This window comes from Pyrgilauda ruficollis, unplaced genomic scaffold (assembly GCF_017590135.1).
Source record: "Pyrgilauda ruficollis isolate IOZ18807 unplaced genomic scaffold, ASM1759013v1 scaffold10, whole genome shotgun sequence".
NCBI lineage: Eukaryota > Metazoa > Chordata > Aves > Passeriformes > Passeridae > Pyrgilauda > Pyrgilauda ruficollis.
In genome coordinates, this window is record NW_024508101.1 from 14,404,261 (window position 1) to 14,472,506 (window position 68,246).

Below are 68,246 nucleotides of genomic sequence, written 5' to 3' on the forward strand. Positions count from 1 at the left end.
CACTGACTGTTCCTGAGCAAGAGGGAGGCTCCTTCCCCTCCCTGCCCAGCAGTATTTAAAAATTAATGGCTCTCATTAATATAACAGAATGTCCCCAGCACCCCTGGCATAGGCCCTTGGCTTGCACCCCATGGCTCCTCTTGGCTTGCCTGCTGGGTGCCCCCAAAATTTTTGGAGCCCATAAAAAGGGGCTTAGACACAGATGTCCAGCATAAAGACTTATTTGCACACCTTGTGTTTCCAAGCCAGCAGGCACCTGTTGGCATAGCTGGTGATGGGGTGCCCTGTCCTTGGGCTGCTGGGGATGAAGTGACTCAGCCTTGGCCTTGCAGAAAGCCCCTGGCAGGGCAGGTGACCCTGTACAAGTGGTGGCATGTCCTGGTGTCACCTGTGGTGATAGAGGCTGAAACCATGGCATGTCCTGCTGTGTACCCTCACATCCTGCGTGCTTTGCATCCCCTCTGTGCCATCATCCCATAGCAGTTCCTGCCCCACAGTGGCGTGTCCTCCCCTCTGCCGCTGCTTCTTTGGGTCCCCACGTCCCTGACTGTGTCACCAAGCTCCCTCGTGCAGGCTGCCCAGTGCTGGGACTGGGATGTGGCAGCAGGAGCTGTGCCAGGCACTGTTACTGCCTTGTTTGCTTCAGTGCCAATTCATTAATATCAAAAAGCTAATTAGGATTCCACAGCCCTTCCCACCCAGCCCTCTCCTTTGGAGGCTGGAGGATACTTGTCTGCAGGATTTTGCTGCAGCCCTGTGTTCAAAGGAGTCAGTTCTAGTCTGTCCCATCCTGGTGGTTTGTGTCCCTCTCTCTGTTCCTGGCTAATCCATGTGCCTAAAGCCCCTCGAAGCCTGGCAAATGGGAAGTGATATTTGCCAATAATCCCTCTGCTCTCCTGGGCAGGCTTCTCATATTACAGGTTTATTAAAAAAAACAAAACCCAGGCAGCAATAACTGTGGCCCCAGGGAGAGCCCAAGCACAGATTGTTCCTGGTCAAACCCCACCTGACAGGAGAGCCCAGGCAGAGGCAGTGCAGGCCCAGCCCCATCTCCTGCAGCATCTCTAGGCAGAGCCCAGCCCCTCTTGCAGGCACAGAAGGAGTGAGCCACAATCCTCTTTCTCCCTAGGGAACAAGCAGGATTCCCATGAGTCACAGACTAAATCCAATTTCTCCCCTCAAAGGCTGTGGGGTAAGCCCTGCTATTGCTCACCAGGGCTCCCCAATCCAGTGCCAGCACCCCCTGGCTTTGGCACCTTCCCCACGGCTGGGCAGGAGCAGCTCCTGCACTGGCAACTTGCAGGGACAGGACAGAGCCAGCACCACCTGCCTGGCACCTGCTAGGACAAACACAGACTCTACTGCTGATTTTTTGCTTTGCTTTGCAAAGCTTTTGAGGAAACTTGCCCAGAATTAGGGATGCTATTTGCTGTTTCTTCCAGAATAAGGTAGTGATGTTGTTCCATCCTTTCCCAAAGTCTTGTCTCCTTGAGAATGGGTTTTTCCCGTGGGAAATTCAAACCACTAAATATGTGTAGCTGGGGGTGGGTTTTTTTTGTTTTTTCCTGCAAAAAATATCAATTTCCCTGCAAGGAGTCTCACTTCAGCTCGAAACATTTCATTGCATGGACTGGGGGTTTCCTTCTGGTTTTAAGTCAACATTTCCCCTCAAAATGTCACTCAGGGAAAGCTGCTTTTTTTTACAGCAAAAGTCTGTGATGACATTTTAAGTGGAGAAGAAAATTGCTGCTTCGTTTCAAAATGTCAACTTTGAGTGGGGTGGGCTTAGAGTTTTGTTGGTTTTTTTTGGTTGTTTTTTTGGTTTTTTTTTTTTTTTTTCATTCCAGTGTTTCCCAGGGGAAAAGCAAAATGGTTTCATTAGACTGAGTAACTGTTGCCCCCCCCCCCCCTAAATGTTTTCTTTTTTTTTTTTTTTTTTTTAACCTGTTTGCATTTTTGTAGTAGGGAAACTTTTGCCAAGAGAAGTTGAGCTCCAGTGGGATGCTTCCTTGGGAAGGGACAACCCTGCTGCATCCAAACCTGAGCCCTCTATGGCAAATTCTCTGCCACCAAACTCCAGTGAGGACCTGTGGGAGAGACTCCACTGCTGCTGGCTGGCCTTGCTTGCTGTGGGAAGGATTAACAGCACATCCAGGTTTTGAAGCTCTCCTCTTCTGCTTTCCCTCTGCCTTGTGCTCCTGCTTTTATTTCATACAGCTCTCCTCGAAAATTGCTTGTTCTAGATTAGGCTAGAGACTGGAGTTATCTTCCTTTTATTTATTAGGGTAATTATACCTAATGATTCACATGCTCGGGGAGAGTAATTGCTCCCAAATACAGCGCTGGCAGTGTTCTTACCCAGCCGGGGTGCAGTGATTCACAAACACATCTTTTGCTACAATTCATCAGCTGATGATCCCGTAATTGCTGACTTGGTTTGGAGCGGTTAGGGCGCGATCGCGGACCCGGCGCTGCCCTCCCGGTGCTGGGTTCCCTCCGCTGCTGCAGTCCCTGGGAGTGTCTCCTCCCTGCCACCCTAATGCCCGGCACCACTCGCTTCCTCTGTGGGTTTTGCTGGGGATTTTGGTTGGGCCAAGCCCCTCAAACTGCGGGATTTGTGCTTTTTAAAGAGTCACGGTGCCTAATCTGGCAAATTCCGTGGCACAGCCTGGCCGAGGGAAAGCCAGGGCTGTCCCCCTCCACAGTGGGAATGACCTCTCCATCCTCCCAAAAAGTGGCAGAGATGTGGTTTGACTCTCATCTCTTCACAGCTCTTGGAGCAGACGGGTGAGAGCCTTGGAAATACTGATGCGGAAACCCAAACCCCGCAGGTTTCGCACTGAAAGGAGTTTCTGTGTGGATGGATTCCCCCTTCCTTGGGGTCTGGCAGCCCTCTGCCTGCACTGCCCCGGGGAGGGGAGAGCCTTGCCTCGGGACTCCTGCCCATCCACCATTCAGCGTGGGCAGGGACATCCCACGAGGGAAGATGCGCAGAGTCCACCCCTCTGCACAGCTCCAGCCCCTGCAGAAACCTGGGCACTGGGGGTGGAGAAGGCTTCTGGGAGTGTTTTGTAGAGTGTGGGTGTTCCCAGTGCTACCCTGTGGCACGGAAAGGCAGCCTGAGGCTCGAAATTTCTCCTGCTGCCTTAAGGGGAGCCCAGGGTGATGGCTCTGGGGTGGCTCAGCCCCTCTGGAGCTGCTTAAGACAACACTGTAGTGCTCAGCTGGGCTGCTGGTTGGCTGTGCTGTCTTGGGCCAGCAAAAAGAGTTTTTCGGTGCTGTGTGGCAACCAGAGAGTGTATTGGTACTTTGTTGTGGGGGTTTTGTTGTTTGGATTTTTTTGCGGTGGGGTGTGTGTGTGTGTGTTGGTGTGAAGTTTTTATTTGTGTGGTTTGTTTTTTGTTTTGTTTTTGTTTTGTTTTTGTTTTTTTTTGGGTTTTTTTCGATTTTTTGGTTGGTTTTTTTTTTTTTTTTTTTTTCTTTTTTTAGCTAGAAGACCTTTCCCTTCTCGGTCTGGGCTGCACTGCATGAGCCTACACCCACCACCCATTCTCGCCTGCCCCAGGCACTGCTCCAGCTCTCCCATCCCGTGGATGCCAGAATCACTGCCAGGGTGTGAGCAGAAAGGCAGGAGGAGAGGAGGTGGCACAAACAGCCCTTTCTGCTGGCCACCACTTGGCTTCATCCCCAGCACTGCTTGGGTGGGCTCCCAGGGGAGCCTGCCCTGGTTGCCCCCCTCCCCTGAACATGGTGTTGTGCCAGTGCTGCTCTGTGAGCGTTCACTAGAGGAACAGCTCCCTGCTTTCCCACCACCCACATCCACCTCCTTACAGGAGGATCCACGCTTGTTCACCTTAGTGCCTGGCCCCCTGTCAAGAGCTCCTGCAGGCAGCCAGGAGCTGCTCCTAATGGGCTGCCAGGGGATTTGGGATCTGACAGCTGGGTGCTGACAGCTCTCTGCAACTGCTGGCTCCAGCTGCTGGGCCCTCCTCTCCCTGGTCAGATGGAGAAGGATGCTCTGACCTCCACAGGGAGGAGGCTGGCTCCCTTTTCTCCCTTCACCAGGTGTTTGTGATGGTGCTGGAGGGCTGTGGTACTCACTGCCTTGGTGGGGCTGGTAAAGCCTTGGGGACAATGGTGGTACAAGCAGAGGGATCCCATGCTGGAGGACTCCTGCAGGGTGATGCTGCCACATGGGCACTGTGAGGGGAGGAGGTGTGGGTGCTGCACAGAGCAAATCTTGTCGCAGCTCCTAGCAGGGAGTTGGGATGGGAGGCCCTTGTTAGCTGGGAGCAAGTGCTGACACCTCCTGGGGCTTCCTCTGCAGCGGCTCTGGGGCCTCCCAAGCTTTCTCCTGGCTGACACATCGCCTCTCTTCTCTGTTTGATGCAGGGCTCCTGTGTGTCCCCACAGACCCCATACAGGGGCTGGGGGGAATCCTGGGGCTCCCTGGGGTCCGGCTCCATCCCAGCGGGGGCCGTGGCAGCCCAGGCAGAGGGACTGTCCCGTCATCCTCCAGCACGGAGCATCTCCCAGCCTGCCGTCTTGTATGGCTTTTTATTCCTATGTGATTATACATCCCACTTCATATAGGGATTGAAGCCGTGCAGTACGCCGGGCTCCTGCGGCAGAGAGCAGCCCCTGTGCCACGGGAGCCGGCCTCGGAGGAGCCACCAGAGCTGTCCCTGGGCTGCTGGAGGGACTGCTGGCCTCAGCCTGGTCTCCGTCCTGCATCCCAGGCTCCCCAGCCCTCTTGGGATGGCAGGTGAGGGGTGCCAAGCTTTGGGGTGAGGCCAGCACAAGCCCACTCCTTGCATTGCACCCCATTGCAAGGGTGTGGGCCTGGTTCTGCACCAGGTCTGCTGTGGAGAGCCCCAGTGACTGCACTGGTGGGCTCATCCCTGGGGAATCTGCTGCTTTGGGACTATCCTGGGATATGCAGCATCTGTGTGCAGGCACTGCCAGCAGCACAGGGGAGGAAGAAGAGGATAAAGATGCTGAGGAATGGCCACGACAGCAAGGGCTGCCCCAGGCACGATGCTCTTCAAGGTTTCTCAAGAGGCCTCAGCCACTCTTTCAAGGTTTGTGTTATATCTGTCACATTAGCGAAAATGGTGAAAATTGTGGCTTGTGGAGGAGATGAAAGGCAGCCCCTTCCAATGCCTCCATAAAGGAAGGGCCCCATTAACACCTAGTGAATTATTGGCCATTAATCAGGCTCTGTGCAAAATAAAACCATCCACATTTATCATTATTGGATCCTTAATGAAGTGATAATGGGAATGCTGGGGAGCTGTGATATTAATGTCTTCTAAGAGGCAAGAGCAGAGCCAAGGGCGGCAGCCAAGATTTTTAATTTACTGCCAGAAGCTCGTGCTGTTAATAACGCTGTTACTTCTCCCGGCCGTTAGCACTGTTTGGCTGTGAGCTGCCGACTTAGGAGAGCAAATCAACCCGGAGCATACCCAGACTTTTTTCACCTGCTCCCCACACAGCATCCAAGCACATTTTTCCCAGCCAGTGTCCCCTGCCCACGTGTAGGGATATGGCCAGGGAGCTGCTGGCCATCTTCACCCACCTGACTCCCTCCTGAAGGCTGGCTGGTGCAGAAAGCTTTGCTTTTCTGATAAAAAGGGAAGGGACTGTGACCATCAAGCCCCCCAGTGTCTCTTACTGTCCTCACTCCCTCTGTGACTTTTCTCCTTAGGCACGAGCCCCCAGAGCCAGGGTGGCGTGGAGCTGGTGCCAGCACAGCCCACACACTGGGGTTGCTCCGTGTGACTGCAGCCACACTCTGGTGTCTTCATTTGCACAGCTTTACTCCCATGAGGCCAATATCCCATCCAGGACAGCATGGACAAGCTGCAAAGCCCTGCTCAGCTGTGGTGACTCACTTGAGTTCCCAATGGAAAGTCATTGCTCCTGCTAAGCCCTGCCAGCCCAGAGGCAAATCATTACCAGGCAGGTAAGTGATGTTCTCATGTCTTGAGATTTGTGTTATCTCACAAATCCTGCTAAACCTGGCCAGTGTGGCCCCATGTTGGCTCATGCATGGGGCCTTTTGACCTTTTGTGAAGGGACTGCAGGTCAGAGGGAGCTGGCCTTGGGCTGGAGCGATAGCAGACAATTCCCTGCTGAGCACTGTCCAGAGGAATAAGATGCTGCTTTGTCTGTGAGGGCTGAGCACGCTCCAATGCTCCTTTTGTCCCTAGGTAGAAGTTGCACAAGGTCCACCAAAGCAACCCCTTGGAAATGGAGCTTTGAGTTATCCAGGTAGAAGCATCGGAGAAGTATTTCTGTAGCCTGGGTGTTCTTGCTGAACCTCCCCCTGGCCTGTTATCTCCTCATTAGGAAAGAAAGGACAAGAACAAAAATCCATATATGGCAGCCAAGCAAAGGTAGATGGGAAATGCACTTCAAACAGCTCCATCCTTTCAACAAACCTTTTATTAGACTTCTCTCCTCCCCAACACACACTCTTTAATCATTATGAAAAGCCACCATTCAGGAAGAAAGGTCACTGCTCGGGCTACCTGGAGTAGGCATTTCCCAGGAGAAGCCAGCCAGCACTAGCCCAAGATCCTCTGGAATTGACTGGGAGGCACAAGCAGCAGCTCGAAGTCCAGGGTGGTGCTCAGCAGTGTGGCAGAGCTGTGGGCAGGGGTTAATGGTGGCCCTGTGGCAGTGTGCCCAGGCTGGCACACTGAACTCCTGCTGAAGTGACCCTTCTGCTAGGCACCCCAGCCCAAAAGCAGAGTCACTCTGCATTCCACTGGAGCAGAATGGCCCAGGGAGGGCTCAGCACGCTGTGGAGCCAGCTTCACCCACTTGTCCTGGCTGCAGGCCATACTTGTGGCTGTATCACTGCCCATGTTAGTGCCCCATGGAGTTGCCCTGCTGGGCACGAAGCAGGCGACCTGCCAGCGGCCTCTGGAGAAAAACACCCGGCACAAAGCAGCTTCTCCTGCACAACCACCCCCTGACATTACGGGGGCACAGCGAGCTCCGTAACGCTTGGCAGATTTTCCCCAGCAGATCTCGGAGCTGTTTGCCACTGTGAGCAAGTTCAGGCATGTTACAAAAGACCTTCAGACTCTGAGGACAAATGAGATGCGTGGATGAGTTTGACTCAGGCAAGACTGGGGTTTTGAAATTCCCAGGGTTGTGCCTTATTCTGAGCCTGGGCTGTAGCCCAGACAGTCCAGCTGCCAGCCTGGCATCGACACCAGGCCCCATGATGGTCCTGCTGATATGCCTACTTGTTAGATACTGGCTTCAAAACCAAAATAGGAGGTTTTGCATCCTCCTCAAAACCCCACCCTCTGATCCACCTTGAAGTGGGGTGCAGAACAACTGACTGTTCAGTGAGCCACCACAGGGTGTTGGCACTACGGTGTATTTATGTCACGAGATGAGATCAGCCGCACGGAGTAGGTCGGTCTGTCTGGAAAGAGTCTGAGTCAAGCGTGTCCTATTACATTAGAGCTGGTTTTTCAAAGGAGCTCAGCTCCCACTTAGGCTCTGTAACAAACAGACGGATATTCAAAAGGAGTTGGACGTGCTGGGTCATACTGGCTGCTGAGCTAAAGCCCTTTGAATATCCAGCCAAACCGTCGGTGTGCCTGTTGCTGCAGGCAAAGCCCTCCTGAAATCTAGCCCCACTGTGAGCTCCATGTCCTGGGAAACCAAGCTCATCCTGGCTCTCCCACATACCACACTGCAGTAGGTGACAAAAACGTGATAACCACTGTGTCCTTGTGCATGTAGGGGAGCAGCTCCCTGTCAGAGCACAGCTCTGGCAGATTTGCCCTTTGATCAGCTCAGCAGCATGGGTCAGGAGAGCTGAGCATGAAGGTTTCCTTGTCTTTTGTTCTGTGGAATTAGCAGAGTTAATCAGAATGACAGCGACTTCTGCCTCAGTGCAGAGGAAAGGTCAGTGGCTCAGGCTGGATGCACGACAGTTTTCTAGACAGTTGGAAAACAGCACCATGAAAGCTCATAGCATACATGCTGCTGGCACAGAGGTTCTCTCAACAGGGACCAGCAGGGAAGATGTCACTGTGGAGGGAAGGAGGCTGGAGGAGGACTCCACACAGCTGGCTTGTCACTGCACTTCATTCATCCCCATCCTTACACTGTACAGTGAAGGTATGTCATCCTCTTTGTCACTGTGCACTGCTTGTGTCACCCAGCCAGTATCAAGAACTTCTCTCTGCCAACGTGCTTCCTAGCCACACTCCTGGGTGTGCATCCTGCTGGGCCTGGTCTCTGTCATCTCAGTGCCCTGGTGTGGGAAGAGCTGTAGAGCACTGTGCCGGCATGTGGAGCAGGTGCTGGGTGTGCCCTTCCCACCACATCCCCCCAGCAGCTCCATGCTTCAGGTGAGCAGGCCTTGCTCTTACTGCTTTTACATCCTTCAGTCACTGTAATTTGCTCCAGTGGACCCCTAAAACCCCACTGCTGAGCTGCTCTTGAGCTGGGGGCACTGGAGGTGCAACAGCATAGCAAGGGGTCTCTGTGGTAGCCCTGCCATGGCCTCAGCTTCCCATCTCTTAAATTAACTATATCTGAAGCAAGCCTTAAATCCAGTCTTCTTGTCTGTAATGTGACCTCTTACCTTCCTCTGATCCCACCAATTACAAGTGCTTGTTTTTTGCTGTGGATGTCCACTCGTGTCTAATTAGTGGATTCTTTCTGTCAAAGACACTAGCAGCCTCAACAGTGAGCCCTAATTTAAGTAGTTAGCATTTGTCCACAACATTGGTGCTTTAATTTACTCCTGCTCCTAATTAAGTGCATCTGGGTGTCTGCAGAGGGAGCTATCATGATTTTTCCACAGCTCTAATTAAAATGGCCTGGATGTCCATGACGTTGGTGCCTGTCAAGCCTGTCACCAGGAGGTGATGCCCACCTTGGAACTGGCTGAAGAACGTGTAGGAGTCATTGTTCCTGAGGAAGGCCTCCACATCCAGGCCCTCCTGCAGCGCCTCAGCCACCAGCCCTGGGCTGCAGAATGCTCCTGCTGCCTCCGTTGGCCCATCCTGTCCATCTGTTCCCCCACTGAGGAAGAGGATCTCACACCTCCCCTGGGGGCTGCTGGCTCCTGTGGCCTGAGCCTTGTGCAGCCCCAGCCCCACACGCAGGGCCAGCTCCTGGTTTCTGCCTCCCTTGCCAGTTCCCTGGAGCTGCACCGTGGTTTCTCCACCAGCCAGGATGCAGACCGGTCTGTCGGGCCCTAACCCTCGCAGGGCCTGTAGAAACTCGTCCAGGTCCAAACCTGGGATCTGTAGCTCTGCTGCCAGCTGCAGGACATTGCCCCTCAGCTGGTCACCCAGGGGCCCTTCTCCGAGGCTGGCGAAGCCCAGGCAGACCAGCTGGATCAGCTGGCAGTACAGTGTGGCAACACGGCCGACCTCCCCACGGACTGCTGCACTCAGGAGCAGAGCTGCATAGCCCAGCCCCTCAGCCTGGCATCTGGCCTCTTCCAAAGCCACTGTGTTGGACCCAAGGATGATGTTGGAAACGTGGGAGTAGTTTTCTGGAGCAGTGGGCTTGGTGGGAGAGCTGGAGAGGACCATTTCCACTGACTTGGGCAGGTCGTGCAGCAGGTTGTATTTGGTGAGTATCTGAAGACAGTCTTGGACACTGTGGGAGCTGGCAGCAGTGGGCCCACTCGCTATGATGTCCAGGGGGTCACCTATCACGTCAGACAGGATGAGACTCACCACCTATGGAAAGAAATGCCCACAGATTATTGCAGGTGACCACAAAAGAACCCTGGCATAAGCACTGCTCTGAGTGCCATCCCCACACCAAAGCAGATGGAAACAGGATAGGTCTTCACCCATTTTTATTTTATGGCCCAGTGAGTGTCACCTTGCCCTTCTCAAACCCACAGATTTACAGTCCCCTTTGAAGCTGGACTATCATGCTGGAAGATGTAACCTTTGACACTGCACTTGTCAGGCCCAACCTAGTGTGAGTTCAGCAATGGGATGTGCTGAGAATAGTCCCCAGGGGAGCCAAGGGTCAGAGCCAGCCTTGAAAGCACTGTGCTGAAGCACCAACACTTGGAAGTGCCTGCTGGGTGTGGGCTGGGATCTGCAGAGTGGCATGATGGGATGGCTGATGTTTCCCAAGTCTGAATTCCCACTCTCCCAGCTCTGTCTCCCTGAGAGTTTCGGTCCAAAGCGAAATCACAGCCAGAGAGCCCCAAAACAGTGTGCAAAGTTGTTCACTCAGTATGGACAAAAACCCTGCAAGTTGTTTAAATCTCTGTTTTGAGGGTAGATGGGTGATCTCTGGGCAAACAGGGGCTTTCCCTTGGTTACCCGTGCAGGATGTGCCAGCTGGGCCAGTCCTCCACCCTTCAGCACGGATAGAGTCTTCCGGACAATGTTCAGCTCCTGTATGGCAGCTCCTCGGGAAGCCAGCATCTTTGTGAGTTTCTCCTTCTCCTCAAGGAGGATGGGAGGGATGGGAGCAGGCAGTAGGGCTGATCCACCCCCTAGGATGCAGAAGAGATGGCAAGGACATCATGATAGCAGGAGAAGGAGGACGAAGGAGAGCAAGGCTTTAGCCTTTTCCCTCACCAGCGTCTGGAGGGAAGGCAGAGGTGATTGGGGACCTAAGCTAACATCTCTGGAGAATTTACTGCTGTCCTGTACTCTCTGCAGTCAGCTACACTTCACCCAGGCAGTGTGAGCCTGGCTGGATGGGGGCACCAGCAGCCTGCAGTGTGGTGGGCATGACAGAAGAGGGCCAGCAGCTACCCTCACCTCTGCAGGGCTACAGCTGGGTCCTCACACTGACATTCAGGGGTTACCTGGGTGGGTGAGCAGGGAGCATGGCCTCCACAGCTCACACAGCAGCCAGTGCTGTGCACATGGGGACACTGCCTGCTTTGGTGGCTCCATTTATTCAGGACACTGTGTAAAAACACTGTCTAGGGATGCAGCAAGATTGGAAGCTGCTGAACTGCACTCATCTAGATCTGGGAGGAAAGAAAAAGGGGGACAGTAATGCAAAGGACAAAGCACATGCTGAGTCCAGGGTGATAGCTTCGCTGATGGGAATTCTGTCTGATACAAGCAGGCATTGGAAATGTGGAAAAGAAGGCAAGGTCCTAATGGAAAACTGGAATGGATGGGAAATACAGAGGAGAAAAGAACAAGGTCTGTGCACAGAGTGAACGTGCACAGAAGTACAGCTGAATGCTACTGTCAAAATGCAAAGCCTGCTCAGAGGTTTGAGACAAATCAGCATCAATAAAACATGATGAGCAAGAAAAACAAATGCAAATGCCTGTGTTTCAGTCAATAGCCAGGGATCTAGCTGAGAGGCAGGAGCAGTTGGGGACCGGCTGCTGTGTGGGAGTGCACATGCATAGGTAGTCACAGCCACGGGGAGATCCTGTACAGGCTCCCTGAAAGGCTGAGGAGTCTCTTGGATATCCCTGTAGCCAAAAGACAGGAGGAAGCCCAGGGGAATCCCCAGAAAGCACAGCTAGCTTCCAGTCACTTGGGTGTTTGCCTAATGGCACTGCTCTCTCTGTACTGGATCAGGCTTCAGCATCCACAGAGGAATAAACACTGAGCAGAGGAGAACAAGGCCTTTCTGCAGAGCTGCTCCAAGCCCCTGAATGCTTTTGCCCTGTGACATCCACTGAGCTCAGGATGAGGTGATGTCACTGCATCCCTCTGATGCATCATCTTACACAGCCCTGGATCTGGGGACAGCCTGGGGGCCACCAGCCAAGCCCTAGGGGTGTGCAGGGCTGCCCCTGCATGGCATGCAGCTTACTGTGTGATACCTGGAAGCCTCATTTCCACTAGCTGGGAAGGTGCCAAGCCCTGGGAAAGGTCAGTCCCAGATCTCAGCTTGCAGACTCGCACTCCTGCACAAATGCAGAGCATGCAAATCTACCAAGTGCTTGCTTCCCCAAGTCTGTGTCCCCAAATGTAAGGAGGGGGCAGGAAGAACGTGTCTCCTTGCCAAGAGGTGAGAACAGCTGCCAGGCTGTGCCCAGAGGTGCCACTTCACTGTGGTGGCACAACTGCAGGACCCAGCCTGTGCAGCTCAGCCTCTTTCCAGTGCTGGGAGGCAGTGTGTCCACTGCAGCAGCAGGAAGCCCTGTGCTCTCTCTTGCTGCTTGCCTGGAGAAAGGATGGCAGAAGGGAGAGGAAAAATCAAAGGTGCAAGTGTCCTTGCTGAAGGGGCTGGCACAGCACAGCACTCCGTTGCTGCAGGGTCAGGGGTAGGCAGGCAGCTAGGGCCCTCAGCAGATCCCATTCCCTGGGATCCCCACACTACCTGAGATGAGCACAAGGAGCAGGTCATCTGCAGTCAGACCCTCAGCCAGCTCCTGGATGGCAACAGCTCCCTTCAGAGTCTCTGCATCTGGGAGGTTGTTCTTGGCACCTTCGATGACCTGGATTCTGCTGTGTGGCTTCAGCAGCATCTCCCTGGTGAGGTAAGAGAGGCAATTCCACCATGGATCTGTGCACCCACACAGGCAGCAGGCTGTCACCTGCAGGTGCCTGGTGTACCAGTGGCATACAGTGAGTGATCACGACAGGCAGATGGCCTTTGCTGAGCGCCTCTTCCCCACAGCCAGAGAGGCAGCACATCCAGCACAAGAGGGGGGCTGCGCCACTGGTGTCACTTGGATGTGATGGTTGTTGAAGATGAGAGTGGTGGGGTGGATGGGGTGGGCAACAGAGCAAGGGCAGCTCAAAAGGACTTAAGGTGTTCATAGCAACATCCCACAGAGGGAAAATCTGGCAGCCTACACCCCTCCTTCCTGCTCCCCAAAATTGTTCAGAAACAGTCCTTACTGCATTCCTGCTCGCTGCAGGCTCTCCTGGATCCCCAGTGGCACATTGATAATCCCCCGAGTGAGGTGGTCTCCCAGGATCTCTTCTGCTGCTGCAGCCATCCCCAGCACAGCTTTTCCAAAACCCACCAGGTACAGGTCCCTCTTCACTGGAAAGGCCTGGCCCTTCACCAGCAGCTGAGGGCACCCATCTCCCTGGAGCTTCAGAGCCCTCCTCAGCATGGGAGCTGGGCGCACGGTGCCCAGAGCGCCACGGAACAGGGACAGTGCGTGCTCCCGGAGGGACATGGTGCACAGGCTGCCACGGCTGAGCCACTCTGCCTCCTGGGGTGGGCTTCTGCACTCCCTGCCAGCACTGGCAACGCCTCAAGGGCTGAAACAGCCAGCAGCCTCCAACCTGCAAGGAAAAGTGAACATTTTTGCTAGTAGAAGAGACAGGGCTGTCACAGAAAGAACAGAGAGGTCAAAACATGAACCGTGGAACTCTAGCTCCTGTTTCCCCTAGATTAAGGTGCCATACGAGCAGCATTTTCTAACTTTTCCCCAGGCAGGAGGAAGGGAAGGACAGTGTCACATTCAAACTATCTGTCAGCTTGTGATTCCCCTGCAATCTCATCACCTCCTGCAGGGAAGGTGAGCTCTCCCAGCCAGCTTCTCCATCACTGTAGATTTGCCACTGGCAAGCCATCATTTCTATTTGCTTAGTGTTTGACACCTTTCCAAACTGTGGAAGCTGCTCTCTGTCCTGGAGAGAGCAGGGCATTTGGGTGGAACAGCTTTTCACTACATTAACTCCCTTCCCCATGCTAGCCAAATGCTGATCTCATCCTCTGGCTGTGCATTGCCCCATGTGTCCCTGCAGCATCAGACACGGATGGAAGAGAAACAACAGCCTTGCTGGCTGCCTCATCCCTTGCTCCTGGTGGCCACAGAGAGACCAGTAATGAGGTTTCCTCACCAAACAGCAAATTAACACAAGGCTTAATTTACCTTTCTCTTTTATTCCTCATTATCCATTAAAATCACATTTAGAGCCCAAATAAGAGTTCATATCCAGGCAAAGTGTCTGTGAAAGCCGTGTCTGTGAAAGCCCATTTGAGCTGCTCTCCACTGAGCATTAGCATTATCTGCAACAGATCTGTGCATGGACCGAAAGATCTCAGCTGCTCAAGGGCAGATACTTGTCTTGACAGAGGAAAGGTGGCCCCTGCCAGCATACACACATCTATTCCCTCCCAGCATTTCTCCTTCCTTCTGTTAACTGGCAGCAAGTTCACTGCTGGTTTCTGAGGATCAAAGATCCTTGTGATCTGCATCTCTCCTGCTCATGGCATTTAAGGCAGGGTGCCAGGAGGCTGAAGCAGCCAGGGCAACACACTTGATCACAGAGCCATTGAAATTCCCTGAGAGTTAATCCTCTCTCAAGTAAGTGGATGTGTTTTGTGCAAGGGCTTTTTTAGGAGAGCTCAGGAGTCCAGAGGTCTCTCTTTGTCCTGACACTCCCTAGCATTGCAAGGTGTTAATCATTAAGCTGGACAAGCTTTTCAACAGCTTCTGTGGGTCTAAATCTGCCTTATTTTGCTGCAGGGACCCAAAAGATCTACACAAAAATCCTCTACACACCTTCTCAGGCATTGAACTTGAGCACACTCTGAAATCTCAGGACAAGGGACTTGTAGGTAAGGCTATACAGAGAATCAAAAGTTTGTCAGAGAAAGAACCCCAAGAATCACTGAAGTGGGAAAAGACCCTTAAGAACAAGGCTAGCAGTAAACGATTCATTGCTTAGGAGAACAGATTTTAAAGCCAAAAGCCAAGGCAGATTAACTACCTATGTGCACTCCCTTTAGGTGCTGGTCAGAAGCACTGGCTTTTCAACCACGAGGAGACAGAACAAAAGACAGGGTGCCCTGACCACTTTGTTACTAGACTCTTAAACTTCATGGCAGCTGATGCTGCCAGCAGTTGAAACCACTGACCCCACTTCAGTGAGGGCCAGAGTAACTGTGCTGACCGCAGTGAAGTCAGCCCTGCACCTCTCAGGAACTGAGATAAGCATCTCTGCTCCCAGCAGGTCTCTGACTCACCTGGCCCTGGGCACAGTGCAATCAGAGGAAGGTGCTACAAAGCAGAGGTGCATCACACCCCAGGTCACCTCGTCTGAGCTGCAATACAGAGTCTGCAGGAATGGCTGGAGAAGAGAAGCTTAAAGGGAGCCAGGGGAGTTTAAGAAAATAAAGCCCAAAGTTTTGAACAGCCTTTGTCTCTGCCTTGATGTTTCTGTGCACGGCTGACCCTGAAGCCCCGGGAAATTGAGCACAAGCAGACCTGCAAGAGTGGCTCCTGTCACACGTGCCCTCCTGGCAGCCCCGACCAGCTCCAGCTCCAGACACGACACAGCAGGCCTGAGTTCTTTAAAGGCAATCCTCTCCTACTGGAGGTGGAAAAACGAAATGCCAGCTTAATTCATCTGGCACTTGTGTACATACTGCTAATGCTTACTCTGGAAAGCATTTCAGTACAATAGCAGGCATGTAATCTGTTTTCTGCACTCTGAACTCAGATTATATTTTAACCATGGAGGCCTGATCCAGAGTCTGTGGAAGTCAGCAAGCGCCTTTCTATTGCATCTCAGGATTTTGGGGTTCACTGCCTGGCACTGATCTCAGAGCACAGGTGTAAAGGCAGAGTAAACACAGTGTAAAACCCCCTTGCAGTCAGAGGTTCTCCAACTTTATACCAGTGCAACAGAGAGCTGAATTTGGCACAGATCCATTTGCTCTGGATGTCTCAGTGTGTGACTCTGCTCCTTGTCAGCTCTGATTAGACACACAGGCTCACTGGAGACTCCCCTTGGAATGGGGGTGCTGCTAATGATACCACAAATCCCTTTTTATGTAATTTATTTATACAGTCTCAGGCACTGGGTACCAAATGTCATCAGGGAACAGCTATAAATCAGTGCTATGAAATCCACTGTAGATATTAACAAAAAATAAAACTCCTACTCATTTTACTAAGGCTTTAAAAACAAGATCAAGAGAACTGAATATCACCCCAAAACACAGGCAGTTGTGGAAAGAAAAATAACCCAAATGGCAGCTCTCAGGTTCCCTCCCCAGATGGTGGGTTTAGAAGTGGTGTAATTGCCTGTTAACTGCTACATATTGCACAAGGGGAAATTACACCCTCACATCCCTGCGTTTTCCTCTTCCCACTGCTGGCTGTGAGGAATCTGGGCTGGGAGAAGGGGCTGATGATGTGACTCATATTACTTCATGCACTAATCTTAGTTTCTCAGGAAAATCACTGAAGGATGAATGAGCCCTCTTCTATATGGATATAAGGTGACAAGCTATAGGCATGAGTGAGGTTCAGGTTTCACACCTTCCCTTTGTCCCTGGCTGGGATAATTTGGAGTTGGGATACAGACAGACTTTTGAAAAGTTTCCTGTAAGTTCATATTAAGCTTGGGATGAAAATGATGCTAAGAATTGCCTGTTCCAAAGAGAGCTGGAGGATTGTAAGGGGTTTAGATTAATCCCCTTTAAATGAAAACTTCCTCAGCTTTCATTCAAGAATAATCTACACACTTATAATAATCTACACACACCATTATAAGCCCTTTCTTCAGAGGGCTCCTCCTAAGCCTGTAGAAATTTCCACTGTTAGCTCTCACACCAAAATGCAGCAAAACCCCAGCTTCTCATTTTCACCTTCTCTGGGAAAGAGGGAGGGGAAGGAGCTGGACTGTGATAAAATACAGGCAAAACGCTCGTTTGCATTACCTTTCATTAACTTTTTAATTAAAGCAATTCTACAGGCAAGGAGCCAAAGTCAGAGGGAGACAGAAAGAATCCAGCAGTAGGGGCAGAAATGTGGTAAAGCTGCCAAGTAAATTGGACAGTGGCAAGAGACCAAAAACATGGACATTGCAGGGCAGAGTCTGAGCCATAAACTTGGAGGCACACTGGGGAAGAAAACAGTGAGCAAATGAGCTGGCCATGCCCATGCAGTGAGAAAAATGAGCCAGCACCTCACTCCATGGCAGGTACTTGAAAGCTAGAAAAATACTCCTTTCCAGGGGCCAGTCTGCCATCACTGGGCAGAGCTGAGCTGTTCCAGGTGCTGCGGTTGGAGCTTTGTTCAAGGATTTGCATCTTGGGCTTGTGGTTTTTTTGAAGTTGGGGCAATTGAGCTTATTGCAGGCCAACCCAACCACCCAACCACACACACATCCTGAGCATTCAGGTGCTGTGAGATCAGAGGATGCTGTGCCAGAATGCATGATTTAACTGAGAACTTCAGGGATCTAAGTTACTTTAGCTTCAATGCTGTCAGGATGCCTCTGGATTTCCTCCAGGACTGGTGGCTGGCCCACCTTGTACAGGGTCAACTTCAAAATCCACAAGGGGCTAGGAAAATATTTGAGATAGCACTGGATCAAACCCCAGTTGTTGGAGGATAATTTTGAGCTCAAGCTCTAAGAGACAGATTACAGTAGTAAACTCCCAGACACTGCAAGTTTTAGCAGTGTCTCTTGCTCCTCGTTTTTCTTGCTGCGTGACTTTTTTCTGGCCTCTCAGCATGTAAATTACTGACAGACTCACCAAGGCTCCCTGCTTCCATTTCTCCTGCATCACCAGGGGAATTTACCTATGAAGTACAACAAAGTGGAGATTTTACTGCCTTAAACTCCCCCGTTCCCACTTACTGACACATCTCCTCTATCATTTGATATATCAGCTTTAATTCGCCTGGTGAGCCCTGCTCAAACCCAAGCTTGCTGCTCCACATGGTCCCAAAAGCATTACAAGAAAATTTTCCAGGAGATGCACTAAACCCAGGAGGGAAACAATGCACTGAAGGGTTGTTCCAAGTGACTATTCTGGGAGGATTAGATGGGGGATTTTTCAAGACTAATCTCTTTAAATGAAAATTTCAGAATTTGATTAATTTTTAAATCTGCACATGGATTTGCATAAAATTACTGCACTGCCTCATTCACATTTAGCAAAAGAGAAAATGTCTGCAGCAGGGCAGCTATGGAGGGTCCAGTGCACGAGTGGGTGTGCAGGGACAGGGTGAGGGGCCCTTTGTCCCCCTCACTGCAGTGCTCCTGCATCCATAAGTGGGAAAAAGTATGGGGTGGTCAGCAGCAGTATGATGAGACCAGAGGGTTTGCCAGGCAGGCAAGGGAGAAAGTAGGATGGAGCCTGGATACCTTTGTTTTAAGAATATGCTGAGCTCTGGGAAACCCAGGAGTCCTAGTTTCCAGTACATGGCTTTCTATATGTTGCTTGGAAAGGAAATATGTTGCTCTCGTGACTGATTTACTCACCAGGAAAGTGTCAACAGGGTCTCTTTGCCTTTGATGGGGAATGTGGCTTAAGGCCAAACACAGGGAAGATAAGTGTTCTATTCAGCATTTTATATATATAGATCAGTATCATTAGCAAAAAAAAATTAACTGGATTTGACATATGCATCTTACTAGTTTTTCTAGGTCACACTCCCTTCACTCCCTATATACCTTTTGGAAATGATTTTCCCATGCTCTGGGGATTGCAAGGAAGAAAAAATTTTCACTAAAAATTCTTCTGTAGCTCAACACAGAACACTACTACCCTGAAGCCAAGCCCATGCCAAGTCTACTTCCTTTCATGCTGTAATTTCTCAAGCTCCCTATTCTGAGTCAACTTGCCATCAAAGATGAGAGTCATTTAAAATCCAGGGAAGGATCACAGTATTCTAGAGAAGATGAAAAGCTGCGAGCCTTGAGGACTGGAATAGTAGAAAGGGGTTGAAATACAGTGCTGCGAAATGCAAGGTCATGGTCTCTGGGATTAATAGCAGAAAATTATGAGCTCCTCAGCTGGAAATAACATAAGAGGAGAAAGAGCCAGGAATCTTAATCAGTCACAGGATGACAATTACAGCTGCCCTCTGGGCTGAGACAAGAGGCTGTGGGGAACGTGGAAAGCAGCAGATGTGAACTGCCTGGACTGTGCTGAGGTTTTTGACATCATTCCTGTGAGCACGCTGGAGGGTGGGTGGGCAGTCACAGCCAGCCCCTCTGGAAAGCAGCCTGACCACGGGCTCAGAGGGCAGAAAGCAGTGGCTCGGGGTCCAGCTGACATCTGCTAATCCACAGGGACTCTGCTAGTGTTTGTGCTGCCCCACGGCTTCATTAGTGACCCGAGAGTAGCACAGAGAGCTCAGTTTGGGGGAACTGCTGATGGAGGCACCTTCCAGAGGAACCGTGATAAACTCAAGGTGGGGGCCCACAGAAACCTCAGGACACTCAGTAGGGAGAAGTGTGAATTTCTGCTGCTGAGCAAGCACAAGTCCCTGTATTGTGCAGGTTCCAGTGGTATCTAATACAGAAATGCATAGGTAGAATAACTGCATTTGATCGATATTACTCAAGCAGCAATTAAACGTTTTTTCCATTAACTAATTTTGCAGGGGCATTATCCATAATTCCTACTTAATATGACATTTTTCTGGGAGATCCAATTATCCTGCCAGCTAAATTCCAGCTTGGTATAAACTGACAAACTAAGTTCCAACGATTAGGAAGAAAGGCAGAAGAATAAAAAGGAAGTGACAAAATATCAAATCAACAACCCACGGTGTTATACAACTCTAAAACTTAGCTAAGTATTGTAGGTGTTTTGAAGTAAATTGTCTTATGATGTTATTGGTGAGTCACCTCCGGGCCCGCAGGAGATAATCCAGGCTCTGATCCTGCAATTTAGAGTGTGCAGGAGGCACGACATTCCCAGCTTTTCTAAAACCTCTTATCACACAAAAATAAATCAGTTGTGGGTTTTGAAGTGGCCTAACAAAGGGGCGGCTGACCCCGAGACCCTCGGGAGGAATGAGGGCGTGTTTTGGTATCCTGGATTCCCATGTGAAAGTCTTGACTTTGTTTCAAAGTAATAAAGGTAAATCATTGTGAGGAGCCAAACCCACAGCAGTGTGAAAGGATGAGATCACCAAACATGTTAACAGGGAGCTCCAGCAAGCAAACAGCAAGGGCAAGGAGAAAAGAAATAATTAACTAAATCAGACAAAAATAAATGCACGCAAAATAATTCAGCCTGTTTGAAGGACGTGCAGAGCTTTAACAGTCCTTGGACTTGCTGAGGTTTGACCACAGGAGGGCAACAGGATCCAAAAGCAAAATCAAACTCTATTCTGGACACCTTGAAAGGAAATGCAATTAACGTTCAGGAAGGCATCTACAGTTTGTTTTTTTCTTTTGATTGTGTTTCTGGGGGACTGAAATGACAAGATCTCCTGGTTTCTAAATTTAAAATAGCAGAAAACTTTGTGGGGTGAGATTCTCACAGCTACTCATACTCCAGCTTTTTAAGGTAAGAAATACACAAAAACATGCACACTGAGCCTGTCATCAGGATGTGTGACAGACAAAAGCAGTTCCAAGGTGTGTGCAGTGCAGCAGCATCCTCAAAAGCCACGCTGTGTTTCTCAAAGGTTTAGGTGTGTGCTGCCCACCTTTACCTGGGAGCCTGCGTGGGGTAGGAGCGTGGTGCTACAGCTGTGGCGCTGCTGTAGCATTGCCAACAAGTTTTTAGAGGAATAAAGATTACTGGGAAATAAAAAGGTGCAATAGATGGACTGAAAGTAAGAGGGAAGGGTGAGAAAGTGATCACAGCGCATTTCAAAGGAGGGGAGCTGACTGGTGCTCCCTGCTCGGCTGGGCTGCCCTGAGGCTGTTCCTGCCGGGCTCTGCCAGGTGCCTGCACAGCACAAAATCAGCTGTGGTGGAAATGAACCTTGAGGCATCGAGGCTGTGGTAAATAGGTATGATTCGTGCTGACAAAATTGAAACAGCAATCAATATTGATACAGTAATTAATATTTGGAAATCATAAAACAGTTAAAGGTGTAATGCCAAGAAAGAAAGGGAGAGGAGGGGTTCTCCCCCCTTCTCCTGCAGATGTTCAGAACAGGAAGAAGCAAGAGATAACTATTACTAAATTTAGTTGGAAGAGAGGAGAATTTGGTTGGACATCCAGGAAAATGTTAATTATATGAGATTTATTGCTTCAATGTTAGAACACAATATTGGCTCATACTATACCAGCTTGGTGCACATGTGTAATCCAAAAGGTGAATAAAAGGACAGCGAGGAAGAGGAGAGGCCTTCCTCAAAGAAGACCCCCAAAGAGTGGCGTGACCCCCTAAAAGAATGGTGGAGCATGCGTGGTAAAGGTGATGATGAGGGTGGAGATACAAGCGTGAGGTATTGAAAATGGGAGGAGATGGTGATGACATACAGCATAAAAAAGGGAATTTTGGTTTGTCAAGCTTGTATGTGAGGTGATGGGGCCCAAAAGCCCTGCACTCCATACCCCCCATAGTTATTTTTGCTTATGCGCTATTATCAGAACCAAATTATTCCTCATTTTAACCAAATTATATTGTCAATATTTCGAGTGTATTCAATTTTATACATATTAAGCTACTTAATTAAAATTGCTGTTACATTTAATTTTGCTTGGGGTTTTTTTCGATTGGATAATGGGGCAAATATAACAAGTCCAACCGATGACCCAACACCACCGTGTCACTCAGACTCACTGAGTGCCACAGCCAACCTTTCCTTGAACACCCCCAGGGACAGTGACCCCACATCTCCCCGAGCAGCCAGTTCCAACGCCTTAGCACCCTTCCTATGAAGAAATTCTCCCTGATGTCCAACCTAAACCTCCCCGGCACATATTGAGGCTGTGTCGTCAGTGGTGAGCTGGCCAAGCCCCGCCCGGCTACAACCTCCTTTGGGGAGCTCCAGAGGGCGGTCCGCTCACCCCTGAGCCTCCTTTTCTGCAGGGCGAACACCCGCAGCCGCTCCTGACAGGACTTGTGCTCCACGCCCTTCCCCAGCTCTGCCGCCCTTCTCTGGACCTGCTCCAATACTTCCATATCCTTCCTGAACTGAGGGGCCCAGCACTGGACGCAGCACTCAAAGTGTGCCCTCACAGTGCCCAGGACAGGGAGACAGTCAGCGCCCTGCTCCTGCTGGCCACAGGCCAGGCGCCGCTGGCCCTCCAGGCCACCCGGGCACGCCTGGGCTCATGTTCAGCCAGCTGCCAACCAGCGCATTTCTCTCCGATTTCCACGGGAAACTCCGAAAAACGCCTTCAATCGACACAAAGTGGGGACTGTCCCGCAGGGGGGGAGGCTGTCCCGCGCTTCCCGCGGCCCCTCACGGCCTGCACCACCGCAGCCCGCCCGCCCTGCCCGCACCGGAACTGACGCGCTCCCGCCGGCGCGAAGCCATTGCCCGTTCTACGGGATGACGTCATGCCCTCAACCCGGCCCCCTACGCCTCCATAGGCACGGACGGGCGGGTGCGTAAAGAACTGATAATGAACCCCGGCCCCGCCACAGCCGCCCGGCCCTGCCCTGCGCGGCCCCTTTCCACCTCGGGTCCCGGGAGCGGCGGGGACGGTGACAGATGCTGACAATCACGGCGGATCTAGAGCGCGCAGGCCTTTCTGCTCTTCCTGACACACTCAATATGGCCGCCGGACACCCCGCCCTCCCCATCCCAGCAGCCCCTGCGCAGGCGCGGGGCCCCCCCCCCGCTCCCAGGGTGTCCCGCGCGGCGCCGCCGGAGCCGCAAGATGGCGGACACAATGAGGGGGAGCCGCCTCTCCGCGGCCTGACCGCGCCGAGCCCGCCGCCCTCCGCCGGCCCCCGCGGCCCCTCACCGCCCCTGAGCGCCCCGCCCCGCCCGGCCCGGCCGTTCCCGCCACCGCCCGGAGCCCCGCCCGGCTGCCCTCAGCGCCGCCGCCCTCGCTCGGTGCGGCCCGGCGGGCGGGATGAAGCTGACGGACAACGTGCTGCGGAGCTTCCGCGTGGCTAAGGTCTTCCGCGAGAACTCGGACAAGATCAACTGCTTCGACTTCAGCCCCAACGGCGAGACCGTCATTTCCAGCAGCGACGATGACTCCATCGTTCTCTACGACTGCCAGGAGGGCAAGTGAGTGGCGGGGCTGGGGGCTGCGGCCTTCGGGGGCTGGGCACGGGGCCGTGAGGGGCGACTGCCCACGGTGGCCTTTAGGGACAAGCTGTGCCCGCAGATCTGGCCGGTGAGCTTCAGCTTGAGCTTCTCTCCAGTTGTTTTTCAGCGTAGGCTTCTGAGTAGAATCCCAGCGGCAGTGATGGCAGCAGCGTGGGTTTGCCTGCTCTGCGGGTGTACTTGTTATCTTGGTAGGCTGGAGACAGTGGTGATCATTTCCTGAGTGTAAGCGAAAGTTCACTTCTGTGAGAGTTAAACAGTTGCTAAGCCTAAAGGGTTCAACGTCTGGCCAAATTTCCAGGTCTCGGGGTTGCTGCAGGTATGGAACTGACTTCTCGGGCTTCTCTGGGCTCAAGTCTCGCTAATTAGTAGAGAAGTGGTTGTTGCGATCAATGTGCAGATGTGTCCTTTTAATGCCTCATTTGAGTCCAACTTCTTTGCCAAATGCTTTAAGCCAAAAGGTGCAGATGGTGTGGCGTGTATCACTACAACTCTAATAACCTGATGATGTTTTCCATAAAACCCGGTTCCTAAGTGGTGTCTTGGATCGCTGCAGGCAAACGTGATCCTCTGTGTTTTGAATCATTTTCTCTAGTTGTGTCCCTGTCTGTAAAGCACAGTGTGATTTCCCTGTGTCTTCAAACACTGTCTGTTTATATGTAATCGATCAGGGTATTGATTGATTTCTGTTACCTAGGGGTAATGAGTTGAGGGTGTGTTTCTGTTTCTCATTTAACTGTCCAGTTTTATCTTTCTTCTACCATTGATCATATGATGCTCATCTTGATTTTTGGATAAACTCTCAGAAATTTGCAGAGCTCCTGAGATCTGGTGCTCCTGTTCAGAAGATGGAAACCTACACCAAGGGAGTTTGTAGTCTATGAGAGTTGGAACAGTTTGAGCCAAATGGTGTCATTATGCCATTAAAATCTTTCTCTGTACTTTCTCTTTCTCACACTCTATACAAGTATTCATTTGTCTGCTTTAAACTCCTTCAGGTTTTAAGTTTTACGTGTGCTTACTGGTGTAGAGATGTAGTTCTGAGGTTGTTGGTTTTTTGTAAAGTCAGGACTTTACAAAGCATCATGTCCACACCGAATGTGAAAGTAAAACAAGTGTGTGTATTATAGGACAGGGAATAGAAAGGTCAGGTAATGTGGGAATGAAAAAGAAATGGCTTGGGAGTGTCAAGACAGAGATATGTCAGTGTTGTATATATTTTCTAGTAAACTAGGTATTCCTAACCCTCCTGCTTTTCCAAGCAGACCAAGACATCATATTTGCTGGGAGGAAAGATTGCCTCCCACATATTCTCTTTATTTGGTGGCACACCTATTCTGTTATTTTAGACTTCTGTGTAGTTTGATTGCTTTACACATTGTAAGTTGTTGGTGTTCCCCGTCTGCTAGAATGAACTCTGACATGAAAATATTTAATTCTGATTTATGTAAGAACAGGTAACTCTATACATATGGATTGTGCCATGGATCGTATCCCAGATCTTAATTACATACAGTAGTAGCAGGGCTGAGTGATGTTAATGCAGATGGTATTGATTGCCTTTCCCCTTTCAAACTTGGAAAGAATAGTTTGATGGGTTGGGAGGCATTTGGCCCTTCCATTCCTGTCTCCATCTAATCCTGATGTGCTTTATAGTCAGAGGGTTTGCTTTAATTAAGTTAAATGTAGATCAGTGGTCCTCTACTGCAGTGCTGCATGGCAATGAGAGTAGTTTCAAGGTAACTTCTGTGTCAGGATGCAGTTCTCTGGTGGTTATAAAATTTAAAAATTATTTGAAAGCTTCTCATGCACTATCAACTGGCTTAAAAGTGTAGCTGTCATTTTTAAGGGTAGCTAAGGATGCAGGACTCACTTGTTCTCTAACCTGGAAAGTTTTATTTTGAATTACTTTGTCACTTGAAATTCGTGTGAAGATGATATTTCAGATCTCTGAGTGATCATTGTTATGGCAGTTTCAGGCTTGTAGTTGGTTTATTTTTCCTTATGAATCACAATTTCAAGAGCCTGTAACTCTCATCTGCATGGATATAATGGCCAGGAGGAAATGAAATGTCCTGCTTACTGGGGTTCAGTGCAGGATATCCTACTTCATTAAATGGCCTGAAAATTAATGCCTTTCCCTGTGTAAAAGTGGGAAAATCTGGTGTGTGTCCTCTGTTAATGAGCAGTTCTGCTGGTAGAATTAAAATGCTGGTAGAATTAAGCTGCTTGGTTCTACTTTAGGAGTATCCTCACCTAGTTTGGTTTGTTTTGCCACACTGAAATGTGTTGTTCAGCTTTGAGAGTGTGCCCAACCCCATCTTGGTGAACTTCAGCTTCTGGCAGTGTCAGGACAGTTGGAACAATGCTCTGTAGCCAAGGGCTGACAGGACAAGATTATCTCCTTATCATGTATTGTTCTGGGCATGGGCAACTGACATGGGCATCCAATAATTTTGGTCCTGAGATTCCATTTCTATTTCAAAGTGTGCAAACAACTAAATTGTTACTAAGTTTTTAACCCATCCTGCCTCACCAAATCCCTGCACGTGGGCTGGCTCAGCAGCATGACTAAGAGGCTCACTGGAGTCTGTGTGGACTTGAGGAAGGGTTGTGAGAACTTGCAGGGCAGTTGTGTGCTGGGATGTACAGCCATCCCTGAGGCTGGGAACAGCCTGGCTGCACACTGGTGACCCTGCTGTGGTAGAATGATGCTCCAGTAAAGGTTTAGCTTGTGTTTTCGTGTGTATCAGTTGTGAGTTACTGAAACAAATGAAGTGACAGATCTGGACTGCTGCTGGTCTGTGGTGTTTGCTGGGCACACCCGCCTTCCTGGTTGTGGTGATGTTTTACCCACAGCAGCAGTGATTCAAACCGAGGCATGAATGATATTGCAAACCTTGCCTGTGTTTTGTTTCATCTTTGTAGCAGATTTGCCTGAGATCTTGTATTTTTCTTTGTCAGTATTGTTTTTTTTTTTGTAGGTGGGCTTCACAGATTGACCTTGACCTTGGAATTGTTTTATTGATTGTGATTTGTTGTTTAAAAGTACTTCTTTTTCTTGTTGGTGTTTAAAATAGTTGACTGGCAACATGTCTTGTGTGCAGTGACACACTTCTGTTTGTATCAGTTTACATGAAAACTTCACCTTTTATAGAACACAGAATTCTTTTTTCTTCTCTTTACTAAATGTGCTTTTGTCTGTCTGTTGATCTTTATTGTCTCTCTCTATGTTAATTTATTCTAAATAGATCTTCTGAGATTTAAACTTGTAATAGAAAAGGAAAAGCCAAACTAGTCATGGGAGAATCTAATATCTATAATATATTTTGAGATTGGGAATTTTTTTCTTGATTTGTTGTTGGGTTTTATTCCCACCAGACTGGTCAACAGCATGGGTGAGGTAACTTCAGAAAGCAGTGTGAGGAAGTATATCATGCATAATGTTAGAGTGTGTCAAAATTTGAATTTGGTGTGTTTTTTCAATGTGTGGCATGTTTGGATCTGAAGAACAGTTTAAAACACTGCTGGAGTTACTGGGGAAGAATCAGTTGAGATTTAGTCTGTGGTACAGGTGGTGTGTGGCTTCTCACTGCACTTGCTGTATTGGCTTTCACTTCATGGGAACTTGTCCCCAGCAAGTTTGTTTGAAGTCAAAGCCCTATGGCTTCTGCTGTTTGAGAATCGATATTCAAGAATGAATGTCTGGTTTTGTTCTGATGTGAAAAGTCTCCAACTTGTGCTCTTGTTTGGGTGTGTCAGGTTGAGGCTAATGAAGAAAGGAAAAAGTCCAGTGTAATAGGAGTACCTTGACTGAGGTGTAGCCTGACAAACTTTTGTCTTGGCAGCAGTATTGATTTTGAGTGCTCCTGCTGTTTGTTTCCGTTCCCATGCTGTTTGTCTTTGGTTGTGTGGGTAAAATATTTTGTGGGCCTGTGTAATAACCAGAGTTATGAGTCTCTGGAATAAAAATAACTCCAGAAGAGAAGGCATTTCTGGCGTTGATCAGTACCCTCGCTGCTCCACTGCCCAGCTCTGAAACTTTCGTGCTCCCTCAGCTGGAGATGAAAGGGGAAGGAGGGTGGTGGAGACCTTGCGCTGCTCAAGCAGGCACCACTGCTGTGAGGTACCCTTATTAGCCAGCTGCTTCCAAGCTTACTCTGCAGTTTGAATTTCTGGTACTGCAGTGCATTACCTGCTTACCAGACCCCCAGAAATCCAGTTCTATCAGTTGTGTTTCCTTGCACTAGTATTTTTCATTCTGTTGCAAAATGTTAAATTTAAGTTTCTTTCCCTAAGATTGGATACAAGTATAATTCTGCAGTAGTTTGGAAAAGTCCCTATGTTACTATGTCTGTTATAGATGACTGGGTGTTTGGGTTAATACCCCATGAACGAGACACCCTGTTCTAGGTTTTGAAGTAACAGAGAACAAAGACAAATTATACTCAATCTAAAATAAGCAGCAGATGAATGGGGAGATTTGAATGGGCAAGGGCACAGTAAGGCAGTGCTCCTTGCTGTGCTCATTATGGTAGCTCCTCCTTTTCTTTTTGCAGTAGATGTCATAGGAAAGGGAATTTTTGGAGGAGACACATGCATTTAGCAGGTATTACCTCCTCAAGCCTGGGGATAGTTTTGGAGAAACAACAAGATCCTTGTTTGAAGATAAAATACAAAAGCTTTTCTTTGTATAAAAACATCTGACTTCTTGAAACAATCGTGTAATGCCTCATTGGGAACAGGCCTTGTTGATGTGAGTTTTGAGATGTTTTTGTTGCAGAGGGTGCAATTATTTCTGCTTTTTTCCTGATAGACCAAAGAGGACCCTGTACAGTAAGAAGTATGGAGTGGACCTCATCAGATACACACATGCTGCCAACACTGTTGTGTACAGCTCCAACAAAATAGATGGTAAGTGATCCACTGGAGTGGAGCATATTAATCTCCATACACTGCATGTCTGGATAATTAGAGCTAAAGATTTGGGGAAAAAGTTATAGCAGCTCTTCAGTGATGAGAATTCTGTCGGAGGCAGGGGAAGGAATTAATGTCCAGCACTCATGCACAGCTTGGTGCTAGTCCATTGAGCTTCCTTACATGTTTGTTCACTGCTGCAGTAACTGAGGGGTTAAACATTGTTGGGGGGATAGAACTGGGGTTCTTCATTGTGCTCTTCAGTTGGTGTTGGTGTCAGTGCTGTCATGGGCCTCTGCACCTTCATTTCTTATGTGAGTGAGGTGGAAGGAGCAGCTGGGCCGAATGCCACAGCTCTGTCTGGTGCACACAGCTCAGCTGCAGAGGAGGGGAGGGCAGCAGCTTCAGGCAACTCAACCCAACTCCAGCCAAGCCTGGAGGAATTCACCGAGCTCAGTCTTGGTTTTGTTTGTTCCAGTCAAAATCTGAGAATTTTGCAGTGACCATGTCTCTTAGCGCAGCACTTAACAAATGGCTTTTAACACTGGACTTGTAGACTCATCATTTCTGTAGTAGAGGTTTTGGTTTGGTTTTTCCTTTGCACAGATGAAACTTAACAGTAGAGATGCTGGTGCTTTGTGATGTGTGCTGGGCTACTAAAGGAATTGCAAAAGCTGTGAATTTAGAGAAGATGGAAGTTAAGAGTTAGGAAGCTGGGTTAAACTAGAGCAAGCTGTGCCTGAAACTAGAGGAACAAGGAAGTCTCCACCAGAATTGGATTTAATGGTGTGAAAGGTTTAAAAGTGTCACGGGAAGCACATGCCTTTTTAGTCTGTTTCAGAACCTACTTATTTTTTAAATTATATTATTACCATATGTCACATTTTTATTTGGCTGTTATTTAATTTACAATAAGTAATAATTAACAATCTAATGAAGCATTTTAATGCCATTTTGATTACTGAGATTTTGTGTATAAGCACTGGTAAGCCTTAAGACTTAAATCTTCCTGCTGCAGGGTAGCATTATGGTGAACACTTAATTAGAAGAAAAAAAAAAAGAGACAGTGTGAGAATGTTTGTTGCTGTTACAAATTGTAACCTTAACAAAACCAACAGTGTGTTCTGTAGGAGTCCTGGTACTCTGTAGTCCCTAATGCATGTGGTCACGGGCAAGGTGCGTTGTATTAACCTGTTTTGCAGGTATTGGGAGGGAAAATTACCTCAGGAACATTCTATAGGAATGCTGGTGCTTGTTTGCAAGCTTTTTTCTGTTGAATGCTTTGTTGCTACCAATGTACTTGTGAAGATTTCCTCAAGACCTCTGCACTTAATTCGTGTTGCCTGATTCCAGGCTGAGGTAGTAGTTTGTACAGTTTGAGGGTCTATGATACCACCCGGTACAGGAGATAACTGTACAGGCCACTGCCTTGCCTGGGACAGAGCACTGCCAGCAGCGAGGAGCACAGAGGAGCACAACTGCCCAGTGCTTCCTCTTTAGCAAAGGAAGATGGAATTCTGCATGGATACTTCGGAGAGCAGGTAATGACGCTTCTTGCAGGAAACTAGAGATGAGTCCTAATAGCAAGTTTGAAGCATGTTGGTTCTATCCAGTGTGGGATGTGACACTGGTATTAGGGATTTATATTTTGGATAATCACCTCAGGTCACTTAGAGCTTTTCAGAACTGTACCACATTTCCAGCTCGTTCAGTCAGCTTCAGTTTGCTTCTCAAATACTGGAGGGTGGTTTAGACCTCTGATTTCAGCTTGATGAGCAACCTCAGGCAACAATGAGAACTTGATATTTTTTTCACAGATAGAAACTTTTGCTGAATGAACCTTTCAAAACATACAGAACACAGTAGCCCCTCTGACTGTCAAAATGCCCAGTTCATGTTGCATCCTCTTGGCACATGTTCTTCTGAGTCAGAAGTAAAAATGTCCTTGACCCTCAGCAGGACTGGTTGTTCCAGCAGTACAGAGTCTGCACATAAAGATTAAAAAGTGGCTTCTGTCTTTTAATAATTGTTTCGTCTTAGAAGGAATTTTTTTTAATTTTGGGGAGGAAGTCTCAACAGCATCTTCCAGACTTGTGGGCTACTCTTGGTATGTTCACCTATACTCAGGATAAAATTGGCACGTGAGAAATGTTGTGCTCTTATCTACTCTGTTTATGGTTAAGGTTGCTTGAAGTGCACTAAGCTTTAGATTACTTGGTCCTCTTCTTGGAGCTTAGTGCAGGGAAAGTGTGAAGCTGTTGATTGTCAGATTAAACAAAAAGAAGAGAGATTTGCAATTTTTTAATGATCTTGTCCTGGCTTCGAAGTTACGGTTTTATCTTTAGCTGAGTGCCAGAATTTATACATTTCCTTTGTGTACTGCTTAGTTGGAGATTTGTTTGCTGATTGTGTATGTAGGAAAGAGAGCAATAGTCATGCTGCAAAGCAATACAAAGTGGTAGCATCAACTCTGTAAATTTGATACTCTCCATTTTGTGAGAGCAATGGAATAAAACCTGCAGCTAGTTAAATTTTAGCACCTTTGAAATTACCTTTCATAAATCACATGACAGTTGTTTTTAAAATGTAGCATGACTCCAGACTGTGGGAAGTATCTTTTCTTGTTGCCTAATTTTCAGTTCTGCTTAAGAACTGAGTTAGTTTATGTTTGTTTCTAACTTCATTCTCTTTCATAGGTTTACTTGAAATTAAATTACCAGACTTAAAGCACTGTGGTGAGATTACTATTGCACTTGGAACAAGTTACTATGTGATCTCTTTCAGATAACCTTGGGCTGGTGGTATAATAAAGCTTATGGTTTGTTTGTGTTTCAGACACAATCCGATACCTCTCCCTGCATGACAACAAATATATTCGCTATTTCCCAGGGCACACAAAAAGGTGAGATGTGGCGTGGGGACAGGGCAGGAGAAATTGTAAAAAGAATGGTAATGGGCTTGAGTTCCATTGTACTTGGTTCGTGCTGGTTTTTGCTTAGTTCAGTTATGGGTTTTTTCACAACTGTTGGGGTGGGTGTTGCTGCATTCACTTCTTCGGTTTGTCTCTGATGCATGTGGGTTTCTCTTTCAGAGTGGTTGCTCTTTCAATGTCTCCAGTGGATGATACCTTTATTTCTGGATCTCTGGATAAAACTATTCGTCTTTGGGATCTCCGCTCTCCAAATTGCCAGGTACGTTATAGAATTCATGTGCACAATGTGTTGGATTTTCAGTTGGAAGAATAAAAAATGGATGAGTGTTTGTAACAAACTAAAAATACTGCCAGAAGTGTGTGCTGCTGATTTAGTGTTGACATGTTCCTGAAGGAGCCTGGGTCAGGCATCTCTGTGCAGAGTGTGTGTGTGTGTTTCACATTGTGTCACAGCACTTGCTCTCACCTGTGTCTCTGCTGGAGAGGCACTGGGGAGGGCAAGAATAACACCCACAGCTGATGAAACAAGAGAAGGGCTGGTGTCATCAGCTTGTTCATCAGGCTGCTACCATGTGCAGAGGATGTTCTCTCAGAGCTGGCATCCCTCCTGTTTTGAGAACTCATGTTATTTGAGTGTTTGAGTGTGTGTCTAAAATTGGTGCCTTGATGCAATTACATTTGATGAAGAAACTGGTGATCTGAAGTAACACAGCAGCCATATGGTCTGCCACCTCCTTGCATCACCTCTGTTGTTGATCAGAACTGTTTGTGAGCAGGTTTGACTCGATAGCAAGACAGCAAAACTGTTTTTGTTTACATATTTTTCTGGAATACTTTACTCTTCTTAGTGGAAGCAGGCTTGTAAGAGCTGAGAAAAATACAAGAACTGGCAGCAGTGGCAGGAATGAAAGATTGGAAGTAGAATTTCTACCTTTAGTGGTGCTGAGTTGTTTTGTCTTGGTATCTGGGTACAGAGTGTTGTGCTCTCATATCCCCATCTCTCTGGCACTGTTTTGCTTATGAGAGAGGGCTTCTTGCTTGTTCCAGGTGATGGAACTGTAAATGAAAGAGAAAGAAAAAAGTTACGTTTCTTATAAAATGTTTTTATTGTTCTTCAAACCAAGCCTTTTCTTAATTTTTTCTTAATTCTGCTTTTTTTTTGGGGGGATATGCCTTTAACTCCAGCATGTAGGTTTCCCTTGGGATGAATCTCCATCTCCAAGTTGCTGCAGATGAGACAGGGTTGTAAGTGCAGTAGCAATTCTGTGACTTATGCTAATACCTGAACTTGTAAGAATGGTAAAACTGGGACTTGTAACTGGAAGCTGCGTCCAGCCAAGTTTGGGAAACAGGTTGAAGAAATGTTACTTGTAGTTTTCAGTTGGTCCGTGAGATGGCAGCCACACTGCCTGGGAATGTTCCCGGGAAACCAGAGCTGGCCCACTCACCAGGGCCCTGAGCATTGGCTGAGCTCTCTGCCTCACCTTCAGAGACCTACGAGGGAAAGAAGAGAAGTAGTACAATCTCTAGATTTACCTAAAGAGGAATGCAGAAAGAAATAAAAATGCAGAAACTTGTTAAATGTGTTATGGATTTAATCAAAGATGTGTTCTTGTTTGTGTGCATACAGTCCATAAAAATGTTTGACTAACATGCACAGACTGGTAGTCAGGATACAGAAGATTACATATTTTGTTGGCTTTTAACAAACTTTCTCAAGTGTTTTTTACTATGTGACTTAAGGAAGAGGTAACATTACAAATAAGCACTGGTAGTAACCTGTCAATTTTAATATGTGTGAAAAATGCCATTCACTTTTGTTAAAATTTTAGAAGTTTAATAGTAATGAAAATACTAATAAAAATTAGGACAATAAGAAACAATAAAAAGCAAAGGATTACTGATGTCCAGGGGTGCCTGGCACTGCCACAAAGCACACCTTGCTAACAAAGGATTACCCCTTAAAAGTAATAGCCTATTGCATATTCATAGATCTCATACATGATTCATACATTCCTTTCAAACTGGGGTGTTTCTGCTTAATTTTAGCTTTCCTCACCCCCACCCCCCCAATCTTGTAAATCAGTCTTCTTGGTTCCTCAAAGTCTGAGCTTTCTCGATAAGGAAGCAATAATTCTTCTCTTGGGATCTTGGTGTCTGTTGCTGTTATCTCTATCCAGATAGGATAATGTGAATAATTTCTTGACTATCTTTTCCATTCCTTGAGCTAGTTACAAAAAGTATCTTACATCACATAGTTTCTATTTTAATATTATGCTATAGCTATATTTACCATGCTACTTAATAGTAATGAAAATACTAATAAAAATTAGGACAATAAGAAACAATAAAAACCAAAGGATTACTGATGTCCAGGGGTGCCTGGCACTGCCACAAAGCACACCTTGCTAACAAAGGATTACCCCTTAAAAATAATAGCCTATTGCATATTCATAGATCTCATACATGATTCATGAATTCCTTTCAAACTGGGGTGTTTCTGCTTAATTTTAGCTTTCCTCACCCCCACCCCCCCAATCTTGTAAATCAGTCTTCTTGGTTCCTCAAAGTCTGAGCTTTCTCGATAAGGAAGCAATAATTCTTCTCTTGGGATCTTGGTGTCTGTTGCTGTTATCTCTATCCAGATAGGATAATGTGAATAATTTCTTGACTATCTTTTCCATTCCTTGAGCTAGTTACAAAAAGTATCTTACATCACATAGTTTCTATTTTAATATTATGCTATAGCTATATTTACCATGCTACTTAAAAGAGATTATTACAGCACTACTTAAAAGAGCATAACTTAATACACAATAATTTAGCACTACTTAATACAGCATAACTTTCCAACATAATACATACAGTATTCATTTTAATATTTGCAAAGAGCAATATTATAGTACATATCTATAACATATGTAAAGTCTGTTGGCTTCCAGCAGGTATGAGGTTTCATTAAACAAGCATGTAAAGCTCAGCAGTGATACTCCCTTGCTTTCAAAGTACTTTTTTTTTCCCTCTTGTGCAGCCATAAGTGGTACAGCATTGCTGTTGATCCCAGCAGCAGTGTTTTGTGGTGCTGCCTGGTATGGTTATTAACACAGCCACATGAGCCTCCCTTCTCTGGGGACTTTTGGAGTGCCTGACACCTTTAATGAGTTTTTGATTTGTTTTGGTGTAAACTTTGTCACTGAAGCAAATTACATGATGACCTAAAGTTGAGAAAGCCGAGTTTTGAACCTTTGTAAAACCTCATTATTTACAATTGAAATTAATTTGTTCCACCCCTCGTGTGCTGTTCTGCTCACTCAAAGAGAGGAGGTAGAAATGTGAGCATCAGTCTTGCAAAATAATTCTGGTTATTTCTATTTCTAGGGTTTAATGCATCTCCAAGGGAAGCCAGTGTGTTCTTTTGACCCAGAAGGGTTGATTTTTGCTGCTGGAGTCAATTCTGAAATGGTGAAGCTTTATGATCTCCGTTCTTTTGACAAGGTGATGTACCCTGACTTGCCTTTTTACAGCTTTTATCTTGCAAGAAGTAATCTAAACTTGGTGCTGAGGGGCTGGATTTTTGTACTCGAGCTTGCTGTCTAGGTGCCTCCTTGGCATCCAGAGAGTTCTCAGTAAACACACATCTCATGGACAGAGATACAAATCCTGAGGTACACTCTTAACCCATGTTCAAGTGCTAACACTTGAACCTGCTCCAAACTGCAGTTCAGGCTCTTTGTTTTGTGGTTTTGGCCTTTCTTTCCTTTCTGCTTATTGGGAAGAACACTGGCAAAGATTGAGCCAGGACTGTCAGAAAGGATGGAAATTTCAAAGGAAACTGTACTGGTTTGGTCAGCTGAACTGAATAAGCACTGAGCATAGTTAGGTCCATGGTTCTCAAAACTCACGATGATTACACTGCCTCAAATTCTTTCTCTAACTTCATTTAGCAGCCTTGTTTGAAAACCTGTTCCTACCTTAATGTAATTTGTGCTGTTGATTGTGGTGGAGTATGAAACTGTTGGATTGAAACAGCCTATTGCACTCTTCTTTTGTTTAGGAAACTAGATTCATATGTTGCAACTTATACATGGAGAGGTATGTTTGCCTTGACACTGTCTTTTGGTATCTTAGGGCTAAGGATTTTCTTTTACAAAATCTAAGCTGTTTTCCTGTGCTAAGGTTAAAAGTAGATTGTTGTTAACAGGATTATGAGCAAACAGTCTTGCTCATGTTTCCCATTTTCTCTCTGCAGGGGCCATTTGCTACGTTTAAGATGCAATATGACCGAACGTGTGAGTGGACAGGCCTGAAGTTCAGCAATGATGGGAAACTCATCCTCATCTCCACGAACGGCGGCTTCATTCGGCTGATCGACGCCTTCAAAGGAGCTGTCTTGCACACGTTTGGGGTGAGCCTGCTGCCTCTGGTACTTGCTGGAAAACCTGGTGTTAGTTTGGGGAGCAGGTGCCCTTTGGTTGTGAGATTGCTGTGGACACACTCTATACTACATATTCTCCTGTTTTGTGCCATAGGGTTATAACAATAGTAAGGCTGTCACGCTGGAGGCATCATTCACACCAGACTCTCAGTTCATCATGATAGGTAAGATAATTCTTGGCAAGAATTTCAGTGCTCTGAAATTAGCCGTGTTATGTAGGGCTAAAGCTGTGTCTGTTGGGAAACAGAATGTATTTAAATAATACAATGCAGCTGTAAGCTTTCTTTGCACTGGCAGTGTTCTGTTTTGTTAGATTGCTCAGTGTTCTCTAGACTGAAACGTAAAAAAGCCTGCAAGAAGTCTTTTCTTCTTTTCCTATATATAAATGCTGTTCCAAAACAGCTAAGAAACCAGGAAACTGCTGTAGTGTGGGAAAACTGGTCACACAGTTTGTTAGTGGTCCTCTCCCTGTGGCTAGGACGCCCTCATGTGCTGCCTCACAGCGTTTTGTGGCTGTGTTGTGGCCGTCCCCTGTTTCCTGATGACCAAAGCACATGTTTGTGCTTGGGTGACTGGTCTTGCAGCTTGGTGCATTTGTACACCCCCAGGGCTGTTCTCACTGGTGACGTTCTGGGGCAGCTGCAGTTTGTTCATGTGGCTCCTGTAAATCCCCATGTCTGTGGAACAAGCTCTTAACCCTTGATAGAAGCTGTAGGCATCAGTATGGTGGCTCCCAGTGTATGATTCCCCTGGCCCTCTGCAAGATGGACTCCTGAGGGAAGCAGGTGGAGAAAATCAGCCTGAAACTCCTGTACAGCCTGACGTTGCACCTTGGGCACCCCACAATGAGCCCTTCAGTCACCTGCTGCCCAACAGGAACTTTGGACGCAAGTCAGATGAGTCTGGCTGGTGCTGCTCCTTCCTAGAACTTTATATTTTCTTCTTTATATTTCTGTGGCTGATATATCAAATATGTTTAACCTTGTGGTAATTTGATATCCAGATCCTCATTTTTCTTGTATGAGTGATGGTCTTGGCAAAACTTATTTTCTTTTGTTCTGGCTGAGAACTTCCTGATTGCAGAGAAGAAGGGTGGGGTTTTTGTTTAGTTTGTCCCTGGAGAGCACTTTATTGCATATACTTACCTTCCTGTTGTGCTCTTCCAAATTAAAACAGTAGTAGAAGTTCCAAATCACTTATTCCTGTTCAGTTTTTACATATGGTTAAGTTGCATCCTGTGCTTCTTAATTTTTTTCCTGAAAGGCTGCAGACCTAAATACAGAAGCAGAAGAAAATGCTTTGCGTTTTTATTAGGAGTCCTATTTAAAATTAGTCTAAAGCAGAACTGAATTATAAAAATATAAACTTCTCAGCCTGAGAGTTTGAAAAATGTAATTTTAAAGTGAAAAACTTGTTCCATTATAGTAATGTGGCGAGTCCATATTTCCAGGGGACCTTCTGATATTTGGCTTAGTGCATTGAAATCTGGTTCCCTTCCATGGTAAAGGCTTTGGTTTGATTCTGTGCCCACTGAGTGAGGCATTTACCTGCGTCTGAACTGAGAACTTGTGTGAACAATGACTCTTTCCCCAGCACTTGGCCTCTGCACCTTGGTGCAGGTTGGCCAGGGTCTCTCCTCCACAGCTGGAGGTGTCAGATCTCCTTTCTTACTGGGTGACAGTAGTTAACATCTTTGCCTGAATAGTGTTGCCCTGTTGTGTAGTTGAGTCTCTGCAGTGCAAAGATACAAACTTGCTGTTTGGATATAGGTGTTTCAACTCTGTGATGTTTTGTACATGCCCTCGTGACACTTGGAGAATGTTAAAGGTTGTGTTATGAAGTTGAGACCTGCCTGTTCCTAAAGTTCTGACAGAAAAAGATGTTCTTCCTTTCTTTTGCTGACCTCTCCAGTGCATCTTCCATATCTTGTTTTCCACTCCTACCTTCAGGTTCAGAGGATGGGAAGATCCATGTTTGGAATGGAGAAAGTGGGATGAAGGTGGCTGTTCTAGATGGAAAACACACAGGTCCTATAACCTGTCTGCAGTTCAATCCAAAATTCATGACTTTCGCTAGTGCATGTTCCAATATGGTAAGGAAATGGGCTTTAAATTCCTCTGAGCTCCATGAGGTGCTGACCCTTCCAGAGATTAATCTGACAAGTCTCAGTGCTTCTCATGCGTGCTTGCAGAAGGTGGCAGCTCCTACAGGGTGCTGTAGGAGAGATTTGAGTTCTGCTGTGAAAAGATGTTTTCTTTCCTCTCTAGGCCTTCTGGTTGCCAACTATCGACGACTAATTCCTACGCTGCAGCTGCTGTCAGGTGGCCCCATACTGCTAACAGCAGCACAAGCAAGTTTGCAAGCATAGTTTTGGAATTGCCTACATCTCCCAGACTGTGTTCCTGTTCCTGCGTATTTCCATGTCTTACCTTTATCTACAGCATTCCGTTGTGAGGACTGCTCCTCTTGGCCTCCTGGCACACTCAAGAAGCAGTATGCTACAAGCTCTTACCTGCCAGTCCATGCCCAGCAGGCTTTAGCCTAAGATGGAACTGACACAGTGTTATTTCTTAGAGCCGTGAAGTCTGTTTTATCTACAAAATGTTGGTGGCATTTTTTAAAGCTGTAATTATGTGTTTTCCTGCTGTAAATGCACAAGGCTGTTGATGTTCCAATGTGGAGCCTGCAGTTGCTTTCCATAAGTGCATGTTTTTAACGTCTGGGATCTCTGGTTTCACTGCAGTCCACAGATGCAAATACTTCTGTGCCAAATGTGAACACTGACAGTTTTCAACGGCAGATGCTGGATTCTCTTGCAGTGGAACATGCACCAGAAGTGTGGGTAGCTGTGAATGTACCTCATACATCTTGTCATCCTTTTTTTTGGCAATTTAGTGTGCAACTGCACAGGTTTCATCCACTGTCAGAGATTGCCCTGCTGTTTGCTGTGTCAACATCCTGGAGGTGCAGACAGCACTGCTGAGGTCCAGCCAGTGTCCCGAGCAATAAAGGAGTCTGTCAGCAGAAGATGGAGAAACCACACTGAGACTGAGAGCACAGTCTGCCTGTGTATCTTCCTTATGTACCATCTTGGCTGATCTTACTTGTAAATATCATGGGGTGGGTGGGCAGTGGGAATGGGCCATATTTTTTTACTTTTAGATATAAAAGAATATGATGTGGGCCAGTAATGTGAGGTGTCTAGGCTGTTTACTTTCACCGATGCAGTTTTCCACCCCCTGGTCTGTAAATAAGCTCCATGAAATTTATCCCACAGCAGGCTTAGACTGGTATCCCTTTGTTGGTAAAACTGACATGTATAGTCCATCACACAGTTTGGCACTGGTCTGCAGGTTTTTGGTGATAGCTTCAAAAGAGCAATGCATCCTTTGTCAGATGGAAACTTCAGAAATGAATTTTAAAAATCTTAGGCATGACTGTGCTGACTCTGCTTTGCTGTGGCCCTGTTCCAAGGAATGCCCCTGCAAAGAGATGGGGAGGGACATGCTCTCCTGCCTCAGGGGCTTGTAGCACTGAAAAGCTGGCTGGTTGGTCTTCAAGCCCAGTTCCAGGTTTTTTTTCCTGAAATGCTGCTTCAATGGGATGCATTCACCAGCAAGCTGGGACAGGCCTGGCAGAAATGTAGTGTTCACTGTATTCTTGCCTTTCCAAACACACTTGGGGTTGTGCTTGGGAAGTCTGTTCTTTCCCTTGCCCAGTCACTTGTGCTTCCCTGCTCATAAATATGAAAAGCTGGCAAGGTGACAAGACAGTAACAGGCATGTTCTCTCTGCTCTCCAGGGCCACTACATTCTGGCAAACCATGCTGGAGCGTTTTCCTTGGGTCAGTTTCCTGATGTTCCTCTGTTACAGCAAAGTTCATCTCAGCTGTATACTGTTCACATTATGATTCCCTGGAAAAGTAAATGCCTTGTAGAACAGCTCTTTCTGTTTTGCTTGTTTTTTAGTCCCCTCCCAGTCCTTGTCCACGGAAAGGTGCTGTGCTAAGAGCTGGGGACAGGCACTGAGCATTTCTGCGCTGCTGCTTCCGTTCAGGTTGCAGCACTGAGCATTTCTGCGCTGCTGGTTCCATTCAGGTTGCAGCACTCGCCTGTGGCAGTGCAGGAGCACTGCCCACACGGGGCAGGCTCACACCGTGGTGCTCGATCTGTGCTGTGGTTGTGGCTCTGCTGCTGCTGCCACACGGGGCATTTCTAACCACAGGTCTGCGATGTGAGTTTGCCACCCTCCAGCAGGGTGATGGATGCTTTCCCTCTGCCACACAGGCCTGCTGCTGGAGATGCAGATGAGGGGTTCATGCCACCCCTCTTCTGTGATGTCCCACCATCGCCTATAAATAATGCTGCCCTGTGCAAAAGGAGGTAGTTTTCTTGGGCCTCAGTCACTTTAACTCAGCAGTGTTGCATTTCAGGCTGTTTGGTGCTATTTTACCTTCATTGGTATTTGCAGTGCTTTGTAAAATACAGATATTTGGGGTTTGTAGTGTGTTTTAACAGTCCAACTTCAGCGTCCAGTTGTAAATTCTCTTTGAGGTTTTTCGAGTCTTTTGCCTGAGGAAGTGAACAGATAGCCTCCGGCCATATTCCTTGTTACTTTTGACAGGGAAGCATTTGGAAGTCTTTTATTCTATAAAAGCTCTCTCTTAATGTGGTTTTGAGCGCTTGTCTAGAGGTTGTTGTTCAGCTCTCTTCTCTTTGCAGTGTTGTAAAACATGGTGTGTTGTGGCATGGAATGTTGAAGGAAAAGGGAACCAGAGGAATGGTTTAGGAGGATACACACACAAGCACATCAGTGGTTTTCTGGAGTGAAGAGGGATGTTCAGGCTCATGCACTAGTTCTCCGTTCAGGGTGGCAGCTGAGTGCCTTCCCAGGGCCCACTGCCACCCACAGAGGCAGAGACATCTCTGTTGATGTAGCATGGAATGCTTTCCATCTGGCTTTAAAAGAGGGGAATGTGCCAAGTGTTGTCAGGGAACTTGAGGATTGTGTGTTTCAGATATTTGGACAGGAACGGTGAATAAAGCTTTTAGCTTTCAGCTTCTACGTGCTTCTGTAGGAGTCCCAGGGCTGCAATTCCTGTGTTCTTTAGGGCTGCCAGCTATTGAGAAACAGATCTGATGAAAAACAGCCTTCCCAGGTCTGACAGAGGGGCCAAGCAGCAAACAGCATCCCCCCTCCAAATCTGACATGTAAATCATCCCCATGTTCTTTGGGATGTAAAGACCTTTCTTCTGAACAAGGGGGAAATGAGACTCAAGAGCCCACCTCTTGAGTAAGCAGTGTGGTGGCTGAGCGCATCTGCCTGGGCTGTAGAAGATTTCAGGTGCCATTCTCCAAGTCAGTCTTGAAAGATTTTTATTATTTTATTGAAGCTCACAGGTCCTGGATTTGTGCCCCAGTCCCTTTGTGCTTTGGAGGGTGCAGGAGCGATTGAGTGACTAATTTGGAAGCAGCAGGGTATCTTTTTCCAATGCCTCTTGGCTATTTTAGCACTTTAAGAGACTTCACCTTGGTTTTGGGTCAGGGGCAGGAACCTGGTGAGCCTTTCAGAAACTGGTCTCTGGTCGTGAGCTGCTGTAGGGAGTTGGACTCCTCGGTGGTATCTGCCAGTGAGTGTAAATACGTAAAGTCAAATTATGCTTTGTCACAAAATACTGCCTATGTGGAGAATTCAATGTTGTGGCTGTGACCAATAAATATTTTGTAGAGAGACCACTTGAGTGCTGTAAATTCTGCGTTTGTCCAGTGTGATACAACTTGCTGGTTTCTTAGAGGGGGAATGTTAAACTCATCCATTTTTTAATATCTCCCTTTGTTTTGGAGAGTCAGAAATTCTGTAGTGGAAATTGTGGTTCTTTGAAGTTACCCCTCCATAAATTGCCCATTTTAAGAGGGTTTTTTTGGCCTATGAAAGCATCAGGATAGGGAAGCCTTGTGACAGCTACTTATGGAGCTATGGTGCCCTAGGTAAAGAGGTATTCACAGCAGCCTGTGGTCTGGATGGAAGAGCTGAGCTCTTTCTCAGCGAGGTGAGAAAATAACTTTCTGAATTTGAGAAACAGGAATCTTGGGTCATTACAGTTAACGCATATAAATGTGTTACAGCTGCTGAAGGGAGGACAGCAGCCAGTATCATTACCATGGGTTAATCCTCATGTGCATTGTTTTCAGGTCAAACTTAAGAGGATGGAGGGAAAGTGAAGCTGGAGAGAAATGGTTTTTATTCTACCCCTTGCTTAAACCATGAGCAGATAGCTGAGAATGCTGCCCCATTCCTGGGGGGAATTTCCTCCCACTGCTGGAAATAATCTTTCAACACCAAGCTCTTGCAGCAGCTCTGGTAAGGGGATGCTTCTGGTGACAAGCAAAGACAAATTAAAACCAAAAACTCCCCAGTCATTTTCTGAGGCTGTTTTCCTCCAGCCCAGATCTATGTAAAACCCCAACAGGAATAACACCACAGTAAGATGCATGGGAAAAAAACAAAGTACTTTTATTTGGACTTTAATCCTTGTGGAATTTAAATGCACACTGGGGTTTGGCTGCTTCTCTAGGGAATCCTGGAACCTGTGTAATAATAAAAACCAAAGTGGGGACTTGGGGAGATGGGAAGCTTGTCCAGACCTGAATTTGCCTGGCTAATGAACAGGCTGGGAAGCAGATCCTCAGAGTTTAAGACAACTCTGGCATGTCTGCTGCACTGTGTTTCTGCTGGAATAAGTGCTTGAAATTCAGCACTGCAGACAAATTGCAACAAACCGGTTTTATTTTACTTGGAGCTCTTCTACTGAATCAGCTGATGCACTGAACACCTTGGTTCTCATCAGTGCTGCTGCTACAAAACCTGCTTTGCTATCAGAAATTACCTGAATAGAGAAAGTGTCAGCAAGTATGGATTAAGATTTGTTAGAAATCTGTACACTGTGTTACTAACACACTTCAGTGTTCTTAAATAAGAGTAAGGCACATATCTTTGCACAGGAGGCTTCTGTACACCAGGGTGAAGCTTCACCTGGCTACATCCTCTGGGTCTGTGGTGCTGCCTACAAATGGCAACTGTCTCAAGAGCTCTGGGCTACTGCTCCAGCATTCCCATGCCACAGGCACGGCCGTGCCCAGTGCTGTCTTGGCAGCAGCTCCCAGGTTTTCAGCACATCTCACGTTACAGCAAATGGATACGAGAGATGCTTTAGCTTATGCATCCAGTTCGGCTTGGTTCAAGTCTGATTAAAAGCCAGCTCTTCAGACTGGCTGGATCTCAATTGATCCTTATTGTTCAATATTAAAAAGGGAGAGGGATCAGTAGAAATATGGATTTGAGTGTCACTGTACCACAAAGATCTTAGGAAAAGTGCCCTTTGGTTTGCATGGCCCCCTTTGCAGGTTCTCCTTGGTCCAGCAATGAGAAAGGGGAGTGATTTGTTGCCCACTGTGCTTCTCTTGCATGTTGTTAAGGAGCTAATCTTGTTCACCCTGTGCCAAGTGCTGGCTGTGCAATTCAGGTTCCACTGCAAATGGTTTTGCTGGAAGAGAGCGTACACGTGTGCAGCAGAAGTCCCTCAGTCTCAGGCCGATGCAGAATGGCATCACAGTAAGGGAACACAGAGATGCTGTGTGTCATCCTGACAGTCAGTCCTCTTCCCTGTTGTGTAGTGGGATGACAAATACAGAGATGTCATCGTAGGATGCCTCGTGGCTGTCATCCAGCATCCACTGGTGGCCTTTCTTCTTTCCCCTTGCCCTGCATACCAAGCACTTGGCCAGTTCTGAAAACCTGTGGGTAGAAAAATGCAAGGGCTATACAGCAACTATTCTTATGTACAACGTTGAGATGTGGCTTTATGTTATCAAAATAAGGTTTTTTAATACCAAGCACTTGGCCAGTTCTGAAAACCTGTGGGTAGAAAAATGCAAGGGCTAATACAGCAACTATTCTTATGTACAACATTGAGATGTGGCTTTATGTTACCAAAATAAGGTTTTTTAGGACATCAGTTTTGTAATTGTTACTTTAGGATGGGAACAGATTAGAAGGCAGTTTCCAAAGTCACAGAAAAGAGTGGTCATGCCAGAGCTGACCTGGAAGCAGTGGGATCTCAGCCTGCTTTAGGTCTGACCAGGTTCTTTGGAAGGGAAAACAAAGGCAAAGCTGGTATTACCTTTGAGGATCTGTCCTGTTTTCTGCAAGGAAATTCCTGACCACATGGGCCACTTCCTCGTTGCACAGAACATCCCAAAGGCCGTCAGTTGCCATGATGAGGACATCATCTTCCTTAATGTCATGCACAGCAAAGTCAAATACATTCACCTGGAAGGCAGAGGAGTAAATCTGTGACAATTCCTTCAATGTAACAGAGGGGTCAGGGATACAAGACTTCCCCTGAGACATGACACACTGGGACCAGGAAAATGCTAAGACCTGCCAAGTATTTTAAAGGTGCATCCTTCAGAGGAGTCGCTTGTTTAATTCCACCCTACAATTCCCATGTGCTGTGACTGACCTTAGGAATGCAGGAGAGGAAGGGTTTGACTTCAATGTTGGTGTCAATGACCTTGAGTTGATGATCCCCCAGGCCTCGAGAGACAGCCAGAGTGCCCAGCAGGCGAGCCTGGCCCCAAACAAAGCAAAACAGGATTGAAACACTGGGCTGTGGGGCCTTTCAGGGCTGACGTGTGGCTTGTCCTGACTGATCTATGTGTTGCTGTAGGACCTTTCTCCAAGCATCACCCAGAACAGCCTCTGGAGACTTTGGAGATGGAGGAATGATCAGAAGGAACAGCCTGATGGAGGTGTGGAAGCAGCCTGACTGTGAATGGCTCCATGTGGCCCATGGTGTGCTCTGGAGTTAGTACATGTGTTCTGGGTAATGCTGCAGACCTCAGGAGGCCCATGGTGGCATCTGTTCTTGGTTTGAGGTGGCAAGAAAGACAGCTGGGTTGGTTTGGGGGTGTCTCTTTGTTCTGGCAAAGGAGGTTCTGCACTGACTCCGTAAAGGAGGTGGCACATGGGCTGTAGTGCTGGAGAGGTGATGGGACTTTCTGCTCACCCCCAGCAGGCAGATGCTGCATGGGTGCAGTCACTGCTTCTCCCTGCCTCCTCCTTCCCTCTCCAGGCTCATTCTCAGCCTTTCCTCTAGGAGGACATTTGTGGGAAAGGCACTAGAGCTAAAGGAGACAGTCCCAAGTGGGAGCTGGTCAGGTTCTCATCTGAATTGAGTTTTTGTGTGCAAGCCCTCGGGGCTGCTGTCTGCTCTGCTGTACTCTGGAGGAGGGAGCTCCAGAGGGCTCTGGGTTACACCAGCCAGGCAGCAAAGGAAGCTGCTGTATCCAGGCTGTGGGACTGTGCTGTGCTGGAGAACCCCAGAGCTCCAGGTCTGCTCTAGTGCCCCAGAGTGTGACATGAGAGACAGGGACACTGAGGACCCACAGAAGATTTGCCTGTGCCTTCCCAATGTGTAAAGCTTTAAGCTACCTGCTTCCCGTGACCATGGACAAGAGGATACTTGAGGTCAGCTTTCTCCACCGTCTTGTACCCCCTGGAACAGAGAATTCACTGTTGATTTGGAATTTGTCTGACTTGATAGTACAACCCAGCCAGAGCATTTTGACTCTGACTGACCCTTGTGGTGTCCCCATGCACAGACAGCTCACTGAGGGTGGGGCAAGGTGATCCTTACTCTCCCCTTCCTCTGTGACATGAGAGACAGGGACACTGAGGACCCACAGAAGATTTGCCTGTGCCTTCCCAATGTGTAAAGCTTTAAGCTACCTGCTTCCCGTGACCATGGACAAGAGGATACTTGAGGTCAGCTTTCTCCACCGTCTTGTACCCCCTGGAACAGAGAATTCACTGTTGATTTGGGATTTGTCTGACTTGATAGCACAACCCAGCCAGAGCATTTTGACTCTGACTGACCCTTGTGGTGTCCCCATGCACAGAACTGAGGGTGGGGCAAGGTGATCCTCACTCTCCCCTTCCTTCCCAGCTTGTACCTGCACCAGCTTGGGACTGCTTGCACCAGCCCCATGCCCGTGGATGCCAGAAGGACCATCCTGACTGTTTTCTAACCACCCTGCCAGGGCCATGGTCCTTTGGAGAGAGCTGCTCACAGCATCCTTCCCTACCATCCTGCTGCTGCTCTCACTAGCAGGATGTGCCCCCTCTCCCTTCACTTCCCCATGGGTGTGAGCAGGTAAAGCTGCCCTGTGCTGCAGCCTTGCCCTCGGGCAGAAGGGACTCACCAGCCCTCCATGAAGTAATCCCGGTACAGGACTTTGTGGCCCACATCATCTCCCTTCAGCCTCCGTGGAAACTCAAAGCGGGTGAATTCACCATCCAGGAGCTTGGGGAAAAGGAAAGCCTGGAGGAGGGAATGGAGGGGTGAGCATGGATAGGTTCTGCTTCTGCCTCAGGACTGGCACTCCCAGCAGCAGAATGGAGACCAGAACTGGGAAAGCACGTTCCAATGAGGACATGAACATCTCCCAGACTGTTGGCTGCATTTCTACCCCAGCCGTCCCTGGCTAGTTCCAGCTGACATTATGGCCACACAGTGACCTTCAAGGAATGCTGGAGGTCCTCTTGCCACAAGCCCTCTCTGGCCCAGTGGGATGCTTGCAGCTGGATTGTCTGATGTGTGGAAGGAGTCACTCACCAAGTGCTGGATTCGCTGCCTCTCTGACTCGGGGGTGAACTCGCTGCTCATGGGCACAATGCTGTCCTTCAGGACAAGAATTGCCCTACAAGGGGGAAGAGGCAAAGCTCAGCTGTGCCAGAGAATAGCTGTGTACCCAAAAACTGTTAAAAAATGCCACTGTATTTCAAAGAACTCCGTTGCAATTGCACTGTTGCAGCAGAGAACTGTGCTTGCCTGGTTTGACAGTGGTCGAGCTCACTGTTAGAGGAACAGGGGGGCCACAGCCCAGTGAGGGAAATCACCTTTCGCTTTGAAACACCTGCCAGGCTGAGTGTGCTGCTGCATTACCACCCCAAGGCTGTGTCTGGGCAGCTTTAGTCCTTGAAATCCCCAAACTGTTCCAGAAGGCATGAGAGCACCTTTATTCTAACAGATCTCGTGCCAAGCAGGAGGGGGATGGCTGGGCTTCACATTTACTGTCTGTAGGATTAAATCAGAGCTGTGGTTTAACCCGGCAGCTAAACACCACACAGCCACTCACTCACTCCCCCACACCCAGTGGGATGGGGCAGATAACTGGGAAAAAGGAAAGTAAAATCTGTGAGTTGAGAGAAAGGAAGTTTATTAGGACAGGAACAGAGGGAAAGTCATAATGAGAAAAGAATTAGAATATAGAAAACAACTGATGCACAGTGCAGTTGCTCACCACCTGCTGACTGATGCCAAGCCACTTCCCCAGCAGTGGCCCCAGGCCACCTTTCCCCTCAGTTCACACACCGAGCATGGTGCCATGTGGTCTGGAACATCCCTTGGGTCACCTGGGGTCAGCCGTCCTAGCTGTGTCCCCTCCCAGCCTCTTGTGCCCACAAACCTCCTTGCTGGTGGGTGAGAAGCTGAAAAGTCCCTGACTCTGAGCAGCTGCTGAGCAGTGCTTGCACAACTCAAACATCAGTGGTTTTCAACAGTGTTCTCTAGAACTCTGTCTCAGCTGAAACCAGGACAGTAAGATGCTGGAAACCTTGCTTAACTCCCAGCTCTCATCCCCAGCAACTTCCCCCTTTTGTTATGACTCACCTGCTGTCCCCAGCATTGGCCACATAGAGCTTTCCCTGGAAATAAAGGGCAGCCAGAGCAGTGCAACCTCCTGTCTGGTTCGTAGCTTCCATCTCCTGGCCAATGACTTCATCCTGTTGGTTTCAACAAGTTTGGAGATTGGCGTGATCTGGGCTGCTGCTTTCTACACACTGTCCCATCCCTCCCAGCAGAAATCCAGAACCAAAACTGCCTGTGGATGGGCCACAGGAAACCAGCAGAGTAACAGGCAAAGTTGCTTCTGTACAGCCTACACAGCTGCTGCTCCTGGACTATGGATGCTTTAGGAGGGTGATGGGGAGAGCTCAGGCTTGTACCTGCTGTGTGAGTGTGACAAGAGCCACCTTTCTGCCCTACAGAATTGTTCAGAGCTACTGCAGCTTTGCTCTGGGTCAGCACTGCCAACAAACAACTCTGACACAGGCCTTGGGGTCTGACCCAGCCTGATCTCAGCACATTTAAAGGTTTGGCCCAATGTTCCAGCTTACTCAGTGAGCAGCAGAATTGCAGACACTTCCAGGGCTCAGGGAGGGACACACTGGCTGCCTGGGCCGGCAGGACTGGTGCCCTGCATGGGGTACTCACACATTCCTGGAAGGCATTCTCCAGGGCTCCCACCACCAAGTCTGCTGCGTGGATGTGCTTCTCCTCCACGAACTGGGGGTCACTGTCACAAACACAGCGTCCGCTGAGGTGCAGGGGGGGCTGGGCCTCGGTGATGCCTCCCACAATCTCCTCCAGCTTCTGCTTGATGCAGTAGTGCAAATAGTTGGAGGCGATGATGGCAGCGTCTGGGCCACCGTGGCCATCGAACAACGCCCAGTAGTGACCAGTCAGAAACTGCCGTGAGGAAGAGGGACAAGACAGGGGCTGAAGAGGTTGTACAGATGGCAGGCTCAGAGCCACGACGCCTCTGTATGTGTTTTGCCTGACCTTTCCACCCCAGCTTCCCTTCCCTGCCACTGGTAAATCTCAAACTCTAAGTGATACCCACGTGCTGCTCTGCCCGACCCATCATCTGAACTCTGAGCATCTGGATTTGCACCACACCCCCTCATGTGCTGTATTAGGGCAGATGGGGCCATTTCACAAGAAGTGCAGCAGAGCCTGGTGAGAGCATCCTGTGTGCCCAGCTCATGCTGCTGCCCAAGTGACAGCAAGACACACTGGCCCTTGAAAGCACAGGGAGGACAGGAAAGGTGAGAGCACCAAGGGCTTGGATGACCTCAAATGCTGCAGCTCATGGAAGCAGAAATGGCATTTACAGACACAGCTATGTATTGGCTGACCACAGGATACACAGGCCCCCTAAATACATCCAAGAAAGTGTTTCATCATGTGGGCATGTAGGACTGATGGAGCAATCCTGAACCTGTGCCCTTGGGTGGCAGCAAAAGGCTGGCAGCAGGGTGAGCACAGCCTGTCTGGGGGCAATACCTGTGTGGAGCACAGGATCAGCCATTCCTCATCCTCCTCCAGGCCTGGCTCTCTCCTCCGGACAGAGATCTGACAGCAGGCGGCCTGGTCCTCATTGAACTCCGACTTGTCAGCATTGATAACCCTGCAAACACTCCAGTAAGGTGTGGGGACACACTGCACCTCTCCTGCTCCCAGCCAGCTGTGCTGGCTGCTCTGCAGCCCCTGCAAACAGCTGCACCTTGCCCCTCCTTTCCAGCCCCATGCTCCCTGCTCCCTTTTCAAACTCAAGGATCTTTCTGCTGTTGACTGAAATAGTAAGCCATTTATGTGCAGCAGGGAAAAGCCCAGCTGAGGACACAGAGACCTGCACCCTGGCCTCAGGCAGCCCTCGTCAGCAGCCCACACGGTGCCATTTCCTTGTTGACACAGTGCATTGCAGAAACACCACCCTTGCTTTTCCTTCCAGCCCTGGTAATGTCTGTCCCTGGATGGGAGTGGGCCCTCCTTGCACTTCACGCTGTGCCATCCCAACACCGTGGGGTCATGCCGGTCTGGCCAGGACATGGGGACAGCCCCTGGCTGGAGTTCTGATCCATCCTGATCCATCCCCTCTGCCATTTAAAGCAGCAAACCAATAGATTCCTAAAATCGTGGTCACCCCCTTCCCTTGTTTTCAAAACACTTTGCCAAGACGGTGCTGCTCTCGGGGCTGCCCCGGCCACTTGTCACTGCGGCTGGCAGGGGGTGGCCAGGGGTGTCCCCGCCGGCCCGGCAGGAACGGACAGGGGCTGGACGATTCACGGCCACGCCAAACCTCCTCTGGGGCAGAAAGCCGCTCTCTCCTCGCCCGCAGATGGTGCAGGAGGGCGAGCTGTGCCTGCGTGCGGCCGCTCCGGGCAGGGGCGGCTGCGGCCGAGGGGCGCAGCACGGGCAGGCGGGGAGCGACCGCCCCGGGCACGGCGCCAGGAGTCCCCTAAGCCTCCCCCGCACCCTCCACGCCCTAAACCTGCCCCATTCCCCGGTATCAGCACCCGGCAGCGCCCCTCGCCCCGCCCGGAGCCCTCCCGCTGCCGGCTCCACTCACTCGGCGTATCCCGCGCCCCAGGGCAGCGGCCGCTCGGGCGCGGCGCCCCGCACGGCCCGCCCGCCCCGCGGGGCCTGCGGGCGGTGTCGCGACAGCGATGGGGGCGATAAGATGAAGCTTCCCGAAAGAGCCGGCGGGTTTCCTGCGATTAGCGGGGGAGGGGGACACTGAGTCAGGCTCGGAGCGTTTGGGTGCCGGGAGGAGGTGCGGGAGGGGGTTCGGCCCCGGGGTGCCGCCGGTGCGGGGCTCTCCCGCATCCTTTGTCTGGGCTGATGCTCAGCACCCGCTGCGACGCGCTGGGACAGATGTGTCACGCTCGTCTGCCTGGCCGCAGCCCCGGCCACCGCTCCCTCGCCTACGGGGGTGCTCGGCCCCAGCTGCTCCCAGCCCAGCGGAGCTGCGGAGAGCCCGAGTGAATTCCTGCTTCCCGGTTTCTCCGCCCGCTCCGCACAGGACGCGGCCAGCACCCCGACACGACGGCTTCTGCATTTCTGAGTGTGCTTGGTGCATGACTGGCGGTGTGTCCTCACGGTATTTCCCTCCTGCCCCTCGGCTTGCCAGCTCAATTAGCAATATTAATCAGGAGTAGAGGTGCTGCATAATTTATGTAACGGAATCAATATGGGAGCAGGGATGTGAGAGCAGCTGCCCCTGGAGCCCTGCTCTGTGCGCTCGGGTGTGGATGCAGCGTGTCCCGGGAGGGAGCTGGGACATTGGCCTCGCAGCTCCCTCTGGCCACCACCTTTGTGCCAGGGTGGGAATTTGTGTCTGCTGATCCTTCATGGCAAAGGCATCCTTGTTCCTTCAGCATGGTCGAGAACATCCTTCCCCTCCAGTTGCTTCTGGAGGGGCTGTAGCTGAGAAGTGGCCAGAGATGATGCTTAGATGTTTCTCCTGCTTGTGCTCAGGAGAGCTGGTGGTTGTTGATGGTGTTTGGGTTCAGGTTCATTGCTTCTGGCTTAAGCTCATACATGCTCTAATTAAATCTTCCTTGTTTTGCAAAGATATAACAATAATTTAAAAAGTTAAAAATTAGCAGGATGGAGCCCTGCAGCCGCCTGAGCTCTGGGTGTGCTGGCCCCGCTCTGCAGAGCTGTCCGTGGGGTTTGGGCAGCAGGGCCTGTTGCACTGTGTGCCCCCCGAGGCTGCTGCTTGTTGCTCTCTGGCCATGCCCGGCTGCTCCTTTGCTGCTCGTGCTGTCCTTCCTGGCACCCTGCAGCTGCCAGGGAGGGAGATGTGCCAGCTTGGCTCTCTCTGAGAGCACTGACCTTCTCTGACCTTGGTTGCCCACTGCTTGGCAAGCTGTGCCCAGTGCTGGAGTCACCCTGGGCACCGTTGCCGTAGGACGTGCAGTGCCCTGTCATCGGGAAAGGGGAAGGGACTCGACTTCCCCCAAGGAGCTGCAGCAGTGCAGGGACCTGATGGACCTGTGACTGCTCTGGCAGCAGATTCCTGGGCTGGGTGTGGTGTAAAATCCTCCCTGTGGTTATGGAAAACAGCTTGTGTTGGTTGGTGTCTCTGTCACAGCATCTTTGGCACCTCTGGGTTCTCTCTCCGTGCCCTGTTGCGCCGTCTCTCTTCCGGGAAGCTGCTGTTTCCTCTCTGAATGCAAATCTGCCCCTCCAACACCTGTGATGCACAACTGAGGAGCTCCAGCCTTTAAGGGAAACCCCCCCGAGGTGGGTTTGGGATATTTCAGTCTGCCCCATCCCGTCACAGTCATTGAATTATTCTGTTTGCTCAGCAAAGAGCAGATTCCATATCGAATGAGGAACAGCAATCCCACTGCTACTTTCATCCCCTCTGCTGAGCCACTGAGGTCTCTTGTTTGCTAGGAGGAGGAATTATTCACTTCTTCCTGGTTTCTGGGGCCTTGCTGTCTTGGTGTGCACCCAGCGTTTTCTGTTTCTTCATTCCCATTTCTCCTGTATTTTCAGGAAGACATCTGCTCCCAGGGGAATTATGATCAGATTCCACAGCTGGCTTAGGGGAGCTTGCAGACAAGCTGGCAGGGGATTTTGCTTGACACGGTGCTGGATCTGTGTGAGGCAGGGTGACGTGGTGGTGGGAAACCCCTGGAGCAGCCCTGGGAGATACCCCCACGCCATCCCAGCTTTTGGGGGCAAACAGGTGGAGGGGAAGCTCTGGCAGTGAGAGCTGGGGGGCCAGGGAGTGCAGTCAGGCCTGAGCCTTTCCTGCAGGGGCAAGAGGCTAATTATTATTTATTTTAGGTATCTCAGGCAGCTCTCTTGAAGGTGCTGGCAAGAAAACCAGGCTGCCATGGAGACTGCCAGGCTGGGGAGGCGGTTGGAAGCTCTCAAAGGGTGCTGTGGGCTTCCTGGGGCTGGAAACCTGCTTTTTAGCTACAGCTGGGAGGATTCATTGAGTGTTTTTGCAGTCCCTATTTTGCTCTGAGTGGCATTAGGTTGGAACAGCGTTTGCTGCCTGAGCTTAGAACCTTGGGAATGCAATGCTGAACCGGGGCTTTGATGCTGGTGGGAGGTGAACTGCTTTCAGTTGCTTCTGGGATCCCTTTCAAGACCACTGAGTAGAGAGAAAAAGTCTCTTAGAGGGCATTTTTTTCATATAGAAAGTAGAGAAATCGAATGCATTTTGTTTCTTCAACCCAAAAATAGAATTTGGTACCTGCTCTTTCTGGGGGGGTGGTAAGATCTGGGGATAGGGGAGGACCTTTGCTCCCATCCACATCTGAGCTGCCTCTTTGCCCCAGGATCTTGCTTTGGGAATGTATCTGGTAGGAGTGGATGTTTGCTTCAGGAGAAGCATAACCATGGTGCACATGGGCAGGAATCTTGTCAGATGGGTAAAAAAAGAGCATGAGGTGGGACCCAGGAGCTGCTGGGTCTGCAAAAGTCATAATGGAAAGCAGGCAGCTTCCTGTCTCTAGTGAGAAGAAAGAAGGGCCTTCTCTGCCCATCCAGCACATCTTAGCCCCTCTCCTCTGGCTGTGCTGGGAGGCAGCACTGGCTCCTGAGGCACCTGGGTGCACAAATTTGGGGGGCAGCTTTGGAATGCTGGAGGCACCCCCTAAGCAGAGACATGTCACAAGGTGCCATCAGCGAAGGAGAAGGGATGGCTGGTTCATGGCCCCTTTTGTCCGTGGGGAATAGAGGGCACTGGGCTGCTGCAAGGATATTTTTGAGGAGCCAGACCCAGTCTCTTTTCTGGGGCCACCTTGGAGGTTGATGCCCCTGGGCTATGGCCCATATCCAAGTGGAGGGCACGTCAGGATGGCCAGAGCGGCAGCGCCGGTGCGAGACCAGATAAACGAGATGTCAAACCCCTTGGAGTGAAGCAGTGGTGGGATAGAGGAAATCCTTTGGCAAGCGTGCAGTGAGAGACTAAATGCAGTGAGATCATGGCCAGGGTCTGTCCCTGGGTGCCTGCCCCTCCAATGCACAATCCAGTGCTCCTCTGGTGGCTTTACTGGGCAGAGAGAAGGAGCAGCAGCCAGCAGCTGCTGCAGGCAAGGAAGGACCACGTGTGCTGCACCACCACTCTGCCCCAGCATCCAGCTGATGCTGCTGCAGGGTGAGTGCTGCCTACCCTGGAGCAAGGGAAGGGACAAGTAACTCCAGTCCAAGGTGGTAAAGTGCAGACAAGACAGGTCCTGGGCACACGTGGAAAATCAGGTGTTGAGAAGCAAATGTCTGGTGTCAGGCAGGTGGCTGCAAGTCTCTGGGCAGGATTTGCACTAAGGACCAGGAGCTGTCTGTGTGAAATCCTCCAGGAATACAGTCTAGCCCCACAGAAAACTGGGAGAAAAGCTTTGCTTGTCTCCTCTCTTGCTCCCTTTCCCCCCTGCCCCGCTTCCTTCTTTCTATTTTCTTCTGACACCTGTAGCTTTTTTCCTCAGAAAAGATTCCCTGCAAGGACATATTTATTTTTTCCATGGTGAGAAATAAAATCCTCTTACTTCTTAAACTGGCCAACCGTGACCACTGGCAGGAAAGCTCTCTGCAGCAGCGAGTTGAGCAGGCACTGCGTAAAGGAGTTACACTGGGATAGACTGAAAAGAAGGAATTTTAGCAGCAGCAAAAGCTATTTTGTGCCTGTTGCAGTTGTGTCCTTTCCTGGCTGCCCAGATCAGGAGCTGGGCAGGGCTGTCTGGGCCGGGAAAGTGTGGGTAATGCAGGTATAATCATGTATTATTCATCACCATCTTGACTTCTGTCTGGCCAGGCATCCCTGGAACTTGGACACGTTTTGCCTGGGTTTGTGGCTGGATTTTTGGCTGAGTTTCCCTGTTGCATCCCAGGCACGCTGTGCCCCGGACAGTGAAAGGGAAGCAGCTGCTTGCAGTCTCATCGAGTTGAAGACGATGTCCAGGGAATGAAAGATTGATGGCCCGAGGCTCGGGTTTCATCGGGAGGGCAAGGTGACTTGATGTGCTGGGAGAGGCATCTGTTTCAGGGAGCATGTATTATTGATCTGGGGGCTGGGGCTGCGGGGAAGGCTCAAACAACAAAAACCTGTTGCTGTCCCAACAAGTGGGCGAGAGGCTGGAGGAGGGGATGCTGTGGCTGTCCCTCCATCCCCGTCCCGCGGTGCTTCCCCGGGGATTGTGCTGGCACCCTGGCATCCTGGGGGGAGAGTGGCCATTGCTGTGGCTGTCATCACTGCCTCTGTCCCCCCCGGGCTCCCTGCAGCCCAGCTCTGCTCAGAAAAGCTCGCTGGGGCTGTAACAGCAGAAAAGGCTCGCTCTGGGGACGGCGTTTGGCAGGGTGGTGCCTGCCAGCACCGTCGTTCAGCAGTTCAAACGAGAGCCATGCCTCCAGCCTGGCTCTGAAATCTCCTGGGGGCTGATCCAAAGGGGCACATCCCAGCCCAGGGCAGTCCTCTGGCTGCCAGCAGCGTGTCTGTCAGGAGGTGCAAGGGTCTGGCTGCCCTGCTGCTGCCTGGGCTGGGGGAATTCAGGCTTTGCTCTGCACCTTTTGGTCAGTGCTGCCCTCCTCCCACCAGCTCCAGTTCTCCCCTGGCAGTTTGCCTGCAGGGTCAGGGCCACCTGAGGCCACTGCTGGCCAGCCGTCACCTCCCTGCTGCACCGTGAGCTGCCCAGCCTGGCTGCCCCGGTGTCTGTCATCAGCTGGCTCTGCTCAGCACCCATCCCAAATGGGTGGCAGGTGCCACTGGGCTGGGAGGCTGTGTGGCACAAGGGGACCTGGGACATGCTGTTATCAGACTTCTAAATGCAGGCTGTTTGTGAACAGGGGACAGCTCATCTGCAGCCTGCAAACGGGGGAGAGGGAGGTGCTGCAGGACTCGGTGGCTGAGGCCATTTTGAACTGGGCTGTGTGTGCCCACAGGTCTGCCGTGAGGGTCGACAGCAGGGCTGCCTTGTAGGAAGGCCAGAAGGTTCCTCAGATGCCACTGAGCTCACACTGCCTCAAAGCAGCAACATCCTGAGCAGCAGCATCCATTTTTCAGGGCAGGGATGGAGGCATGGTGTCCTTCCCAGGGTTTGGGCGCCCTCATCACGAATTTTCCCAAACACCACGGTGGCTCTTGATGTTCCTGGCTGGAAAACCAGTACAAGCTGTTCATAATTTTTCTTCTCTTCCCTGGGCCGACCAGCTGCAGCTCCCGCACGCTGTGCCCTCTGGCCCAGGTGCTGTCTGTGCTGTGCCTTGCTCCTTGCACGATGCTGGGTGTGCTGTTGGTGCTGAGCCTGCAGCCTTGTCAGACAACGTGGTCGTGCTCTGTTCGTGCCTTCACCAGTGGCTGTGCCTGCAGCAGCGTGAAGTGACTAACCTGCACTTGGCTTGTCACCCACCTCTCTCCTCTGGAGCTGCTGGACCCTGCCCTGTCTGGTCCTTCCTCCAGTTATGGTATTTTGCTTCCTATTGAGTTTCATCCTATTTCTTTTTTTCCCAGCCCATTTCTCCAGTCTCCTGAGAGAACGGTGAATTTTTCTCCAGTGCAGACTTGCATCTCCTCTAGCTTCCCACCTTACAGCTGCAGGAAGCACTATTGCAGCTGCCAGAAGTGTTCATGGAACTGTGGATAAAGCTGCACCCACCACAGGTGCCCAGGACACTTTGCTCCATCCCACCTCTGATACCTCCCTGAGTGAGTTACCCATGCAGTTTTGTGTCTGTGCCATGGAGGTTCACCACCCCCGTGTTCCCAAGCTGGCATCTGGCACTTGGAGACACTTAGAAGCTGGGCTGAGACCCCTGAAGCCCACAGGTCTCTGGCTCTGCTGGAGGAAGCATGAGGGATCTCATGCTCTTGGCCTCAGCAGATCCACACTGGATGTAGCCCAGTTTGGATTTGTTTCTGGATTATTTGTTCCAGGATTTTCCAGGAACCCATGTCTAGAGGGTGAGTTGGATCTGTGGGTCCCTTTCAGTCGTCTGCCCTGCTGCTCCTCCCTCTCCCTTGGTTTTTATGGTTTCCTCACACACGGGTTTTTCAGCTCTTGAGTTGTATCCTGGAGGCTTCGTGGCAGGGGATGCCATGAGGCACCATCTCCAGGGTGAGGTCTCCTCCAGCTCTTCCTCCATTGCCAACTGTGGACTCCTCTATTAATATTTCAGGCACGCAAGCCATCTCGTCAAGTCTGCTGTGCCAATTAAGTCGTAATCATGCTGTAATGAAGCAGTGCTGAGCTCGTGCTCAAACCTTCCCTGCTTTATTCCTCTCCCTCCTCACTGGCTCTTGGCTCTGCGTTGTGAGAGGCAGAAGGGGACGTTGGAGACACTCTGGTGTTTTTATGCAAATGAAAATTGCTTTAAAAAAAAAAATCTGCAGAATTAAATCTTTCAAGCCCCCTCTGAGGTTTTTTTGAAAGTTTTGCTGCTGTCTCCTCTGGAAATAGTCTCCCTCCCTGGAAGACCTTGTGGTATTTCCTGTGGTGCTCTCAGCTTCTCTGGCAGCATCCAGGCTTTTCCTCACCTCCTTCAACCCCTCAGTACCTACAGAGACCCCAGTGCTTGGCTGCCACTTGTCAGCCACTCAGCTGCCAGTCATCTTGGCTGTCAATCTTCAGGGCATTTCCAAGTGGGCTAGAGGGTTGCATTTGCCCAGACTCCTGATTTTCCAGACCTCCCACCTGCCTTTGGGTTCTGGGAAGGATGGGGTCACACTGGAGGGATTTGCAAGCTGGTTAGTGCTGCAGAGCGTTCCTATTTCTTCCCTGAAGTTGATGTTATAGGAACATCCAAAAGCAATGCTATTCTCTCATAGTTTTGCAGTGTAATAGGAGTTGGTGAAACTTAATGCTTATGACGAGTTTTGTCTCCTGCATGAGGTTTCCTGGGTGTATAAATGTCTTTTTCTCTTCCTCTTCCGCCTCGTGTTTGTGCAATAACCACAGATGCTGCCAGAAGGAAACAGGCACTCTCAACAGGGAAAGGGGCTAAAAATACCAGAATATCCTTGGTTGGGCACAGCAGGAGTGGGCTGAGCTCCCAGCTGGCACTGGGAGAGGGTGAAGGTCTGCTCTGGGAACTGGGAGAGCTACATGCCCTGATGCTGTAGGAGGGAGCGTGCTTGTGGTGGGATTACACCAGCAAACCTTCTGTTTGTCCCTGAAGTGCCATTAAGGAGTGACATGCCTTTGCTGGGGTGTCTGTGTGCCCCTTCCTCCTGGCTCCTGTCAGGATGGCATCTCTGGGAGCTGCTGCCTGCAGGGAGGAGCCTGGGAGCTGCTCCTGGTGTGTGCCTGTGCTCTCCGTGCGAGCAGAAGCCAGCAGCCCTGTGACCAGGGCAGGCTGCGAGCTGGGGGAGCACACGTCTCACCTGCGGGGGACAGGCTGCAGTTTCCTGGGAGCTCCCCAGGGATTCCTCCTGCCTCAGGGCTGGGGGAGCTTTGGCAGTGCCCCAGCCCAGGCTGTGCCTCCAGGGCACTGAGGGCACCCTCGGTGGCAGTCGGTGGCTGCTGGGGTCCCTTGTGCAGTGCTGGTGACATCGAGGCTCCTCAGGGCTGTGCCAGGGGTGGTACCCAGAGCTGGAGGGACTGCAGGGGATGGATATGGCCCTTGTAGGGATGGCTTCCTCTGCCACGTGCCTTAGCTGTGGGTGCTCTGGGGCTTCAGGTTCCTCCCTGCTGCTGGCACAGCAAAGCAGTGGGAATGGAGGGGCTGCTGGTGGGCATTCCAGGCACGGGTCCTGGTGTGGGCTAAGGGGCATCTGCCCAGGTCTCTGATCTTTGCAACACCAGTTTCTTGAGTATTTCTAACAAGCACAGCAGCTTTTGGAGTCACAGAGCCCCCTTTGCTGCATGTTGTCCAGGAAAGGCTTGGGTGGCTTTAGGGGAGCTGGGCCAGGAGATGATCCTTGTTGGGGGGTTGGCCCCTGGGAGCCACATCTCCTGGACATTGCCTTCACACGGAGTGTGTCCTGGGTGGCACAGGGAGCTCTGTGCCAGTGGTGCTCCCAGGGTGGGCAGATGAAGCCTCCAGTGCTGGCTGTGGGCTGCTCCTCCACTATCCAGTGCCTCCAGCTGCCTCCTGGTGGGATGCTGAGGATTGGTTGCCATTGCCTGGTGCTCAGGGAGTGGGGTGAGGAAGAATGCTCCCCAAAACGCTTCCCAAAAGCCTTCTGCAATCCAAGCCCTGCCATCTTCAGAGCAAAACCTGGGGCTGTTGCCTTTCCCTTCCCCAGGGGCTCAGCTTCAAACCGGCATCTCCAGTTGGAGCTGTGCTGGTTCCAGCCGCTCGGGAGCAGCATCCTGCCGTGTGTCACAAGCCCAGGGCACCCCAGCCTGCAGGACATCCTCCAGCCACCCCGACTCTGCCAGCCCTGCTGCTCTGTAAAGCGAATCAGCTTGTCACTTGAGCTCTCCCTGCCTGCACTGGCCAAGCCATCGTCTAAATTTGGGTGATTATGTTCACCCAGGCCAAGTATCAGGTTCTCTGGATCACATGTGCTCCCAGCTGCTATTTAACTCTGACGCTTCAGGGAGACACGGCACTTCTCTCCCAGCTTTTTGGGTTTTGTGTTATTGTTATTTTTTATTATAGTTTTTTTGGCACCAGAGATTTAATTAAATTTTTTTAAAAGTTTTAAATTTCTATCCTGCCAAGTTGGTCTCTTTCTGGTCAGTCACTGAGCAGCCCAGCACCTGCTTTGATTGCTAAATCTGATCACCATGTTTTTGGTTCTTTCAGCTACCACAGAATTAAGGGACTTTTTTGCCAAAGCCCGAAATGGTTCAGTTCGGCTCATCAAGGTCATCATTGAGGACGGTAAGTCCCATTTTGAAGTGCTTTGATTTACACTCTGTCTGTTCTCTGTTTCCTCTCCTCCTTTCTTCTTCACCACTGCGGTGCCAGCTTGTGGTTTTGGAAACCTCAAGGAAAATGTTGCTGGGGCTTCTGGGCATGTGGCAACCCAGACCTGAAATACAAGCCCAAACTTTGGCTGTGCTGGTGAGCACCAGGCCAGCTCCAGTGGGGAGCAGTGGCTTTGCCAGCAGAGCAATTCCAGCCTGGGATCGGTGCTCTGTGGGGGCTTTTGCTGCTGCTGTGTCATATTTTATTATGGGATCCCTGTGGCAGGCTGCTGCAGGGACCCCGGGACCTTTGTTGGGGGTGATGCCCGGGCATCTTCTTCCTGGGATGTGTCATCCCTCAGCTGGCAGGGAGATGCTCGGGGCAGGAGGGTGCTCTGTGGCCCAAGGCCCAGCACAGGCCCACAGTGGCATCCTCTGAGGAATGCCACACTCTGAGACGAATCCCATCCCATCCCATCCCATCCCATCCCATCCCATCCCTTGGGCTGCCCCCAGCCCAGGATACAGGCTGGCACCAGCCTTGCCCGTGTTTGTCCCATGGAATGGGTCCTTTGGGTGGCCTCTGCATCTGTGGAGCAAGTGAGCAGAGCTGAGCACTGATTGCATGTCCCGGGGCGGGGAGCTGCCCTGGTGTAGGTTTTCCATCACCTCAGCCTCATACAATTGCATATGAATGACTTGTTTCTCACGGCAGCAGCAGGGACTTTCTGCCCTGCCAAGCTGCTGTCACCACCTCCCTGGGTGGGCCCCCAGTGCAAACACCGAGGTGGATGTGGTTGTAAGGAGCCTGTGGTCATAAGGAGCCCACCTGACCTTTGGAGAGGCCACAACGTCCTGTTCAGAAGAGCAGCGTGACTGGAAATGCATGGGACACATCCGTGGAGCTGCAACAGGGCTCAGCAGTGCTGGCTTTGTCCTTGGCAAGGTCCCCATTGCTGGGGATGAAACATCCACATTGTTTCTTTGGAGTGTCTTTTGACAACAATTTTGTGCTCTCAGCTTCTTTTTCTTCTCAAAAGTGGGACTGACTCCCACTTTTGTGTTAGGATAAGTCATGCCTGTCCCTAAGCCTGGACTTGGGATGCTTAGGGCTTGTTCTACTGGTTTTGGGTTGTGGCTGCTGATGCCAGCAAGGGAGACTTTATCACCAGTGGAAAACATTTCCCACCATCTCTGCTGTGGCTGAAAGGGACTTTTTTATTGTCAGCCCCAGGGCCACCACTCTGCTGTCACACAGGGGACATCAGCCTGCTGGTACCCCGCAGAGAAGGACCCTTGGGCACTAAGAGTGGCCAGGCAGATGTCACAGCCAGACAGATAAATGCTCACCCTGCAAGGGAGGTGTACAGAACTGCCTGGGGAGGAGATGCCAGCTGCCCTGCCTGGACAGGGGATGTGGAGAAGGAGCCTCCCTCTCTGCTGGATGGCTTGCAGCACCTTTTGTCCTGTGGAGAATTTGTCTTGGGGCATTTTGGAGGAGGCAACAGTGAGTAGAAGGAGAGGGAGATGGTGCAAGGAGCCTTATGGCAGATGCTCTGTGTCCAGGCAGCTCCTAGACCACCATTGTGGCTGAGTGACCCTTTGGGAGCAATTTGAGAGGTCATTTTTCCTTCGGAGAGCTACTGGGAAGGGCTGAGATTGGATGGAGGAGGGAGCAGGGGAGCAGGATGTGCACCAAGACTCAGCAGCAGTTTCCTGGCGTGAGAGCAGCTTGTGCTCCAGCGTGGTTTTAGATGATGCTCTGCTCCTCACTGCCAGCAGGGTCTGGGACAAGATTGGCTTTGTGGACTTTGTGTGGGATGCATTTCTTTACTCACAGGTGATGGTGTGCACTGAGTTTTGCAGATTGGCACCCACCAGAGCTGAGGGCAGGGCTGCCTTGCAGAGGCATTTCAGACAATGGAAGGGGAGTGCTGGGGGCACCTCAGGGGCCAGAATCGCTCCCAGCTCTGCTTTTCCAGCAGCACCCCTGGGACAGACAGAGCCTGGGACAGCCAGTGCTGTATAACTCTGCTGAAGGGCGTCTGCTCTGAGTTTCCCCTTTCTGACACTTCCCAGGGAAGAAGATTTTTCCCTGAATGGATTGAGCAGAACTGCAAAGAGCTGGGGGGAAAGTTGAAGGCTGCCAGCTCACAGCAGCAGGCTGGGGTCCGGCTGAGTCACAGCCCGGGAATAGCCCGGGGTGAGTCAGCGCTGGTTGCTTTGTGCGAGCTCTTGGTTTGTTTTTCTGACAGAGGTACCCTCCAGCTGCCAGTGGGTTTGGCCCTGAGAAATCGCTGCAGTTTCTTCTTTGTGATGCACAAATCCATTCACAGAGTTTTGTGTTTATTTTAGGAGTACACTGAGGTTTTTATGCTTCCCTTTCTCCAAACAGGTAGTTTTGCAAAAGGTAAAGTATTTCGAGCACCTTGTTCTCTGCTGTCCTTGTTACTGAGCCAGCAACTTGTGCCACCCATGCACGAGTAACTGGGCTGAGCAGTGGTGGCAGATGCCAGGGCAGTGCTGGGGGCAGGGGAGGGCTGTGCTGCTGGCATGGGGGGTGTCCTGCCTGGCTGGGAAGAAGGGGTGAGTAATTCCTCCCAAACCCTTCATTCCTCAACTATTTTCCTTAAAAGCTTTCCTGCCATGAGATCTGGAGCTGCTGAGCTGAATGTGTTGGGAGGAAAGGGTTGTGCCCCAGCCAAGGGACCCCCTGGCTCCCAGTGGGCAGCAGGGCTGTGGGCAGAGGTCCTGGCAGGGCATGTGCCTGGCCAAGCATGCCCTCAAGTGCTAATTGCCCAAGGCCCCAAAACATTTTGCTTTAGCACATCCAGAATTTCCTACATCTTGTTCTGAGTCCTGTAATCTCCCCCCAGACCTTTCTGCATCTACAAATGGAGTAAAAATACAGGCTGCTTTCCAGAAACTTATGCTGGTATCCTCAGCACCCCCACTTTTCCACCCAGCCATCCCAAAGCTTGACTTGACCCTTGCCAGGGTGTGGACTCATGTCTGTAGGATGCCTGCTCCAGTGTTTGAATCCCAGCTGAGCAGTGCCCAGCTCACAGGGCTCCCAGTCCCACTGCCACTTGTGTAGCAGCTGAAAATAATGCCTTGAGGTGTGTGTGAAATGCACAGGTTTCTTCCAGAGGCTGGGGCTCTCCTGGCAGCATGGTCCCCCTCCAGGCTAGGGGCTCTGGGACATCCCTGCTGCCCACAGACATGGGCTTTGGGTATCAGCTCTGATTTTGACCCCTGGGAGGTTACAGGGAATCCAGTGAGAGCAGTGTTGGCTCATCACTCTGGATTTTGCTGAGACCATTACTCTTCCAGCACCCAAAATGTTGGTGCTCTCTGTGTCCCTGCTGAGGTGCTCTCGTGGCCCTAGGCTTGTCCAGGTGGGATGGGGGAGGTCCTGTGTTCCCCTGTGAGTGAGGAGGGATGGGTGGGGACTGCAGAGCTGGAGGGAGCAGAATGGAAGGAAGCCACTGGTGGTCCCCAGAGAGGAGACTTTGCTGGTGGGAAACACAGGAGGGAAGAGATGGTTGAGAGGAGGCTGGCAGAAAACCAGCCCTCTGTAGCAGCCACAGCCCCATGGTCTCTCCTGGTGGGAATGTACACTCCTGCACATGGCTTGAAGTCACAATTTGTTCCTCTGCAGTACAGCATCACTGTTGGTGGTGGAGCTGCCATGAACCTTTAATGAGCTGCCACCTGCTCCTGCGAGATGATCCTTGCCTTGGTCTAACAGCACCTTTCCTGTCTTCTCCTTGCAGAGCAGCTCGTGCTGGGAGCCCACAAAGAGCTGTCCCGGCGCTGGGACGCCGACTACGACAGCCTGGTGCTGCCCTTGCTGGACGAGCAGCAGCCCTGCTACGTCCTGTACCGCCTGGACAGCCAGAACGCCCAGGGCTACGAGTGGCTCTTCATCTCCTGGTCCCCAGACAGCTCCCCGGTGAGCTCCAGGCCCTGGCAGCCAGCCTGGGCACAGGGATGTGCCGGGGAGGAGGTGCTGGCCAAGGGGACTTTGCCCTGGGGCTGAGGAGGGGCGTTCACACCCTCGCTGGTTGAGAAATGGAGACTGCTGTGGGGATGGGGAATTTTTTGAGACACTGGGACTATGCCTCTGTCCTGTTTCAGTGCTAGTGAGGAGGTGGAGGAGCTGGGATGTAGAGGGGGGAGTGGTGTGGACCATGAGGCCAGGATGGAGACATGCCACCATGGCTCTGGCCATTGCTGGGAAGAGCTGGCACTGACACTGATTTGCCTCCAGGCTGGCCCTGCTCTGCTTGAGGCTGATGCAGAGTGGCTGCCAGCCCTTCTCCAGGCCTTGCTCCAAAATCAGCTGGTGGAGAGTGGCACAAAAGGGCTGGTTGGATGGGAAGCAGGTTTAGAGGATATCAGTGGTACAGCTTGGAAAATGCCATCCTGTTGAGCACATCAGCTGAAATTTACTGATGTGTTAACATGTGCTTGTCTTCTAGATACATATTTGTGTGTGTCTATATATGTATATGTGTGTATATATATATTCCTATATATTTATTTGTTATATATTTGTTGTAATCTATAAGCTAGATAGATTTACTGCCACATTAATACATGCACTGGTCACATATATAAAAATATGTATACAAGTGATATCTATGTAATTTCGTATGCATGTGCATATTTGTGCATGTGTACATGTACACATACATGTGTATATGTAATAATATATTTTAAAAATATGTATATCTTTCAACAAACCACAGAGGCTCTTACTGCAGAAGCACAGTGTGCCCAGGAGCACTTGCCAAAGCTCTTCCCTGCATTTTGCAGAATGATGTAATAGAAGTGCCAAAGGCAAAAGTCACTTTTAAGTGGGTCTGTGGTATTTGTGCCTCCTCTAACCCAAGTGCTGGTGGGAAATGGTGCTCTGGAGCTCAGGGACTGGAAAGCAAAGCATGGAATAAACTGTTGGATTGTGGGCAGCTCTTGGCAAGGCTGCAGCCCCAGAAATAGTGCTGGTGTGTTTTCCCAGCTGATCCCTACCTAGGGATGCTGCCATTAAAAATCAGACCGAGCCAGAAACTCGGTGGGTGCTGCCAGGAGAGGCTGAGGTGTGTGGAGCTGGGGGGTGGTGGCTGTGAGCCCTGGGCCCCGCTCTGGTCCCCTGTGTGACAGCACTGGCCCCTGTCCTGGCAGGTCCGGCTGAAGATGCTGTACGCTGCCACCAGGGCCACCGTGAAGAAGGAGTTTGGCGGGGGGCACATAAAGGACGAGATGTTTGGCACAGTGAAGGTACCGTGGTGGGTCCTGGGCAGCCCTGGGGTCTGACCCTGAGCTTCAGAGCCTGCCCAGAGCTCGGTGTGCTGAGGTGGAGGTGGGATGCTGCTGTTTGGTGAGGGAGCAGCAGGGGGTTGGTCCTGCACTCTGCTGCCTGCGTGGCCAGTGCTGCTTTCTCCTGCCTGCACGGCTGGGGTCTGTGACTGAGAGTGTGGGAGAGGTGGGAGGGAGGCTGCAAGATGTGGAGCTTCACGTGAATGGCAGAAGTGCCAGGTGGTGGCAGTGTCACTCCAGCAGCCAGAGCTGCCTCCACAGCGGGGTTAGCCGCTGCCTTGCATGGAGGGTTCCCTCCTCTTCCATGGGCAGAGGGAGCTGCACAGCCAGGGACATCAGTCCTGCTGGGGCCGCTGGTACTGGTGGAAGCCAGGGAGCATTCCTGCTCTTCTCCAAGGTCTCTCTGCTGCTCCTGGGCTATGGGCTCTGCCTTTCCCTCTCACTTCCATGCTCATGAGCTTCATGAAACAGCCGGAGGAGCCCGCTGCCACAGCCATGGGTGACTGGGGAGGGGCAGGGGGTCAGAACAGACAAATCGAGTGTGGGATTTGCATGGAGGAATCCGAGAGCCTTCAGGCTGGTCCTCCTGGTCAGGAGGGAGCCCGAGACTCTCTGGGTTGCTCAGACTCAGCTCAAGGCTGGGGGCACACCCAGCCCTGCTGCAGTGACCCCCGTGACACTGCCCTGTGCTCTGTCTGCAGGAGGACGTGTCCCTGAGTGGTTACCAGAAGCACGTGTCCTCCTGCTCTGCCCCTGCCCCGCTGACCGCAGCCGAGCAGGAGCTCCAGCAGATCCGCATCAACGAGGTGGGTGTGAGCAGGGATGGTGTGAGCAGGGATGGGTGTGAGCAGGGAGGGGTGTGAGCAGGGATGGGTGTGAGCAGGGATGAGTGTGCAGCGGGGTGTGCAGCAGGGCTGATGTCCAGCAGGGCTGATGTCCAGCTGGATGTCCAGCAGAGATGTGTGACCAGCAGGGCTGATGTCCAGCTGGACGTCCAGCAGAGGTGTGTGTCCAGCAGGGCTGGGTGTCCGACAGCCCTGGGAGAGGAGCCCTGAGGCCCTCTGAGCACAAAGGGCTGGAGCATGCAGGGAGTGAGCATTCAGCTAAAAGGGATGGCTCATTTTTACTTCACTCTCTGCTGTTTAAACCATTCCTGCCCTTCTCGGGGTGGAGGAGCACCCTCACAGTCAAATTGGTAGCACAAAGAGGAATTTACACTACTCTTTTTTTCCCTTTGCTTGGACATGAGCTCAGGACTGTGTTTTGCTGCCAGTCAGAAATGGTTTGGGGCTGAAAGCAGGTCTCTGACCTGTGGGTATTGGAGCAAAAGCAGAGCTGAGTTTGAGGATAGGGAAGGCAGGAAGAATTCAGGCTTATCTTTGGGCTGCAGCAGCATCCTCTCCCATACACTTCCTTTATCTCTATAAATATGAGGGATGCTGTCCCAAGAAATACAGATCTTAGCCTGTATTTGGGGGCTTTTGTGCTGGAAAGGATGGAAGTGGCACAGGGTAGGGCTGGGGACACACAGGGCTGTGTCACCATTGTTCCCTGCTGGCCTTTCACAGCTGTGACACACTGGGGCAGAAAAGGGGGTGTGCTCACTGTGTGGGGAGACCACTTGGAAGCAGCATTTTGTTTTGGGATGGGGGGATTTCCCTTAGGAAGCTTAGAAAGCTTTCCTCTCTAGAGGAGCATCCCTCTCCTCTGCCTGTGCTGGGGCTGTGGCTGTCGTGGGTGGATCAGGACAGGAGTGGGAGATGTGAAGCCAATCAGCCTCATGGCATTAATTGATAGCACAGATGAGGCAGGAAGTTTCTGCCTGTAGAAGCAGGTCTGGGGGTGATTTCCACCTGCCAAAGCAGCTCTGCAGGTGGCAAAGCTGAGGGACATTTGGCAGATGCCACCAAGGGGTGGTCTCCAGCAGGTGGGTCTTAGGGGAGTTATCCCAGCTCCCAGCCTGAAGGGCCTGGGCAGAATTTGTTCTGGGGGATCCAAGGAGATGCTCAAGTTTGGAGAAGAGAGAGGTGCTGATGGTGACTGTGTGCTTTGTTTGGCACCTTGGGACATCTGGACTTGATGATCCTTGAGGGTCCCTTTTGACTCAGCTGATTCTGTGATCTCCATCACCTTGTCTGGCCTGTGCTGCAGGATTAAGTAGTTTTGGGGGGCTGCTGGGTGTGTCTTACAGGGCTGTATGGCCCAGGTAAGTGGTGCTTGTGATGCTTGTTGATCTGCCTCATTCTCCTTCCCTCCCACCTTGCCTTTGGGAGATGCAGCTCTGGATGCAGGTGCTGCTGCTCTCCGGTTTGTTGGGGTTATTTTAAGGGTACGTGGTCCCCTGTGTCAGCCTGGGCCACAGGGAGGAGTCACTGACACTAAGGAGGAGATGAAAATGCATGCATTTTTGCCTGTGGATTTAAAGGTGGGAAGCAGCCAAGTGCTAAGGGGTCTCTGTGTTGGTGTCACAGCTTGGTACAGTGCCTGCAGCTTGTGCCCAGGCTCTGGAGAGTGCTTGCCTGTGACTGTTGAGTTTGGAGGAGCAGATCCAGTGCAGGGGAGCCAGTGGTGAGGGCCAGCACTGGCCTGGGAATCAGCCCTGGGGCAAGCCCTGACCTCAGCACCTCTGTGTGTCTGCCCAGGCCCCTGCAGGGTCCAGGGCCCTGTGCATCCCCTTGTGTTCAGCCAATGCATTAGCATTTCAGAAGTGACACAAGGGACATGGTTTCTTTAAAAGCCACCAGCCCACGAGGGCTTTGCTGTGCCCCTCTCCTGGAGCTGCTGCTGGGCCCCACTCCCCTCCCGTCTCACTCAGCCTTCCAAGGCACTGGCCAGACCTGCAGCCTTCACCCCACACCTGGGGTGTTTCTGCTCAGGCAGACGCTGCCTGGGGTCCTCCCCAGCCACCAGCTGAGTGTGGAGAGGGGTGGGAAGGGAAGGGCAGGATAGCTGAAGGGACAGGTGAGGGCTGCAGGGCCAGCAGAGCAGCCTTTGGCACCGAGCAAGGAAGGACTCGGGTTTGCACATCCCCCAGGGAGCTGCCCAGCCTTTGGCAAAGCAGGTTTTAGGCTGGGGTTTGAGGATTGGCTGAGCAGAGGTTGTTGTGAATTAACCCCCTTTTTGACAGCTGGGTGGGAGCTCATGGAAATTTGCCACCTGCTATATATATGTGTATATTTTTAAGAGCTGGAAAATGCCAGCTTTGCTGAGCTGATAGTTGTCAGCAGACCGTGGGCTAAGAAACAGCTTTGAATTTGGCATTGAGCTCAACACCCACGAGCGGGGAGTCTTTGTAGAAGTGTTGCAGGTTCAGAAACATGGGTGGAGGGGGAGCTGGGCATATCCCATTGGCAGGCCCGTGGGGCAGAGGAAGGCAGCCTTGGAGCTGGGGGAGGAGAATTGAGAAGAAACAAAGGTGGGGTGCCATTGCAGTGAGTAAGGGGGTGTCCTTCACAGCTGCCCTGCAGTGCTGGTGGTGCCTCACCAGAACCCTCCCGTGAGGACTTTGCCATAAGACACAGAAATGCTCCTCAGGCAGGGTCAGCACCATGCCAGGAGGGAGGAAAGAGGAGCAGAAAATCTGACTTAAACAAAAGGAGATAAAATAACCTCCCAGGCAAGCCTGATGCTGGCAAGGTTGGGAGGCTGGGATGTGGCACATGCTCAGGTGTCCCATGCACTGCTCCCAGGCTGTGCCCTGGGGAGTGCTCAGGCAGCCAGTTTTTAATGTTTCTGAAAAGGGAAGGAGTAGAAAATGCAGAGATATGTGGGGGAGTTGATGTTGCTGGGAGAAATTTCCATCTCCTGGTGTTTTTTGACTTCAGTGTGCTTTGTGTCAGAGCTGAGGTCTCTGTGATCCCACTGTAACTCTCCTGGTCTTCTTGCATTTATGGGAGAGAAGGCTGGGGTTCTGGAGGTGCTGGCAGTGGTAAAGTCCTTGTGCTGCACCTCTCCACAGGTGGGAGCCTGTGAACTTGTGCGTGCCCTGAATCCCTGGGAGCTTGCCCTCAGGCCCTTGCTGGTGCCAGGGCACCCTGGGGGATGGCAGGACAGCAGAGCTGGAGGTCAGCTGGGCTTGGTGCCCTTGGACCTGAGCAATTATTTCCCTTTCCCAAGAGCTGCACATCAACACCCCACTCATCCTCCAGGATGCTTGGCATGGATAGAAGCCTGGCATTTTTTTCCTCACAAACCTTCCATATATGCTCCTTAGTGGAGGATAGCCCAAAAGCTGTTGCTGCAAGTGCAGGAACTCCT

General features: G+C 50.3%; 4 protein-coding genes across 5 annotated transcripts in view; 2 read left to right on the forward strand and 2 right to left on the reverse strand.

The window, feature by feature from the left end:
- Positions 1-6,437: 6,437 nt before the first annotated feature.
- On the reverse strand, positions 6,438-22,370 carry GLYCTK (glycerate kinase). The gene is made up of 5 exons (XM_041460926.1): positions 22,293-22,370; positions 12,837-13,232; positions 12,313-12,464; positions 10,332-10,507; positions 6,438-9,728 (listed from the first exon to the last, which is right to left on the reverse strand). Exons 2-5 carry the CDS (start codon positions 13,121-13,123, stop codon positions 8,823-8,825), a joined length of 1,521 nt encoding a protein of 506 aa, XP_041316860.1. The 5' UTR covers positions 13,124-13,232; positions 22,293-22,370; the 3' UTR covers positions 6,438-8,822.
- A 113-nt stretch (positions 22,371-22,483) lies between these two features.
- Positions 22,484-40,909, forward strand: WDR82 (WD repeat domain 82). Of its 2 annotated transcripts, XM_041460950.1 has the most exons (11): positions 22,484-22,853; positions 27,709-27,806; positions 30,645-30,711; positions 30,901-31,000; positions 34,120-34,236; positions 34,991-35,146; positions 35,271-35,340; positions 37,126-37,268; positions 37,444-38,282; positions 38,978-39,232; positions 39,274-40,909. In XM_041460950.1, exons 1-9 carry the CDS (start codon positions 22,693-22,695, stop codon positions 37,471-37,473), a joined length of 942 nt encoding a protein of 313 aa, XP_041316884.1. In that variant the 5' UTR covers positions 22,484-22,692; the 3' UTR covers positions 37,474-38,282; positions 38,978-39,232; positions 39,274-40,909. The 2 variants fall into 2 exon arrangements, with proteins under 2 accessions (XP_041316884.1, XP_041316873.1); XM_041460939.1 differs by having other exon boundaries at positions 38,978-40,909.
- A 765-nt stretch (positions 40,910-41,674) lies between these two features.
- PPM1M (protein phosphatase, Mg2+/Mn2+ dependent 1M) lies at positions 41,675-48,622 on the reverse strand. Its single transcript, XM_041464444.1, has 10 exons — positions 48,551-48,622; positions 48,364-48,519; positions 47,512-47,766; positions 46,909-47,021; positions 45,853-45,937; positions 45,440-45,558; positions 44,967-45,030; positions 43,699-43,806; positions 43,357-43,505; positions 41,675-42,971 (listed from the first exon to the last, which is right to left on the reverse strand). The coding sequence occupies exons 1-10, from the start codon at positions 48,605-48,607 to the stop codon at positions 42,827-42,829; spliced, it is 1,251 nt and encodes a 416-aa protein (XP_041320378.1). The 5' UTR covers positions 48,608-48,622; the 3' UTR covers positions 41,675-42,826.
- Positions 48,623-55,525: 6,903 nt separating this feature from the next.
- Positions 55,526-68,246, forward strand: part of TWF2 (twinfilin actin binding protein 2) — a 16,687-nt gene continuing 3,966 nt past the window's right edge. The window contains exons 1-5 of the mRNA XM_041459953.1: positions 55,526-55,774; positions 58,564-58,641; positions 62,444-62,622; positions 63,855-63,950; positions 64,691-64,795. Coding sequence (XP_041315887.1) covers positions 55,531-55,774; positions 58,564-58,641; positions 62,444-62,622; positions 63,855-63,950; positions 64,691-64,795 — 702 coding nt within the window. The 5' untranslated portion in view covers positions 55,526-55,530. The remainder of the gene's footprint in view (positions 55,775-58,563; positions 58,642-62,443; positions 62,623-63,854; positions 63,951-64,690; positions 64,796-68,246) is intronic.

Coding starts and splice junctions, on each gene's coding strand:
- GLYCTK (XM_041460926.1), bottom strand. CDS start 13,123: ATGTCCCTCCGGGAGCACGCACTGTCCCTGTTCCGTGGCGCTCTGGGC. Junction 12,465..12,836: donor CTGCAGCGAGCAGGAATGCA/GTAAGGACTGTT, acceptor TTACCTCACCAG/GGAGATGCTGCTGAAGCCAC. Junction 10,508..12,312: donor GCTCCTTGTGCTCATCTCAG/GTAGTGTGGGGA, acceptor TCTGCATCCTAG/GGGGTGGATCAGCCCTACTG.
- WDR82 (XM_041460939.1), top strand. CDS start 22,693: ATGAAGCTGACGGACAACGTGCTGCGGAGCTTCCGCGTGGCTAAGGTC. Junction 34,237..34,990: donor ATCTCCGTTCTTTTGACAAG/GTGATGTACCCT, acceptor TTCTCTCTGCAG/GGGCCATTTGCTACGTTTAA. Junction 35,147..35,270: donor CTGTCTTGCACACGTTTGGG/GTGAGCCTGCTG, acceptor TTTGTGCCATAG/GGTTATAACAATAGTAAGGC.
- PPM1M (XM_041464444.1), bottom strand. CDS start 48,607: ATGGGGCTGGAAAGGAGGGGCAAGGTGCAGCTGTTTGCAGGGGCTGCA. Junction 45,938..46,908: donor GCCAATGCTGGGGACAGCAG/GTGAGTCATAAC, acceptor TCCCCCTTGTAG/GGCAATTCTTGTCCTGAAGG. Junction 43,807..44,966: donor TCCATGGTCACGGGAAGCAG/GTAGCTTAAAGC, acceptor GTTTGGGGCCAG/GCTCGCCTGCTGGGCACTCT.